This window comes from Lolium rigidum, chromosome 4, assembly GCF_022539505.1.
Source record: "Lolium rigidum isolate FL_2022 chromosome 4, APGP_CSIRO_Lrig_0.1, whole genome shotgun sequence".
Taxonomy (NCBI): Eukaryota; Viridiplantae; Streptophyta; class Magnoliopsida; order Poales; family Poaceae; genus Lolium; species Lolium rigidum.
In genome coordinates, this window is record NC_061511.1 from 157,390,299 (window position 1) to 157,462,387 (window position 72,089).

The following is a 72,089-nucleotide window of genomic DNA, read 5'->3' on the forward strand; positions in this document are numbered from 1 at the left end:
AAAGGTAGCACTCAAGCAATTTACTTTGGAATGGCGGAGAAATACCATGTAGTAGGTAGGTATGGTGGACACAAATGGCATAGTAGTTGGCTCAAGGATTTTGGATGCATGAGAAGTATTCCCTCTCGATACAAGGTTTAGGCTAGCAAGGTTATTTGAAGCAAACTCAAGGATGAACAAGTGCAGCAAGACTCACATAAAAGACATATTGTAAACATTATAAGACTCTACACTGTTTTCCTTGTTGTTCAAAACTCAATACTAGATATTATCTAGACCTTAGAGAAACCAAATATGCAAATCAAATTTTAGCAAGCTCTATGTATTTCTTCATTAATGGGTGCAAAGTATATGATGCAAGAGCTTAAACATGAGCACAACAATTGCCAAGTATCACATTATCCAAGACATTTTAGAATTACTACATGTAGCATTTTCCAATTCCAACCATATAACAATTTAACGAAGAAGAAACTTCGCCTTGAACATTATGAGTAAAGCCTAAGGACACATGTGTCCATATGCAACAGCGGAGCGTGTCTCTCTCCCACAAAGTGAATGCTAGGATCCATCTTATTCAAACAAAAACAAAAACGAAAACAAACCGACGCTCCAAGTAAAGAACACAAGATGTGATTGAATAAAAATATAGTTTCAGGGGAGGAACCTGATGATGTTGTTGATGAAGAAGGGGATGCCTTGGGCATCCCCAAGCTTAGACGCTTGAGTCTTCTTAAAATATGCAGGGGTGAACCACGGGGGCATCCCCAAGCTTAGAGCTTTCACTCCTCTTGATCATAGTGTATCATACTCCTCTCTTGACCCTTGAAAACTTCCTTCACACCAAACTTCAAGCAAACTCATTAGAGGGTTAGTGCACGATTAATAATTCACACATTCAGAGGTGACACAATCATTATTTTCACTTCTGGACATTGCATAATGCTACTGGACATTAGTGGATCAAAGAAATAAAATCCAACATAGCAAAAGAGGCAATGCGAAATAAAAGGCAGAATCTGTCAAAAACAGAACAGTCCGTAAAGACGAATTTAGAAATGGCACCAGACTTGCTCAAATGGAAAAACTCAAAACTAATGAAAGTTGCGTACATATCTGAGGATCACGCTCGTAAATTGGCAGATTTTTTCGAATTTTCTACAGGGAACTGTGCCCAGATTCGTGACAGACAGCAATGCTGTTTCTGCGCAGCGATCCCAAATATAACATCAACTTTGGCATAGAAACTTTACTTGGCACAAAAACATGATAAGGAGAGGTTGCTACAGTAGTAAACAACTTCCAAGACACAAATATAAAACAAAGTACTGTAGTAAAAAAACACATGGGTTATCTCCCAAGAAGTTCTTTCTTTATAGCCATTAAGATGGGCTCAGCAGTTTTAATGATGCACTCGCAAGAAATAGTATTTGAAGCAAAAGAGAGCATCAAGAGGCAAATTCAATACACATTTAAGTCTAACATGCTTCCTATGCATAGGAATCTTGTAAATAAACAAATTCATGAAGAGCAAAGTAACAAGCATAGGAAGATAAAACAAGTGTAGCTTCAAAAATTTCAGCACATAGAGAGGTGTTTTAGTAACATGAAAATTTTTACAACCATATTTTCCTCTCTCATAATAACTTTCAGTAGCAACATGAGCAAACTCAACAATATAACTATCACATAAAGCATTCTCATCATGAGTCTCATGCATAAAATTATTACTCTCCACATAGGCATAATCAATTTTATTAGTTGTAGTGGGAGTAAATTCAACAAAGTAGCTATCATTATTATTCTCATCATCAAATATAGGAGGCAAAGTATCATCAAAGTAAATTTTCTCCTCAATGCTTGGGGGACTAAAAATATCATGCCCATCAAAACCAGCTTCCCCAAGCTTAGAATTTTCCATAGCATTAGCAACAATGGTGTTCAAAGCATTCATAGTAATAACATTCTCATTAGCATGCATATAAAGTTCCATGGGTTTCTTAATTCTTTCTTCAAACACATCATGTCCTAATTCAAGATAAAGTTCATAAAGATCTCTCATATTTTTGTTGTTTTCCATTATGCCTAACTAGTGAAAATAAAAACAAGTACAGGACTAGACATGATAACAAAATAAATTAAATGCAAGTAACTAATTTTTTTGTGTTTTTGATATAGAGAGCAAGAAAGTAAATAAAGTAAAACTAGCAACTAATTTTTTTGTGTTTTGTTTAGGTGCAGCAAACAAAGTAGTAAATAAAATAAAGCAAGACAAAAACAAAGTAAAGAGATTGAGAAGTGGAGACTCCCCTTGCAGCGTGTCTTGATCTCCCCGGCAACGGCGCCAGAAATTTACTTGCTGGCGTGTAGTTGACGTGGGAGTTAGAAATCTTTGTGGTGTAACTTTTCTTCGGATCCCCGGCAACGGCGCCGTAAATTTAGCTTGATACGCGTAGATGCACACGTCCGTTGGGAACCCCAAGTGGAAGGTATGATGCGTATAGAAGCAAGTTTCCCTCGCATGAAACCAAGGTTTAATCGAACCAAGAGGAGCCAAGAAGCACGTTGAAGGTTGATGGTCGCGAAATGTGATGCGGCGCAACACCGGGATTCCGGCGCCAACGCGGAACCTGCACAACACAACCCAAGTACTTTGTCCCAACGAAACAGATGAGGTTGTCAATCTCACCGGCTTGCTGTAACAAAGGATTAAACGTATCGAGTGGAAGATGTTTGCAAAGAAAACAGTAAACACAATTGCAGTAGATTGTATGCTATGTAAAGAATAGGACCGGGGTCCACAGTTCACTAGAGGTGTCTCTCCCATAAGATAAAGCATGTTGGGTGAACAAATTACAGTCGGGCAATTGACAAATAGAGAAAGGCATAACAATGCATATACATGATATGATAAATATAGTGAGATTTAATTGGGCATTACGACAAAGTACATAGACCGCCATCCAACTGCATCTATGCCTAAAAAGTCCACCTTCAGGTTATCATCCGAACCCCTCCAGTATTAAGTTGCAAAGCAACAGACAATTGCATTAAGTATGGTGCGTAATGTAATCAACAACTACATCCTTAGACATAGCATCAATGTTTTATCCCTAGTGGCAACAGCACATCCACAACCTTAGAACTTTCTCGTCACTCGTCCTGCATTCAATGGAGGCATGAACCCACTATCGAGCATAAATACTCCCTCTTGGAGTTAAGAGTACAAACTTGGCCAGAGCCTCTACTAGTAACGGAGAGCATGCAAGATCATAAACAACACATGAACAATAGATAGATAATCACCATAATCATAGTACTCTCTATCCATCGGATCCCGACAAACACAACATATAGAATTACATATAGATGATCTTGATCATGTTAGGCAGCTCACAAGATCTAGCAATGAAGCACAATAAGGAGAAGACGACCATCTAGCTACTCGCTATGGACCCATGGTCCAGGGGTGAACTACTCACTCATCACTCCGGAGGCGACCATGGCGGTGTAGAGTCCTCCGGGAGATGAATCCCCTCTCCGGCAGGGTGCCGGAGGCGATCTCCGGAATCCCCCGAGATGGGATTCGCGGCGGCGGCGTCTCCGTAAGGTTTTCCGTATCGTGGCTCTCGCATCGGGGGTTTCGCGACGGAAGCTTTAAGTAGGCGGAGGGTCAACGCGAGGGGCCACACGAGGGGCCCAGGGGTAGGTCGGCGCGGCCGTGGCCCGGGCCGCGCCGGCCTCCCCTCCGGCCGCCTCGTGGCCCCACTTCGTTAGGTCTTCGGTCTTCCGGAAGCTTCGTGCAAAAATAGGACCCCGGGCGAAAGTTTCGTCCAATTCCGAGAATATTTCTTTACTAGGATTTCCGAAACCAAAAACAGCAGAAAACAACAGAATTGGCTCTTCGGCATCTTGTTAATAGGTTAGTTCCAAAAAATGCATAAATATGGCATATAATGTGCATAAAACATGTAGGTATCATCAATAAAGTAGCATGGAACATAAGAAATTATCGATACGTTGGAGACGTATCAGCCGTCGTTGGAGAAGAAGGAGCCGCGCGCGCCACCCCAACTCCCCCCTCCCGAGCGCCGCCATTCTGCACCGCCACCGTCCTCCACCATCCCCTCCACCAGCCCCCACCACCTTCCCTGTACGCCGCCGCGGAGGACCCGAGAAGGAGGCCGCCGTACATCGAGGAGGAGGAGGCCGCTGCACCTCGAGGAGGAAGAGGAGAGGCCACCGTCGTCGCTACCGTCACCATCGGTGAGCTTCCCTCTCTCCTTCCCTCCACCTTCCCCCTCCCCTCTTCCCTCCCCTCTCCCCTTCCCTCCACCTTCCCCCCTCCCGGCTAGGGTTCCTGCTAGTTAGGGTTCATTGGAGTTCATAGTCTCTGTTTCCCCCTATCTACACTTTGATTTTGATGCCCTGGTTCGATCCCCTTAGTGAATTTGATGCCCTGGTTCATAGGTAATTGAATTTTATGCCCTGGTTCATAGCAAATTTGATGCCATGGATGATTACCCTGGTTCATGGATGATTACGTTTGGTTAACATTGCAAGAAATGCAAATTTTAGCAATTCTCTGGTTTAAAATGAATGATGAAATGATGCTTGTATGAAAATACTTGCGATATGACATGTTTGATGACATGTTTGATGATTCTCTCGGTTCATTTAGCTAAAATGCAAAAAATTTACTTGCAGTAGCAAGGCTAAATTAGTTTTGTTGCGGTAGCTAGGTTCATTTAGTTCATAAAAAGAACAAGTGTTCTCTCGGTTTGAAAAAACAAAAGAAAATGAATTTGTTATCCGGTTTGAAATTTAGTTCATTTAGCTAGGCTCCCGTTGTTTTATATATTGATAAAAATAAAAATGACCCCAGGCAGAGCTTCACTATGAGGATTACAATGTAAAATGCTACTGGTGGTATTTAGTTCATTAGGTGGAGTTCTCTGGTTTAAATTTTAAATGAACCATATTGCAATTTCCTTGTTCAAATTGGAAATAGGGTTCTCTGGTTTGAATTTGTTCAACCCTAAACCAATTGGTTCTCTCGGTTTGAAAAAATTGGCAATTGTTTGGTTTAGTTAAATGCAAATAGGGTGGTTTAGCTAGCAGTAGGTTTCAATTTTTGAATGCTACAAATTGGTTTCAAATTCTAGCAAGTAGGTTTCAATTTTTCATTATAAGTTATACATAAAATTTTGAATGCTAGCAGTAGGTTTCATTTAATTGATTTAGTTAAATGCTAAAAATTGTTCTCTTGTTTTGGTGATATAGAAATAACTAAATGAAAAATTTCCTCATTGACATAGACAGGAATTGCTTGGACAGGATTTGTAAGTAGAGGAATTAGTTAACAAGAAATTTCACAAAATTTGTTATCAACAAGGAGCTCAGGGAAAACTTTTGACTAACTATGAGAGTATGTCCCACAGTGGGCAACAACAACATATTATCATTTCTTGCAAAAAAAATGCTTGCAATATGACATGTTTTAGTGTGTAGATTCTCTCATTTTAGCAATTTTAATAAGCGATAGTTAAAAAAGACAAGTACATCATAGCTAGTTTATCTGGTTTTCAAGAGAGGTTGTGCTAGCTAATTTTAATTAGCAAGAGAATATTAATTAGCTAGTTCACCATGGTTGAATGCTCATGTTGATGCTCACTGGTTGCAAATAAAGAAAATGAAAAAAAAAAATGCTTGCAGTACCTAGGTAGCTAGGCAGTAGGGTTTTTTTTATGCTTGCAATACCTGGAGAATTTGATATATAAAATTCATTGGTTTGCTTCATGCTAAAGATGGGTTCATGCTAAAGATGGGTTCATTCTTACTACAGAGAACATAGTCAGTATTTCTAATGCACCTAGTTACTGTTATGTATTATATTTGCTTCTTATTTTTGAATACATACAAGTGTCCAGGGCTAGCATCAAACAACCACCAGTAGCAAGTGTCCAGGGCTAGCATCAAACAGCCACCATGGTTGAATGCTCATGTTGATGCTCAATTCTCTGGTTCATTAAAAAGCATGGTTTCTTTTCATGGCTGTCATAAACAAATACTACTGCTGTTGGTACTACTAGTACTGTTGGTACTACTGTTGGTTTAGATCATGTCATTTTTGTGCTGTTTTGATGCTAAGTTGTTGCAAATGAAAATGAAAAGTTCTTGTCTCTGGTTATATTTGCAGGGATTGAGTTGCTATTGAGTGCCGGAATGTCGATTCATTTCCGTTCCGGCAATTCTAGCACTCGGCATGACCAATTTTTAGCAAAGGTCATGCCGAATTTTTCCGTGAATTCTAACTCTTTTTCATCTTCTATTAGTGCAAGCCACCATGGCGTCTGAAGAACAATTAGAGGAGCACTACAATAGGCACTTCTTTAGGACGGAGGAGGATGCCGAGGCCGCTGGTGTTGGCGGCGACGAGGACCATGAGATGGAGGATGACGCCGGGGGTAGTGGCGACGAGCCAAGCGGCAACGAGGCAAGCGACGCCGCCGGGGGTAGTACCTACGCGCCAAGCGGCGACGAGGCAACCGGCGCCGCCGGGGGTGGCGGCGAGACAAGCGGCGACGATCCTAGCGGCGCCGCCGGGAGTAGTGGCACCGGGACAAGTGGTTCCAAGAGGCCGCGGAAGGCAAGGCGCCAAAACACGGTCGGCACCGGCAGAGACACAGTCAAAGAGGTGGACCCCGCCAGTGGATTGCCGAAGGAGCCTAAGGATGTTGCCAAGGGGTACGGCAACCAACTGGCATGTATCCTCCGAGAGGTCGTCAATCTCAACGAGACGGACCTCCGAGCTGAGAGCAAAGCGCCTCGCGAGCCCAGCTCATTGCGAGGTTGCACTCACGATACAAGTTCCTAGGCGACTACGCCTCCACCGATCAAACCAATAACATTGTGAACTCACAAGCCCTCCCGAAGTTCACCAAACACCTCAGCAGCTACAAGTACATGGTGCGGAAGCTGATTGCTGAGGGCAAAGGTTTCGAAGAGGTCCACTCCGCCTTTCCGCATGTCTCCCAGGCGGACTTTGATGCTTTTGTGGCCAATGAAGAGCTACAAGCAACCAAGAATCGCAAGTTGTGGGGGAAGGAAATGCGGGAGCTTAACATCGGCAACCACAACCTTGGGAGCCGTGGGTACGAGGGAAAGGAGCCCTATTGGGCGAAGGAGGACGAGGCGTATGTAAATGCCGGCATTGAGAACCCCTGGCTCAAGTACAAGGACCCGCTTGAAAGAAGATTCATCAGGTCCCGGTACCATAAGAAGAAACTAACCGGGGAACTTGTCACGGACCCGAAGGTCGTAACCGACATAATTTGGTTCACGAACGACAAGAAGGTCCTGGCGTTGGAGAAAAAACTGGTAAGCAATTTACTGGTTTAATTAGATCAAGTATCGTTCATATAATAGTAGCAACATTTCTAAATGGTTCGCGTTTCTTCCGCAGGAAGAAGAAAGACAAAAACTTTCTCAATGTGACGAAGGCTCCTCCTCCCAGGCGTCGACGGGCAGGGTAGCCTCGGGACAAGCCTCTCGTACGGGCGCTAAACATCGTTAATGAGCATTCACCGACGAGAAGGCCGCATAGAGGCCGTGTGGCTGGCGCCGGTACAGGCTACAAGCATGGTCACTATGGCTTGTCGTCTGCGGCCGATAAAAATGCGCGCAGTGAGAGGAAGCAGCGGGAGGCGGAGGAAATGAGGGAGTCAATCCTAGCCCAAGTCCAAGCTGGTTTGGTACCGCAACTCAAAGCTACGCTCGTACCTGAAGTCAAAGCTGAAGTCGCCGCTTCAGTCCAAGCAGATTTCAACGCTCTACACGCGTGGTATGAGGGTGGCAAACAAGCCCCCCCCCCCCCGAAAATGCAAGTGGTTAGCTTCGACGGCAGCAACTCGATGGCGCCGCCGTCCGCCGGCAATGACAATGTTATAATGGAGACTCCTCCGGCCGCCGGCAATGTCGCCGGTGCTAGGGATTCACCGTCCATGCCGGGTAGCAGCCCCTCCGTCACTTGCACGCCCGCCGCCGCATGTGCCGGCCCGTCGACATTAGCCGAGCTCAACGCCCTCACGGTAATTAACCCATGTGTACATCAAGTTAATATATTAGTTTCGTCATCCTTGCCCTCTCTCTAACGCCATACACATGTTCTCGCAGCGCTCTCAACGCCATGCACCTTCCCCGATGAGAGTAAACGGCGAACTCAAAGACGTCGCGAGGGGGTCCATCCTTCGGCCCCTGGATAAGAAGTGGCACACACGAGATATGGAGGATGACGTTTACCGGGTTGAAGTGGATCGGGCGTTACCGGGCTATGAGGATTTGTTTCCTCCTAATCAACCGCATGGTGCCGATGACGAAGACCCGTTGAATCTTGCCTCACCGAAGGGTTGGGTACCTGCTATGGCCGAAGACCCTAATTAGGATCAACACCTACTCGGGGTCGACGGCAAGCAAAGACAAGCACCTTGCGGCGCCACAGGTCAGCGTCCCTCCACGACAGCCAGCGGCGCCGGTGGTCAGCGCCCCACCACAACGGCCAGCTGCACAAGAGGTCAGCGCCCCACCACAACGGCCAGCGGCGCCGGTGGTCAGCGCCCCACCACAACAGCCAGTGGCGCCAGAGGCCGAGGAATACGAACGTGACGACTTCCAATGGGATATTCCTACGTCTTCACAAGTTGTCCATGAGGATGAGCCGGCCTCAAAATATGGGTGCTCCAAGAAGCTGTTCGATTCTCAAGAAACGGCTGAGGAGGAAAATCCTGAGGAGGTCGCCGCCGCCGCCGTCAAGAAGATGCTGAGCCCAAACACACTCCGTGCTACGGTTACGGCGGTGGGAGATGGTCCAAGTACTACAACCCAAGAAGAGGAAGAGGCCAGCTAAGAAGGACGCCAAAGACAAGGCGGCGGCCAAAGACAAGGACAAGGTGGCACTCCTTGACAAGTTGCCAAACAATTGGCGACCTCTCGCATCACTTGGGTGAACCGATGCTGCCGGAGCATGTCCTCAAGTTACTCACCGGGGATATGGCGAGCTTGCATAACCAAGTCCAAGTATTTGGAGAGGCAGCTTCTCAAATCAAAAATCCTAGTTACCCTCTCTTCGTGGCGAAGGTGCCAACTGGCATGAACTTCGTCGAGAAGTACCCCGCGGACTTGTGCTTCATCCGGTTCAATGACATCTTCAGCATCTATCGCATGCAAATGCTCCACTTTAGTGTGGTTCGCCTAGTTGCTCTTAGCTTGTCTTCCCAGATCGTTAAGGAGGGGACGCCGACCATCGCGATAATGGACCCCTTCTATATGCGGGAGAGCATCATCTGCAACGCTGGGGATCGGGCGATTGCCACCCGGCAGGTCGAGGATTTCATGCTGGCGAACATTAAGAAGGGCGCAATTCTCATCCCTTACTTCCCCGAGTAAGTAATCACTCGCTAGTCCCCATCACCATTCTATCCTATATCTCCATTTGCATTTCCAAAGGTTAATCTGTGTGTTTTCCGCGAGACATGTACCGCACCCTCATCGTCGTGCACCCGCAACACTCGCATGCGGCCTATCTCGACTCGGGTAGGGACAAGAAGAAAGACTACACCAACATCAGTGGCCCTTCTCAATGATGCTCTCACCGGCTTCGCCAACAAGGCAGGCCCCTCAAAGTAGAGAGGAAATCCCGAGGAGGCTTGGTCTTAACCCACACAACCAACTTCCCCGCCTCGGTGCGAGTCGAATGAAGACAATGGGATGGACGCGTGGTACGCCATCCTTCGGATGCGGGAGTACATAAAGTACGCAGATGACATGTTGCTGCCGAGAGAGTCTCGCAGAGAGGTTTTTAAACATGGCGGATGCCCCCGATAGAGAGATTAGAAAGAACTGGGGTCGCATCCAGCGAGTTCATTTGCACGGTAATCGTGCATGATGTCAACAATAGGTCTGGCGAGTTCTTCTACGGCTACGGTCTACCACCTAATGACGAGATAGAACTCCGCTTGGAGATGTCGCGTGATGAGAGGCCGTTCAACACGCTTGAGGGCTGCCGTCCATCCCCCCTAGGCGTACAACCTGATCCTACGACGGGAACACTATTGCTAAATCTTGAACGATATGTCTTTGAACTTCCGTATTGTAATACTTGCTACATATTCCCATAGAATCGACTTGTTGCTTTTATTTAGTTGTATGGATGTGCATGTGAACAGGTGTCTATAGTTTCATTTACTTTGCTATATATTTCAAGATTATGCCGTAGATACCTTAATAATTATTTGCATTTACTCGACCCCTACTTGCCTCGTATTTGGAGTTCGCCGATGATTAGAATGTTCGGTCACTAGTACACTCGGGGTGGAGCCAGTGAGCCTTGGTGCGATGGCCACAAGTATCAATCTATTGTGCATCCTACCTAGCCTCACCGACTCCATCCCCGGATGTTAATATGTGTTTCGACCGACAAATTATGAGGCACGCTATTTAAGTCGTACTACTTGTCTTTTATTTGAGTTCGCACTTCTTAATTGCATTGGCCGATGATTAAAATGTTTGGTCACTTGTACCCTCGGGGTGGGGCCAGTGAGGCTTGGTGTGATGGCCACAAATATCAATCTATTGTGCATCCTACCTAGCCTCGCTGACCCCATCCCTGTATGTTATTATTTATTTCGACCAACAAAGTATGAGGCACATGCTATTTAGTTCATACTACTTGTCTCTTATTTGAGTTCGCACTTGTTCATTGCGTTGGCCGATGATTAGAATGTTTGGTCACTTGTACACTCTGGGGTGGGGTGAGTGAACCTAGTGTGATGGCACAAATATCAATCTGTTGTGCATCCTACTTGGCTTCACTTACCCCATCCCTGAATGTTACTATTTGTTTCGACCGACAAAGTATGAGGCACATGCTATTTAGTTCATATTACTTGTCTCTTATTTGAGTTGGCACTTGTTAATTGCATTGGTACTAACGTTTTATTTGTCTTGTGCATGGAGATGCCGACGACATATGTCGTGTACAAGGGGAGGGTTCCTGGAGTCTACGACGACTGGGAGGACTGTCGGAGACAGGTGCACCGCTTCAGCGGCAACAGCTACAAGGGATACCCCACTAGGGTGGAGGCGGAAGGAAGATACGCCCGTTATCTAGCGGGAGAGATGAGGGACATGAGGAGGAACCGGATGAAGACCATGGCCTTCGTGATGATGGTCATCGTGACCATGTTGGTCATGTTCTATGTGATTGTAGTTTAGGTTAGTAGCTACATTGGGAGGTGTATGACGACACTTGTGACGACTATGTACCGAGACTTCTAACTTTGTGAAACTTCGTCCTTCGGTGTTGCATATGCACATGTGTTGTATGAATCAACATTCCGGAACGAGACTTGCGTATTTGTGTATTGATACCGAAATGAGACTTGGCTCTCTATGTGCTTCTCATATTGCATGTTCTGCTGTATAAATATGAACTGTGTTGTAAATATATACTGCTGTCAAATATGTATTCTAATATGCTGGGAAAAGCTGAAAAAAGAATTTTCGAATATTATTGCCGGCGCACCTAAAAGACCTACTGCCGGCGCACGTGGTATGCGCCAGTGCTGCAAGCACTACTGCCGGCGCAGCTGCTGGTGCGCCGGTGGAACTTGCCCTTTGCCGGCGAATCTACCGAGGCGCGCCGGCAGTACATGTCCTATCGCCGGCGCACCGCCTGGTGCGCCGGCAGTGGCCAGTTATCACCGGCCCGTTCGCAGCGGCGGGCTCGTGGTGCGCCGGTAATGTGACTTTTAGGTGTGCCGGCAATAGGCCTTTCCCTTGTAGTGAGCATGAAAAGGCTATACGGAATTTTTTTGCTATGTTTGTTATAAGTACCTACAGTAAGATTTTATGCTGGCATGGATGTAGCTATAAGAGCATTACATCATTTTGTTGCAGATTGTGGTCTTTCATGGTATAAACATAGTAAGGGATTTTTTTGGCTATATCTTCTAAATATTCGCTTCAAATCCTTACTTCTTGATGTGGTCATGTGTCAACATCATTGTCAAACCTATAACCAAGGGAGTACTTCTACATGGTACAAAAAGGGAGTACTCTATAATGAAAGAATATAAGGACCTAAAACAAAAGGTAAATTTTATCATTTATATGCGTACATATTATTAGAACCATAAGATATAACGAGTAACCTCTCATGGTAGAGAGCACATGCTTTTGAGGCATGTAGACCTTGTTATTACAGTTCGTCACGTTAGCAATAGCTAGTTTAAAGTGTAAAGAATCAGAGTACTATGAAGACTACGGGAGTGATATTTTGGCACATGGGAGCGTATGCTCCCTTTATCTTGAAATACATGTTAGACACATTTTAAAATGTCAAAAAAATTGAAACAAAAATTTCGCACGTACATCTTCATGTGCTACGCGCTCACAAAGTTGTTTCATGAAAAATCGACATGTCATGTGGCGTGTGTAAAAAAGACGAATTCGGTGCTGAAACAAAGACTTGTCAGAAGATAAATTTTCTCTTTTTCGCTTAGACTACAAAAAATATCATTTTTTCGTGAAACTTGACGAATACACATATGTTATGGAGATGTACATGTAAATTTTTTTGTCAAAATTTTTTAACACTTGGAAATATGTTTTTATGGTAGAGGGATCATACGCACCCGGGAGCCGAATTGATCGAGTTTCTGGAAGACTACAAGCTACATACCTATAATGAAGAGTATGTGGCACTACATTGCAGAATGTGAACTCGATTTAATCATCGGCTAATAAATGAAGACTTTATGGAACCACATTATAGAATGTGAACTCGATTTAATCATCGGCTCACAAATAAAAAACTTGTGGCACCACATTATAGAATGTGGACTCAATTTAATCATATATCGTTCCGAGGTACCAATGGCATTTTACAGATCCAAATGCACGCTAAATCTACTTAAATAATACTCCCTTTGGTCCTAATTAATGACACAACGTATGTGTGTACATAGGCTAATTCGTATACACGCTCGCATCAATCTTATTAGACCGGACGGAGTACATCCGAGCGAGTAGGGACAAACATAGCTGCCATACTATGCGGCCAAGGTCCGCGTGCTTTCGAAGACTGTGCGGTCTGGCCTATAGGAGAGTTGCGCGCCACCACACGCGAGTTCCCCGTCGCTGTGGCAAACGATGTAGTCTCGCTTGTCAAAGACGTGCACACCACTTCGGTCTAGAGGTCCACGGTACTGCAGAATACGGTGTGGTCCATCGTGGCGGAGACGTACATTGTGCGATCGCCGATTGTGCTCGAGCAGGGTTGAGAGGTGCACACCACCTGGCGGTGACTCAAGGCATAGGGATAGGGTTTCATGTGAGTTAGCTGGTGGTGGGTGGGAGATTTTTCTAGGTAAAGTTCAGAGCGACTTGTGTGGGCTCAAGGAAAAAACTTATTACGACAACCTTTGTCTTATTGAATTTTGGCAAGTCAGATGTAAATTGTCCAGTTTGTTTCCTAACTGAGTTTGTTTATAAAAACATTAAATACCCTTATTTCATTATACATTATATATCGAGAGGCATGCGATTTTACCTCTGGAGTAGCGGTTATGGGACACTCAGACAGGTGCATCGGATGACCGAGAAGCTTGAGATGTGTGATCCAACGGTTAAGATTGACAAGGTCGTGAAAGTCCTCTTCCATATTCAAGTTATAATATCCCTAATAGCTAGGCATATCACTACACGTGTACATTTAACATGTGCATGATATATGTGACATTACACTTGTCCAAAATGAACAAGCCAGCAAAACTACAGATTATTACTCTATCTACTAGATGATTAGTATGAACTACTACCATGTAGAATTACTATAATTAGGCAATTATCTCTAATTATGGCATAAGTTAACTGTTAGGATTAGATCCTAACTGCCATAGGCAGTTAATTAGTGCCCAAACCATCGCCGTCCGTACGGACGCCTCTTACTTGTACAGACACCTTTTTATCTAACAGGCATCTCCTACAGACGCCTCCTCTTGTAACCGACTTCCCGAACAGACGGGAAACCCTGTATAAATACCCCTTGTTGATCAATGAAGAAGATAGTCGAATCATTTGTTGTCTCACTTCTTTGCCTCTTAACTTTACTTTTAACACGTTATCAGCACGCTCAAACTACTGAGTTCGGCCAAGATCGGAAGAACTAAGATGGCGCATGATGGACTCATCGCTCCGGAGGCCACTGCATGCATCATCATGCATGGCAACGAAAATCGATTGGCATCGATCCATCATCATGCAACTGCATGCATCCATTCAATAATTAGCACATGGATTGATTTGCGTTTTCGTTGGAACAGGTGATCTAATTATTGCTTTGTTTGCCTCCATCTTCTAATCGGAACGTGAAGAAGCAGATTCGTTCTTTTCTCAAGCCCACGGCAAAGCGGACCAAGACACAACTACAGCAATGCACCGCGATCCCCGAGGTCCTCTGCGGCTCGATCTTGTATGGCGATCGATGCCGAGGGCCTTGACTGGTATCACGGCGACGCGACGGCATCAACGGCCATTGGCCCGGTTGCTCTCCACGCGGCCATGGACCACGACCCCAGCACGGAGCATGCGACCGCAACTCCACGAGACCGCGAGCAGGGGTTGCTGTCTGCCGTCTCCTTCGCTGCGTGCCTCTTGGAGTGAACCGTCGGTTGAAGTTCTACGAAGTTCCAGTCACGACTGTCGTCGTTCATGGATGGAACCGTTTCGCCGCCGTCCGTCGTGCCGGGAGTTCCTACGGCGGATCACCGGCAGCCCTACAGCCCCTGCGTGGCGGCAAAGGCGACCCGGCTACAAGAGCCACTGCCGCTAGTGGCGGTGGTGTCTTGGTCAGCCCTTGGGGCAGCGGCGACCATGAGCGCCGGCTTGAGGTGGCCTTCCGGCGGATGTCCTCCACCACGGAACAGCGGCTAGCCCTGCCGGCGTCGGTCTATTCCCAATTCCTAACCACGCGGGAGTAAGATTTGGAGATTTTCACAATCCTTTGAAAATTTTATAATCAATTCCTAATTCTGTGGTAATTGGGTATAAGTCTCTGGATTTTCTGATTTAGTCATAGGCTTATCGGATCTTGGCCTTAGACTTGTAGAAAATTCAATCGAGCCAGCAGTTTGATCAGAAGGTTGTCGTTATTTGCATTGTATGCCGTAGGCTTCAATACACGGGTAAACCATTGGTCCTGTTGAATTGCATAATAATTGATTATGCATCATTTTACGTGATGTAAAATAACGTATGTATTACGTGAGTAATACTGTTGCAAAGCAATATGTTGAATCCATTATTCGAATATAATATGGAGTTTGCTTGCAAATTTGGAAAAAACATCACGTAGCAAAGTGTATGACACTTGCGTAACTATCTCAAGTTTATACTTGTGAATTAGAAGGTAATTGATAAGTGGCATCTACTACTTAACCGTAGATTATGCACTATTGCCTTGAGGTCTATATTATGTCATTCTGATATAATGACCCCTTCAACTTTGCACGCAACTTATGGTCGCATTAAGGCGAGAAATTAATTTCTTTACCAACTGTGAGGTCTAGACCATCAGGTGGTGATTACCTTCAATGTGTTTTAATTAACACAAGGTTGTGAGAAATGCCATAAGAGTGAGATCTACACTACTTAGTAGTGATTATTTCCATGTGTTTTAAGCAAAAGTGAAGGCACAATATAGTTATGGCATGAGATCATAGCAACGGAATAATATTCGTTTAAAACTATGATGTCTACACATGTGGTGACTACCTTGATGAAGTTTTTCCAAATGCTTGGTAGCTTCATAGCATTTGTCTTTGGTTGTGACTTTAGTGTCACATACTCCATCAAATATGGAACCAAGACATTGGCGACGATAACATCGTCATGTTATGCTATGAAAAGAATTATGCAAAATACTTGCATAATTTGGTGATTACCTTCCATGCAAACACAACTTATGAGACGCCATCATAGCTACGAATTAATTTTCAGGCACAACTGAAAGGTTTAACACCATTTTGTGGTGATTACCTTCATGTGTTATAAATAACATAAGGTTGTGGAAGCTATAATCAATGAGAATGTCCATAAGAGTGGGGCACCACTAGGTGATTGACAACCTCCATGTGTTTTAGGGAAATTAAAGGTTTGTCCCTTTTGAGGTGACTAACTTTAATTTGAAGATCTGCACCACATTGTGGCATTCTTGTGGAAGGCTTGACCTATGGGTCACTACGAATTACCATGATCATGATTATGCTCAGCCATAGCATTTTCATCCTACTTAATTTACTGATGGTAAATTAATGCATGAACATTTCATGCATCACAATATATTGTATCAGCACTCTAGTATGAATAAGATTGAATGCCTTCTATATATTTGATAAAGATTTCCACAATGGAAACTCTCCAATTCGATATATAGATTTCTACGGGATTCAATCCGATAGATGAGGAACAAGTACCTGAAAAGATACCCTCTCTATTGTTTGGATTGTACTTCACATACAACCAACCCGTAGCACATGTTGCCTATAATCAATTCCATTGGTCATGATTTGCATGAAGCTAAGTTTTCTCAATCATCGGATATGTAGCCCATTTTGAGGTTCTCATATACCTCAAGATCAAAGCTTGATCACTTAAGTCCCTCGATCGAATGCATTCGAGGTGATATTTGTGGCCTCTTCCAACCATAGTGTGGACTGAAAACGAATTATAATCAATTCGAATGGAAAATGATGCAAAATTCTCTTCATGTCCCTCCAATAATTGTTGCATGGCTTCGAAGATTGGAGTTCAGCACTTTTCCACATATATCCATACACAAAAGGTTTGGTTGAATATCTGAGCAAGAGGATCGGGCTCGTTGCACGACCTTTGTTAATGAGTTGAAATTTTACCAACTTCACGTTGGAGTCATGAGGCTTTACACACCCTTGACTAACTAATTGCATATCGCAGAACTTCCCCTCTGCAATTAATACGTGGAAATCCTCCGAGCATTTCCCATCAGCGTAAGTTCGGAATCGCTTCATGCGTACCGATCTCACCACCGCAGCGTACATCATAGGCCCACAAATTAGGGATCTTTGTGGGGTACAGATCTCCGTCGATCATTAAGTACCTTGAACTCCTCATAAGGGATCTGTTCATAGCCTCGTACGTTGATTGCAAATATTGAAGGATGGATATTTCCAGGCATTAGGGGGAGAATTCAAGTACCAAATAGAATGCCAGGAAATCATTTGGAACTCCACGTTCCTCCTCATGTCCACGTACTCAAGAATATGGACTATCCGTCTAGGATTCACAAATTTGCAACAATTCGCAAATAACCTGCCAGATTCATTTACTGATCTCAAAGGTGTTATATAATCCTTTAATCCGGCTAGAAATACGCCCGAAAGAGTGGAGGTACCAATAAAAACCACTCAACTCCCTATTTTTAAAAGAGGGGGAGTAGTACGGCCTTTAACCAGGATCTAGCTTCCTGCAAGCAATAAGGAAAGACGAGGAGAAATCCTCTGAATCAGTAAATGCGTATCAACCTAGCGTTGATAAACACCTGATGGGTAGTATACACCCAGTGGAAGGGAAACCTCCACAACCTAGCTTCAGCTTGCACACACTGGTTGGGACATCGGAACACCAGGACTCACGCGTATTGGGAAATCACGAAGAGTCATCATGGGTGCTTGAGATTTCCTCCTACTATATCGATTCTGGAGAATCATATGATTAAAGCCTACAAATGTCGACAATATTTCCCTTGTATGATTGCAAACATCCTTCACAATTATTCAGATCCAAAGACCATGGCCATGGCAGAGTGTAAACCACTTGCTCAAACTGAAACAATTGAAGGATGCAATCCAAGCAGAATTAGCCTCGCTCCTCCAGATGAATTCCCTATGCGGTTCAATATGTTCTCTTCCAGCAACGGAATGAGATAACAAGGTGGTGAGAAAGCAAGGCTTGTAGCACAAGGTCGGATTTACGCAGAGATCCGAGACCTAATCTCCAGAAGTGAGTGAAATCCTATTTCTGATACATTATATCATTGGCAGTACAAAATCATCTATCTATGCAGTTGATAGATGTAGTGACTACATAGCCAAGTGGATCACTAGATTTGGTCATGTATGGTTCTCGATGGAATCACAATCCGAATCGAAATGAAATGCAACATGTATTATGTAAATTTAATAAGTCACAACATGGCTTATTGTTGTCGGTATATTCTGGTACAACCGATGTAGTGAGTTTGTTATACACAAGAATTACTCCTACAATGATGATTACTCATACGTTTTTGTCATACACAAGTATTTCTCTTGCAATGATGAAGCACGTGATCATCCTAAAGACGGAATTTGAGATGAAGAATTTGGTTTAACCCAAACAATGCTTGATACTACAAGTCGAGCTACTTCACTCAAGTATTATGGTACACCAAGTTGCCTATATTATAGATATTGGAGAAACTTAAAATGGACAAGTCATATCTATCTCCCATGCCGGTTATTCGATCTCTAGACGTAGAGAAAGATTCACTCAAACCACGGGATGATGTAGAAGCGATGTTGGAACTTGAAGTTCCATATCTCAGTGCCATTGGACCCACCAACGCAATTGGTTGGGAATCAAGAATATCTTTCGATATCTCCAAGGCACCACACATTACTTGACATATTCTTGTAATTTCAGAGAAATCTGAACTCCAATGTCATCAGGATACACTGATGTTGGCTACTTGAATGATCCCCACAATGTGTATCAACATGGTAGAATTGTCGCTCCATTGATGTCTTCGAGACAGACTCTGGTGACTGCGTCTACCAATCATTCTAAAATACAAAGCCACGTTAACACGTGTAGCTTTACGGAATGATAAACCACATATATGAGTCATGTGGTATTGGTTCTCTTGAACCATCAATCATTATCTACACAGATAATGTTGCTTGTGTTGCATGGATGCAAACATGATACATCAAGAGCAATATCACTAAGCATATTGCCTCTAGATTGTTTTTTCTCCATGAACTTCAGAAGAGTTGGGGAATAAACATCTTGCAAGTCAAATCACACAATAATGTTGTTGGTTTGTTCACGAAGTCTCTACCAATTTCAACGTTCCAGAAGTATTTTATGGAATTGGTATGCGACGGCTTCCAAAATTGCAAGAATCAGGGGGAGTATCTTCCTGAATCAATCATGTTCAAAGCATCATATTACACTCTTTTTCCCTTTATGAGTTTACTACACAGGTTCTCATCAAGGTTTTTAATGAGGTAATATCAACACAAGATGATATGTCATATTTTCTGTTTTACCCAACAGGGTTTTTAGGAAAGTATATATGACATATATTGTTCTCTAAACTCTATGGGTTTTTCCCTTTTACAAGGTTTTTCTCATATTGAGTTAACAAAGAGACAATACCAATTATATGCTGTGTCATTTTCTCCTTACTTTCCCACTGGGTTTTCGAAGGAGTTTTAACAGCATATCATACACACTAGCCTCCTCATATTTTTCCCACAGGGTTTTTAGAGGAGAGATTATAAGCTTCAAAGATCATCAAGACTACATGGAATATTGTCAAGGTTATACAAGGGATACAAGACGTTGCTTTGTGCAAGGGGGAGTGTTAGGATTAGATCCTAACTGCCATAGGCAGTTAATTAGTGCCCAAACCATCGCCGTCCGTACGGACGCCTCTTACTTGTACAGACACCTTTTTATCTAACAGGCATCTCCTACAGACGCCTCCTCTTGTAACCGACTTCCCGAACAGACGGGAAACCCTGTATAAATACCCCTTGTTGATCAATGAAGAAGATAGTCGAATCATTTGTTGTCTCACTTCTTTGCCTCTTAACTTTACTTTTAACATTAACAATCCTCGGCAGCTCTTCTATGATATCTTACACGTCGGCGGGTAGGGATGCGCACCACTCCCTCAACTTGCTCACATGTTCATTTTTCTGAGCCAACACTTCGGCAATTGCGGGTTGCAGGTGGTAGGCATACTTGGCCTCCCTCCTTTCCTGATTCTCACGGATCCTAACGTGCTACAGCTCACGCAATGCTTGTTAGAGCTCCACTGGGCGCTATGGATCAAACCACTGCAAGAATGAGCATGCACTAGTACTTCTTGAACCAGACGAAGTCTATGATATGCTCTGGTATTCCTTGAACATTGAACTTCAAAGGAAAACAAACATGTTTGAGAACGTTATCAAGGAATTTCCAATTTTAATGAGATCCCAATGTGAAAGCCCAAGTGCGCCAATTAGATCGAGAATCCCCAGATTGTGTACAAACCAACATCATAGCCTAGAAGGATAGATCTCGCTCCAAGTCAGAGATCTTCATCCGATTCCAGTCGTAGCACCCGCTGTCTCCTCCTGAATCTTCCATGGAGAGAGAGAGAGAAACGAGCTTAACTAGTCAACGTCGCTTTATTGACACGGCGAAACAATTACTGCATAGTTCGTGTACCAAGGCATATAAGAACACCGATAGTGCTTACTAGCTAGCGCGGCATAATTTTGTGTTGCAATACAACCAGTCACGACAGAAACTTCTCAGCTACCGTTGCTAGTCGCCTGAAAGCACTATATGCCTTTTAGGGAAAGTTTTGCTAGTGCGACCAATAAAGTGTCTGGTAGGGCCATACGCCTTTTTAGTGTGTCTTCCATTCAAAAGCCTCTAGAGAGCTTGGTTGTTGGCCCTAATAAGAAGTGGATGGTTGTTATGGATAGTCATCGAGATAGTTATTTGGTAGATGGGTACATCTTGCATGCTTAACAATGTTGACAAGATGAGTTTGCAATTATCTATACCTACTATCTCCCGAAAATCTTCGTCCGTTATTAAACTATCCTTATTAATCTGTAAAATTTACAGAACCTGCTACCACTTAAGAAAAACGGTTCGCACAAAAAATTTGTCCAGTCGGGCACTCCGTCTTGTCGCTCGAAACAACTCCCTAGCAAGCGATCTCCCGGTTCGCTTTGTTTGTGCAGGCTCCGGCAGCTTAAACTAAAAAGGCCTAGCCCAGCTTCATCTCTCCATCAGTTTAATTCTGGATTCGAGCGACCCGTCCGGCCGTGCGGATGCTAACTTTGGCTACAAAATAATGTGAAGCCTGGAATATTAGTACCACCTCGGTTTCGTATACGGATGATATCAGCAAGCCTCCTCGGAAAAAACACAAAGTAGTAGCACCATTCATTGGCATAAGAGATCAAATGATGAGAATGGAATTAACTCTGCCCATGTTGATGGCGCATGGGCGAGAATAGGAGAGAGCGCTACGGACCAAGACGAGAGGGGAGCGAAGGAGCAGAGCACATCAGCCAACTCTGCAGAACTACGACCTAGACGAGAGGCGCCGACGGCCAGATTCAGAGGAGACCGGCTTCGCATCGACGACACCCTGGATGCACACAGAGGAAGAAGCTGGCGGTGTGCAGAGCTGCACGAGAGGATTGGTGGCGTGGCCGAGCGGCCAGCCAAGACGACGGGTGAAGTTGAGGAGAACAATGCGCTCGAGGGAGATGAGCGAGCGGCATAGTAGGACGGGGGCATGTGTGGTGGTGCCTCAGTCTGCGATTAGGTTCGGAAAGGAGCGAGCCGCAACGTAGGTGGGCGGGGAGAGAAGAACAATGGGCTTGAGCGTCACGTGTGGTGGTGGGTGCTCGGGCGGAGTGGCCGGAAGGGGGGGGGGGGGGGGGGGCAGCGACGGAATGGAGGCGGGGTGGAGTGGGGTACCTCGCGGGTGTGCTGACTTTTGCGACGAAGGAGGTTGCCCTCTCTCTCGCGCGCTCAAAACTCTTTTATTTTCATTTGACAAAACATTTTGTATTTTTTTAAAAAAAATAAGGGATTTTTAACTAGAAATAAAAAGGTGGGGATAATATTAGAAACAAAGCATGAGAATCACGGTAAAGGACCTTGGTGGCGGCATGGTGAGCGCCGGCTAGGACAACGGTGCGGAACACGATTGAGGAAGAGAGGAACGAGCGGAATCATGTGGCATGCGATGCGTCGAGAGGAACATGCTCGGAATCACGAAGCTTAACGTGAAACCGTAGCAACGCACGAGTTTTGTGTTAGTTTTATATAAAGTAAATTCCTATTTTATAAGAGCTAAATTGGAGTTTTTTTATGCAGGAAGTAAAGAATATGGTGTAAACTGACACCAATGTAATTTCAGATTTTTGTGTTGACTTGATCAATTATGTGTCCATGCAAAAAATCTTGTATTTTGACATGCTAAACGGCTCTCTAAAAGGGTAATTAATTATTCTTATGTCACAAAATATTGTTATTCTTATTTTTAGTACGAAAATATCACCGATTTAGTTTGGAATAAAGAAAAAAACTTAATAGGCATTGATGTGATCAGATCCAGTAATTTTTTCAATGTGGAGCAACACGAAATCGCGAGCAATACAACACGAACTCAGGTCGGTAGAAAGAAAGTAGACCCTCCCCGCTACTAGGCTATGGGCCTATGGCCCAGTTTGGGTTAATACGTTTGTAAATAGCTAATACTTGTGCATATCAATTGACCCTTATATCAGATTTGTGTTTTTTTTAAAAAATCTGGGATAGTCAGTTTTCTTTAAAAGGCTCCATAAAATACGAATTGTACAACCAACCGGGTTTTCGGGCAATCCTACAAGTTACCACAGACGAATGGCGTCGTCCAGCACATGCCCTGTCTATGGACATGAGGACTTATGGCGGCACTTGCTGATGAGGTACTATGTGTGGGCTCTCTCTCAAACCCTATCACCGTGGGACACATAAGCATCTCGTCTAAACCATGGCAGTCTATAGCCATGCACTGCAGGAGGTCAATTAGTCAACTAGGCTTCGTCAAGGTGTGGCTTTTCCTCATGAGAGCCGTCGGTCCAATGGCGAAGCCCACAGCCTCGCACGGCTAGCAATGCCGCTACCAGCCAGACGTCATGTTTGGCTAGGCATTAGACCTGAGGGTCTGTTATTTCATGTAAACATCTTACATTGAATGAATAAAGAGGCTGAGTGTTCTCACACAAAAAAACAGCTCAAATATTATTTCTATTGCATCTCGAAAACAAAAAATATCTATTGCAGCCAATTTAGTTTCTAGCCCGGCTCTCCTATGATTAGAGTTGTTTTTATTTTTATTTTTAGCCGACCCAAAAGCATTGCTGTAAGTCGGCTATATCTTTAGTGGAAGGTTTTCTAAATGAAAACCGAGGGGCGCGATTCTACCGTGTCAACAATTTGGTCGCACGAACTAAAATAAGGATTTAGACGCACCATCAACGATTTGATCCATGGCACACGACAATGAGACACAAATGTGGCACGTGATATGTATTTGTTTTTCTTGTGACACGTGATAGGGTTTTTTTTCATCATTTTTTATTCGGTTTTGCTATGTCTCAGTCAACTGAGATATTCTTAAGTCTAAGTCACTTACAAAAAAAATGCTTGAGTTGCACTTTTCTGTTAAAAAAATGCAATTGCACTTTTCTGCTAGAAATGTGCGAAATGTGCGACTGCACCGAGTTACACTTTTCTTTGAACTGCAGTTGCACTTTTCTGAGGTGACTGAGACTTAAAAAAATCTCCGTCAACTTAGACATAGGCACACCCTTTTTTATTCCAGTAATGACTTAAATAGAAAACTTATTTTAATACTGCCATAGCATGAAAAAGAAGTTACTCCCTCCGTTCTCTTTTAGACTACATTCTAGAAAAAAATCAGACAAATTAGTAGTGCATTTATTAGTACAATTTAAATTGGTAAACATCCAATCCAAGCTACATTGAAAATTGTGACAACCATTAGATAAAGAAGAAACACTTCATTTTCCGTATTTTTGTTGACTAAAAGCTAGAATAGAGTATTTTACAATAAATTTTAGACCTAGAATGCAGAGTATTTCAGAACAGAGGAAGAGTACATGCAAAGGCTACAAACTCCAACACGTTTGCTACCGCCTCGTCGGCTATGGCCTACCGAGACCATTTCCTATCGTCTCCATAGCGCCTTCGCGTTCCATCTCTTGATTGAGCTGCTGAATCTTCGGATTTGGTCGAACCATGAATCCGTACATACCTCCTTGAGGAACTGCCGAGCTTATCGTCTCCATAGCGCCTTCGCGTTCCATCTCTTGAATGAGCTGCTGAATCTTCGGATTTGGTCGATCGATGAATCCGTACATACCTCCTTGAGGAACTGCCGAGCTTATAGTCTCCATAGCGCCTTCGCATTCCATCTCTTGAATGAGCTGCTGAATCTTCGGATTTGGTCGATCGATGAATCCGTACATACCTCCTTGAGGAACTGCCGAGCTTGCTTGAGGAGTTGAAGTGCTGGCGGCAGCAGCTGGATTAGTAGCTTCGGCCGTAGCTCGTTCAGCCGGACGCACATCGAGCTTGTTGCGTGAGACGTGGCGGCAGGAGCCGGAGTAGCAACTACAGCGGCAGCGCTCCAAGCGCGGCGAGTTTCTGCAAGAGCCGGAGTAGCAGCTTCAGCGGCAGGGGCTTCTGCCAGAGGCATCGACACGTTTAACCTACTTTCTTCGTCTATGTCTTTTTTGCACACACGAGGACCAAGCAACTTCTTCTTTAAAGGCGAGTGCTTCCTTGGGCCAAAAGAGCTAATTGGCTGCCTTTGCAATTTCATATTTTAAAATGTAAAATAGAAATATGTCAAATTATTTTTATAGGAAAAAATGATATTGAGCGATAAATCATAAACAAAAAATCAAATACAAGAATACTTGTACTGTTGTCCTTCTATATGTAAACTACATATAAATGATATTATTATTATGTCTTGCTAAATAAATTTCCCTAGTATTTATACTAATTTTGTACTGTAGAATGTTTGAAAATCTTAATCAAAATTATGCATTGAAGAAAACAGAAAAAGTCTAGCACATTTTGTTTGTTAAGGTAAAGTAAGACTCATTCCTATGTTGTGCTAAAATTATTTTATATCTTTCTAAGAGGAAACTAAAAGGCAGATTTCTTATAAATAGGACAAAAGTTATGTTAAGACTTATAATCCAGCTCGTGCCAAATGAGGCCTAAATTATAGTTTAGGTGTTCAAATATAATGTGCTGTTTTATATTTAAATACTTAAGTCTATTTTTAAAATTAAATCGGCAATGCTACATCCCACTCACAATGCATAGACGAACCGAACAAAAGTGTGCCCTCCCAAGAGCTGATGAGCGATACGTTTTTTCCATTTAGCTGCATGACACCTAACAGGACACGAGGCCCATGCAAATCAAGAAAGCTTCATCTGAACAACAGGAGGCCCCAAGATCTAAACCCTATATTTATATAGGGATGTAGTTGTCATAGTGCTTGGCTATCCTTAAAGAGCACTAAGGGCATGCCCAATGCATAGCCCCAGGGGTGCTGCCTCACAGCTTTATCTTGATTCGGGTGGTCCAAATTAGGTTCGGATAAGGAGGCAGCCTCTTCATCAGGAGGCAGCCTCTTCAGCCATAAAGTGAAAATGTGAGAGAGAAAGAGAAAACCCAAATCAGCTTTTGAGAGAAAAACATATTAATGGGACCATAACATGGCATGCATATGTCAAAAGTTTTATCCAAGCCTAGTTGGACAGCTGCCTCCATTGCTCATGCCCTAAGCTACTAAGCTCCCAGGGTTGCGCGTGCACCTGGTTGCTTTGCACGTCTCTTTCATGGGCCCCACAGAAAGGGTGCTATCCTTCGACGCGTGCGTGCCTGACGTGTAAGCGGGTTCGCAGGGTCGGTTTGGGAATCTTTTGATCGGGGCTTTGGTCTTTCTCCCTTATTTGGTTGCGGCGACAGGTCGAGCCGTCAGCTGTGTTATGTTCCTCTTCTTCGTCGGCTCAGCTGCGACGGTGGGTGCGGCTTTGGCTGGCGCCGCGGTGGTCGCCCGTCTTCTCCGTGCCGGCTGGTTTTTACCCCTCTTGCCTTCTCTGTAATTTTTTTTTTTTTTGCGTTTGCGGCCGCTTTGGTGTAGAGGGTTGTGTGGAGATTTTGCTGTGTTCGTTGTGTGCCTTGGATCTGTAATGCACATGTGTGCAGCCGCCTTTTGGGGATTGGGCCAGGTCTGGTCTGCTCGGGGCGCGATTGCTGCGGATTAAGCGATTTGGGGGCGCGGCTACTTTGATCTGTTTACTGTTTTTTTGGGCGCGTGTGGACATGATTTCTAGGGATTTAGGTGGACGGGTTTGTGATTTGAGTGACTAGGGTCAAGATGAACGCTGCGCGCCTCACAAATCCGTTCGTTATCCTGCACGACCTCCGGCCTCCCGCAGGTGTCTCTTCCATTCTTCTCATGTGCATTTCCTGTGCATCTTTTGCATCAGAGGTTGACTTGGATGGGATTAGTTTCATGTTCTCGCAGTAATATTCTGGTCTATGATAAGTTGATAGCCGATTTTATCTATCACGGGTTTAGTATGCAGGTTTGGTTGTTTGTAATGGATGGGAAAATCTGGCTTCTTTTGCACTGACGTGTGTGTTGGGTGTGTGGCAGATTTATGTGTTGCATGAATCAGTTTTCTCTGTGCATGTATGGCTACAGATTTGGAGTTAGTTTGTTTTTTAACGCATATTTAGCCACGCTGTGATAAGCCAGTTAGACACAAGCGCTCATTGGAAGAAGTATCTCAGAAAATTATTGTGTGTCTACCTTGCTTGAACTTTAGGGACTTAGGGATTCCACTGGCAACACGACTTATAGCACTCTTTTGTGTCGTCTCAAGGCCTTGTTCATAGCAATTCAGAGGTAGGTGTTGCGTACCCCCTAAATGTTCTATTTGGAGCCATGTTGTCAAATTTTGAATCTTTGACTATAGTATGTGTGCAAGAATGATTTAGCTGAATTGGGGTACAAGATCCTGATTTGCTGTCTAGTGGTTTGAGTTTTTCTGGCTTAATCGAGTGTATGAAAGACATGGAATGGGATTGGAGTATGGCTTCCATTGGCAGTCATGAAGCCCACACGATCTTCCTTCTGGGAGGCCCAGAACAGCGTTGATTTGACGCCAACGACGGCTGCCTTTCCGTCAGGTGCTCCCTCTATGCCGTCGAATGCGCCGTGCTGGCTGACCCCCTGACCACAGGTGTGTTCGGCCTTTAGCCTAGGGTTCAGATTTTGAGTAAGCGTACTATCGTCTCATTACTATATTTTGACCCCATGATTAGAGCTTATGTTGCATCTGGGATGCTGATTTTGTTACTAAATTTCCAAGTGTACATATATACGATGATATTTCTATTATAGTCTGATGTAAAATTAGCAGTTCAATCCATGCAGTAGAGTGAAAATCCTATTCCTTGGTGACTAATTTTCATTTGACATGTGTGGCTGAATTCTAATAATCCACGGTATGATACTGTGATATATTGCTTCCATGATATGTTACTATGCTCCATTGCTTGCACTATATGGTAAATTGACTCAATTATGTACTGAACCTCAAGCTTCAGACTTGGATATAGTCATTAGTCAAGATGTTTTGTGCTACTACATTGTTACCTGATCTTTATACTAACATATATTACATTCTGTACTGAACCTCATGTTTCAGACTTGGATATAGTTATTAGCCAAGATGTTTTGTGCTCCTACAGTGTTACCTGATCTTTATACTAACATAACTGTAAGTGCATAATATATTACATAATATAGCAAGTTGATATTACTCATGTTTTGTGTAAAATATTAGAACTATTTTTGCCCTTTCCGACCACAACTTCACTGCAAACGCATTCACCAGGGTAGTTGGTTTTGTATCAGACAGATGTACAGGAGCCCACCGATCTTGTTCCTTCTATGTGATCTTCGCCATTGTGTGAATCCTGTGAATATCCACTTATTCTTATTCTGAAGTGTATTAGGAGGTGAGTTGAATTGCTTGTTTTATTTATAATTTGGAAGATGGATTTGAGTTCTTAGGTGTTATGTTGGCCGAATTGTTCGATTTGCTAGCTGTATATTCAGTTTGTGTATTAGAAAGTAAGATTTCTACAAATGTGCATCCCAAGTCTGGTGAATTCGGCAAGATGGGTCCTTGCTGTTGTGAAAGTTGGTGTTATGCAGATCTTTAACATATGTTTTTTTCTACTAATTTTATCCCTATAAATATTGCGATGACCAAGTACTAGATTCTTATTTGAACTTTTACTTTGCTGCATTTGATGTATGAACTTATATCTACTCCCTTTGATTCAAATTAATTGACTTCACTTTGTGTAGATACATATGCATGTAGTCTAAAAACTTAACTAGATACATACAAATCTATATAAATTGGAGTCAAGTAATATGAATCTGAGGGAGTATTTATTTTAATTTTAGATTTGGAACCTTGTGTCCTTGATTTGGAATTAATTCATGAAACTATGGTTGCATTATTGTTTTTCAGGGAGTTGAGTATTCCCTGCTAAGATGTGCATGCAAGCTGATGAAGGATTTTTAAACTCTTGAATTTACTTATTGTGTTTTTCTTAATGAAGTAGGTTTCCTGATAACACTATTGGGTTCTTGCGCTTTGTTTGTGCCAAAACATTGATAGTGGTCTATGATATAATATAATACCTTGTGTTTGTTAAAATCTTATGAAGTAAACCATCGTTGGTTCCCATCTATGTGTACCATGGGATTTTCTGCACTTAATTAAGCAGACAAGAGCGGTAATAGATCATATAAATGACTGCTCTAATCACTGGCAGCAGAAGAGCGTAGAAGCAAGTGCTGACACGAAAATTTACTGCATTATATGGATTCTCTCCTATGCAAATTCTGAAGATTCGGAAGGTTGGCTGGGTGAGGGCCAAGTTGTGGAGGTGGCATATTACTGAGTTGATGGTTCCGATGATCCTGTTATCAAATCGGTAGGCTTGGGTGTGAGCATTAGAGATGATAGAGGATGGATTGTAGATCCTGCTTCAAGGTAGATGCACTACCTTTTGATGCCTTGCAGCTGAATGTGTTGTGTACATGGCAAACAAAGCATGCCATTAACACATTTTAAATGGCTGCCTGCCGGCTGAAGGTCTGAAAGAGGGTCGACAAAAAATCTTGTGTAACTGCAGTAATTTTTTAAACTCTTACCTTGTTGTTCCTTTGTAAATTTTCGTGTAATATCATGTCTATGAGCATGTATCATTCTAGCTGACCTACTATTGTTTGCTCTATATAATTGTATGTGACACTTTCTCCTTACTAAAATGAGAAATTGTAAGCTATGTTAGAGGACAGTATTAGATTAAATTGATCACTATATTTATTTTGCTTCATGCGTAAAAGACTATTCATTAAATTAGGTTGAGTAAGCCCCGGGCAGTAAAAGTCATGGTAGTGATGCAGCCCAAGGGGAAAAATGGTGGTGCCCCATTAGAAAAGTGAAACGCACAACTAGCACCAATTTAACTCAACGGATGTGTATACTTCGCGATGATAAAGAAAAATGGCGCAGCAGAGTGCGCTAGGTCCTTCTAGTTCATATGTACTTGGTCACCCGTCACCTATCTAGGCTAGATCGACTAGCAAATCCTCAATCAATCATGAATACAAACAGAGATGACGGCAGATCAAGAGCGAACACATACAAAACCAATTAATTTATGATAAAAAGAAACCGTGCATACCTTCCGGCAGAAGAAGAAAAGTAGAGGCGGCGTCTCGCGTCAATCAAAAGCTCACAAACTCGCCGGCGGCTGCGAGCAGCGATAGGAGGCCGAGGAAGAAATCGCCGCGCAGCCCAAGATGGAAACCTAGCAAGAGGCGTTACGCAGGAAATATGAGGTTAGGGTGTGTGCGGGTTGGAGTATAATCGATCGGGAAGTCGAGGGGTGACCGGGGTCCACCCGTGGGGAAACGTACGGGGGATTGATTGATCCGTTTCGATTCCGGATATGCAGGGAAAACGTACGGGATTCTTGGTTGCTCGGGTTTATTTCCGCGATATAGGCGGGTAAGGATAACGGAACCGAATTGCAATGAATCGTGCGGAGGCCGTATACCGGATCGATCGTAATTGCGGTGCCAACCTGCACGTTTTTTTTTTCTTTAAACATACTCCCATGGTTTTTATTTCTTCATGCTTAGTCAAAGTAGAACTTGTTTCGAAAAAAGAGTCAAAGTAGAACTTTATCAAATTTAATTTAAAATATAAAAATATTAACATCTAGGATATCAAATGCATGCCATATAGAAGTTGTTCTATTAGTATAGATTTTACATCATAGATGCAAAAAAAAATTATTCGCAAAAAAAAGATGCAACATTTTTTCCTAAATATTTTGTCAAATTTCAAGATGTTTGGCTATAACTAAATTCACAATGGAAAGTAGTAATGAACGGAACAAGTATGTATATCTCGTATTTTTTAAATCAATTATGGATACATTTTGCGAAAAGTCCACAAATATATTCATAATATTAAACAACATTAAAAGGAATGCTAGTAATAAAACATTACAAACAGGCCCTTTGACCACCTAGCGACGACTACCAGCACTCGACCGAGCCAAAGGCGCGCCGAATCCGTCGCCCCTTCCTCACTGGAGCCGGGCAAAGCTTATCGTAATAGAACTTGTTATATTAGAAAAACATGAATTTACCATGTTAAGTCCCCAAAGGACCCACACAGGAAAGCAGGAGTCGCCGCCAACGAAGAGAAGCGTAAATTAGAAGGAAAACCAAACAATTCCAGCGAGATTTCGCCTAAGATAGACCTCCACATGCCCTCCCACGATGCTAGATGCACAACCGGGACGGGGAAAAACGGGAGGGCATTATTCCATTTTCAGGGATCCGCTGTCATGCCTTCTTGAGTAGGACACAAACCCTTATCACATGTCAACAAACACGTACACAGAGGATGCCTAGCACCCCCTCTTTGTTCAGTGGAGGTCGCAAGGTGCTCCAATCTTGATCAGGCAAAAGTGCTTAACACATAAACACTCCGCATTTTTTACCTAGGCTCAGGCTACGTGATCGTGTAAAACCCTTGGCCATGTTTTTTTTTTGGATTGATTGTGGAAGAACAAATGCTTACAAGAAGAGTTGTCCGTTCTCTCTCTCGGTGGGCTGTGAGGTCTAGCTCATACTCTCTCGAGCTTCTCTAGTCGTTTTCTCTTTTCTCTCTGGGTTCCGAACTATTTTCAAGAGGGTCTTGGTCCTCCTTTTATAGTTCAAGGGGATACCATAGTGGCTATGTGAATGCACGCCACCTAAACTAGTCACACATCGACGAAGGGAGAGGTGGCTAGCTTGCCACCAAGTTGTCCCACATGTAGCGTATCGAGCCCCCACTAAGGGGACGTGAGGCTCCATCTTGTCAGCCTGCCGTGCGCAGTGCGTTCCACAACATCTAATGCCACAACAAGGGTTCCAGGAACCATCCACCAGGTAGAGAACATGCGGTTCCCGGGGAGGCGCCTCCCTCATCTCTGGAAAGGCTTCAGAGCAGCCTGGGAAGCCCTGCCGGGCCTGGGCGGGTTTCTTCACACGGAGCCTAGCTTCAGGGAGCCAAGCAGGTGATGTGGCGCTAAGCATCTTTCCGAGCGCACCTGGAAACCACGCTAAAGAGTTGGTCAGCATGCAAGTTTGCACATGTTCCCATGCCGTTTTTCGTGAACCTTTGGGAGTATAGATAGTGCCTTTGTTGAGAGTTCCTTGAAGATGTCTAAGGACGGGATCTCTAGACATCTTCAAGAAATTTTGTCGTAGTGGCCTCTCTATCCTTGGCTGCAGGGAGCTCCTGGTTGATGCCTTCCACAAGATGTAGATATGGTAGGTTTCTGCGCTCTTCTTGGTATCCGTCTTGGACTTATTGCATGAGCTTGCAGGTGAGCTTGCGTATTTATAGCCCGGGCACCACATCATCTGGTGCCTTATCTTTGCTACTCCATGCCCTGATGCTCCTAATTCTCGTGATGGGGCAACTCGTAGCTTTTTGCTTCTCCCGGCCGTGCAACATGCTAGCCATGTTCATATCTTGTGCAACAACCATTCGACCCATGCGTCTAAATTTGGTGGGATATAGGGATGACAATGGGACCGGGAAATACATTCGCATCCCCATCTCGCATTTAACAACCAGGGACACTTTTCCCAATCCCCATCCTTATTGGGTACGGGGTGGGGATTGCTCGTTTCCAAACAGTGAAACCCAAACATCTATCGCTGATGCAATGATAAGACGAACGGTGATTCTGAGTTATCCGTTGCTGATGCGACACCTACGTACATTGGAAACGGACAAACTCTTAGTTGTACGTTGTCATTTCAGCCTCAAAAGAGACAATCATCTACTCCCTTGCTGATAAGACCTTCGCATGAGTTGCATCCATACGGCCGTTCTCACTAGTGTGCTATCGTAACTAACGGTATCATAGTGCACGATGCTTACTCTACGACACTTCGTACAAGTGTTCAATTAGAGGCGTTGATCATGCATGATATGTCATGTCACTCAATTAGTACCGGAACTCCTAAAATACACGTACGTCGGGTTCGGTATACTCTACAAACAAAACCGAAATGCGCCGCCCTTACAAACTTATGTTCGTGAAATCTTGTTAGTTCCTACGCAAAACCTAAATGGCTAAGTCCACCTGATTGGAACAGTAGAGGTACTATCCTCTGCTACTACTGTTGCATCAGCTACTGTATTAACAGACCAGACCCTTGTGCGTCCGTTTTCCATTCTTCAATCAACATCCAGCTCAAACCATTGTTTCTGCTAGGTCAAGCCGGCCGTGCTCCTCCACCGCACGAATGGACCTCTCCCGCCGCCGCTATCTCGGTATCTCCTCCCCTCCTCTCCCGTTTAACAGATCTCACTGCATGCACAAGCGACACGGCCAATGGTGAAGGCACGTACATGCAGGATTTGAAACTAACTGAAGCTGAGCGAGCACCAACCTAATTCCTGCCAGTTAATTAAACCTTGGCGAACTCGCCCTCCCTGCACATGCCGACGTTGATGGTCATCGACCGGTCAATCCCCTTCTTCGGCGACGACAACACCTTGCAGCAATTCCTCCTTGGAGACTGCTCATTTGCAAAAGAGAACGTGTTAATCAACGCCCGAGAATAATGCAGACTTTTACTTTCAAGAATGGATGAAAACATCGAAAACATAACTCAAAAAAGAGTGTACGTACCCTTTTCCAGAGGTCGGGGTCAGGCTTCTTGTGGACGACGATGTGGTCAAGGAGCGCGGCGGGGTCGGCGATGCGCCACCGGCACGGCGGCTGCTTCACGCGGTGGCGCTCGTACTCCGTCACCGTCTCGTTCCGGCGCCGGTCCATCCTTGACTCGCGCATGTAGTAGACGTGGGGCTTCTGGCACGGCTGCCGCGCCACGGGCCGCGTGTTGAAGGAGTAGGCCGTGTAGTCGGCGCGGCGGTACCAGTTGAGGAAGGACCGCACCGGCGTCTCCATCTCCCGCGGCGACAGCACCCCGCGCACCACCATCACCGCGAACCCCCACGACACCGACACCGTCCACTGCTGCTCCGGGTCGTAGCACACCGACTGCTGCGCCACCGCCGCCGAGTCCAGCCGCACGGGCCCGTCGAACAGCTTCCGCAGCGCCCCCGCCCGCGACGGCGTCGCCGGGAACACCGGCTCCAGGAAGTCCAGGTGGTGCAGCGTCACCAGCGGCGCCACCGGGTGCGCGCCCAGCAGGCCCAGCACGTCGCCCCACAGGTCGCACTGGTGGAACCCCGGGTGTCGCGTCAGCGGCACGCCCAGCTCCGACATGCACGCGTGGATGCGGTCGTCGCTGCCGTACAGCGCCGGGTACCGGTGCAGGCACCCGTCCTGCATCTTCGCCAGCTCCTCCGCCAGCGCGCGGCTGATGGCGAACCCGCCGCCGCCGAACGCCATGCCGTACGAGAAGATGAGGTTCTGGATGTGGCTCTCCGACGGCGACCCGATGTAGTACGGCTGCGTGTGGTCGTACCGGGACAGCACGTGGACCAGGTTCTCCGGGAGGAACACCGTGTCATCGTCCCCCATCACGAACCACCGGACCCCCGGGAGGCCCAGGCGGTAGCTCTCGGACACGATGCGGGAGATCCGCAGCGCAGACCGGCTTCCCGCGCCGTGCGTGTAGGGAAACTTGGACGTGTCCGAGCTCACCATGATCGCCGGGAGCCCCGTGCGCGAGCTCTTGGAGTAGAACTCGTCCACGGGCTTGTCCATCCACACGAACCCGCGCATCCGCCCCGGCCGCCACCACAGCTTGATGTACTCCTTCCGGCTCTCCCACAGCGCCGACGACGCGCCGATGCCGAACACGATGTGCCGCAGCCCCGTGGGCGCCTCGTCCGCCGACACCATCGGCGGCGGTGGGGACAGCGTCGAGCTGTTCGACGAGGCGTTCGGGTTGGCCACCACGAAATGCACCATGGCGCCGGCGCCCTCCGGCGAGCACCGCGGGTTGTAGATCGGCGAGATTGCCACGATGACCATGTACATGAATAGCACGGGCAGGACGACGTAGAGGAGGATGCCGTAGAGGAAGGTAGACTTGGCCTTGACACCGCCGGAAGCACCGTGCGCCGCGCCGCCGTGCATGCCGTTGGCCGGAGGCTTGTCTCCGGCCCCTCCTCCGCCCCTCATGCCAACGACCTCGTCGTGGTCGATCGTAATGGCCAGGCTTGATCGACGAGTTTGCTAAATGTGGCTAGTGTGCCAACGTACGGTGGTCAGGTCGTTTTGTTCGTTTGTCTGTGGCTGCAGTAGCCCAGCATGCGTGCGTGGCAATGCAAACGAGGACTCGACAACTCGTGCCGTGGCCTGGTCAATGGCCTCATCGCCTTTCTTGGATCTTATATTTCCCGGTGGTCGGTACTGTTGTCCAGGTCCGATAACGGTGCACCTCGTTTTTGCTGGTTCTCAAGCCATGTCTCGCGACAGCTCTGGGTGATTATTGCATCTAGTTTAAACCAGTACACCTCGTTTAGAGATTGCAATGTCGTTTCAACTTGGCAATGTTGGCCAAACAATAGATTAATCTCACAACCTTGATTCTCTTTGTGCATCAGTCTTGATAGCTAAGCATTTTTCATCAAGAGATCTCCAGGATAGTCAATTCAAGAAGGGGAGTTCCCATATATGGCAAAGTATTTGAATGGGAATTCAAACTTTCAAAAGAGGACACCTTGGGAGAGTTGGTGATGAGACAAAATAATGCACATTTGATATGATCCCTGGATCCTTTGAAGTCCGAATAGGAAAATTGCGACAAGCGGATCCAGCCCAATTTAACAGGGCGGGGCGGGCCTAAGTTAGGCTGGGCCTTTTTACCCCTTTTCTTCTTTTCTAGTATAGCCAATATATGGGATGGGCTAAATCTTAAGGTGGGGTGGGTCCACCCCACCTTTACACCCAACTAGCTCCGTCGCTAAGAAGAGGTAATATTATTTACACAAAAGTTTGTGAATTTATTGACACTTAGAATGGTTAGTGGGATGAAGAACTGTTACGAGGCATTTCATGGACAATTGATGGTCAACCTATTCTGAATACTCCATTGGCAAGAGGGATGATGGAAGACTTCATGTCTTGTCATTTTACAAAAACTAGTATCTTCTTGGTTACTATGCAAAATGGGATCACTACCATGGAAACAAACTGAGGCGGACTAGTGGATATGGTACGTCCTATACCCTGCCAATTTTCAAAAAAAAAAGGTATGTGAATGTAAACCCATATACAATATTGGAGGTCACTACTTGGTGCTATTCCATGCAAATGAGTGCTTGAAAATCGGCACATGCAGCCGAGCTCTTTATGTCAATTGTGTCAGGTTGATTGTGAGAGCATCAAACACACTATGTTTACATGTCCCAGGGTTAGAGATATTTAGCACCTGCAGGGTATGAGCGGTCGAATGCATGCAATGTTGAGCAGCAAGGCTCTTCGGTGCTTGAAGTGTTGTTGCGTGATCAATCAGTGAAGGCCTGACTACTTCTTGACATTGAAAGAAACGATCGTGTGACTACAAGCCTACAACAGTGTGGTATGTCTGGTGGGAAAGGCGCCAAGCGACAAAAGGGGAGACGGTGCAGTCACCCGCTAGAACAACACAAGCAATGCCAACTCTAACGATGAATAACTCGAGAGCAAGAAAGAAGAAGAGCGGTATAGCTAGGCATGGCTGGGTCAAATTGGTCAGCTGAATGTGGATACATGGTTTTGTGTCGACTCGGGTGAAATTGTCCGAGATGATCTAGGCTTCTTTATATCTGTGAACTATTGTGATATACCTTTTGTCTCATATCCTTCTACTCAAAAGCAAGATCCCTCCATGATGGCCTCATCTTGGTGGGTCAGACGGGGCTGCAACAGGATAAAAGTAAATTGAGATTGCATGGATATGGTTGAAGTCATACAAAAATGTGGGAACTCGCTTCTGAAAGTGCGCTAATGACAATCCCTATGGACTAATGTTTGCATTGAGTTATATTTGTAGGAGTTGTCCATAGGCAATGCTTGAAACATATGTTGGCTTCAAGATTGCAATAAGGAGAAAATGAAGAAGATCAAGTGTCAAGTATGTCTTGAAGATGAAGATGAAGTGAGCTCTCAAAGTTAACTTCAAGACATCAACGAAATGAAGTGCAAGTTCAAGATGAGCCAACTCAAAGAGATCATATGCTTGAAGCTTGCCATGAAGAAATGAAGTGCAAGTTCAAGATGAGTCATCTTTGAAGAGATCCTTTGCTAGACTCTTGCCATCCATATGGTGATCATGGATATGTGAAGATGCGCGGAACAAGAAGCTCTCCCACGGTGGATTATGGGGGAGCAATCCACAAGACTTCGTCAAGCAAGCACAATCTAGAAAGGCGTTCCATCTTGTTGCGGTCAAGATCGTCATCATCGAGCTCAAGTGGAATGCGCAAGTTTAAGGTTTGCTCTTGATAGGGTTTCTTTCTTACCGGTCTCATAGTGTAGTTGGAGACCGGTTTATAGTTTAGTTGCCGTACTATCAAGAGGGCTCTCGAGTGAGTAACTCGATCGTATCGTTCGGAGAGAGCTCAAACCTTTGCATCCTTGCATCATATTTCTTGGTTGTTATTTGGATCTTATCCATGTGGTGATTTAGAGCTTGTGCTTATTCTCATGACAAGCTCTAGTTCATCGAAAACGGATTCCGCATGAATCACTTGTTGCGTTTTCGATATTGGAGTTTTTCTCGGTTTCTCGTATTGAGAGGTTTCACTCTAAAATACATAGAAAAACCTACCCCACTTGTTCTTAAGATTTTCACTCTTTGTGTGTTAGCTCTTGTCATCCTCTTTACAACAAAGTTGGTTTCACCTAAATCCAAGTCTCCTATCTCAAGTTGTTGCATTTTCCATATTGGAGGTTTTACCGGTTTGCCTTTTATAGATAGGTAAAACCTTTATTCATTTGATTCTATCCTCCTTTGCTGGACTATGATGTTTCTATGCATATTGTTGTAGAGCTCGTTGTTGTGATTTCAACGAGCCCAAGATCATCGAAATCGGACTCCGGATGCAAAAGTTATTGAAGTTTTCGTGAAGCAGTTTTTTGGGCGGAAGTTGGCCGGAAGTTCTGGTGACCAGAACTTCCGCCCTACTTTCGGTGAACTTCCGGAAATGACGATTCTGCACGCAGAAAACATACCGGGAGCATTCCGGGGGCGCCCTTCTTCACCCGGAAGTTGGCCGGAACTTCCAGGGGGCGGAAGTTCCGCCCCAAATGACCGGAAGTTCCGGTTTTGACGAGTTTTGTGCATAACGAGCAGATTTCTCTTGCCCTATTTAAGGGGGTCTTCTTCCCCAAAGTTTCCCATCTGTTAGAGCTCGTTTTTGCCTGCATTGTTGACCTTCTTTGAGCTTGCTATCTCCCTCTCCCTCCAATGAATCTTGCATCTATTTGAGAGAAAGATAGAGGAGATCTAGATCTACATCTTCACCAATCAAATCCCTCTCTTTGTGAGGGGAATCCACTAGATCTAGATCTTGGAGAAATTTGGTGTTCCTCCTCCTATTTGTTCTTCCTCTCTTATTCCCCCAATAGCTTTTATAGCTTTGTTGGAATTTGAGAGAGAAGGACTTGAGCATCTTTGTGGTTTTCTTGCCATTGCATTTGGTGCATCGGTTTGAGTTCTCTGCGGTGATTCGTGGAAGTGAAAGCAAGAAAGTTGTTACTCTTGGGTTCTTGGAACCCTAGACGGATTTGAGGCCTTTGTGGAGATTTCTTGGGAGCCTCCAATTAAGTTGTGGATGCGTGCCCCAAGCTTTGTGTAAGGCCCGGTTTCCGCCTCGAAGGAAATCCCTTAGTGGAACCGTGACCTAGGCCTTTGTGGCGAGGGTCACCGGAGATTTAGGTGAGGCGCCTTCGTGGCGCTCGGTGTGTGGTGTGAGTACCGCATCTTGGGGTGAGGCCTTTGTGGCGTTGGTGTGCATCGAGCAACCACACCTCAAGGTGAGCCTCTTGTGGCGTTCGGGAGCACTAAGCCACCGCACCTCTCCACCGGAGATTAGCACTCGCAAGAGTGTGAACTCCGGGATAAATCATCGTCTCCCGCGTGCCTCGGTTATCTCTATACCCGAGCTCTTTACTTATGCACTTTACCTTGTGATAGCCATCGTGCTTGAAGTTATATATATCTTGCTATCACATAAGTTGCTTGTCTTGCTTAGCATAAGTTGTTGGTGCACATAGGTGAACCTTTGCTTAGAATAAGTTGTTGGTGCACATAGGTGAACCTTTGCTTAGAATAAGTTGTTGGTGCACATAGGTGAACCATAGTATATAGGCTTTGGGCTTGACAAAGTAAACGCTAGTTTTATTCCGCATTTGTTAAGCCCATCTCGTAAAAGTTTTAAATCTCCTATTCACCCCCCCCTCTATGCGATATCTGTGTCCTTTCAATTGGTATCAGAGCAAGGTCTCTCATTCTTAGGCTTCACCGCCTTGAGAGTAAAGATGTCGGTTAGGGGATTAGATCACAATAACTTGTTTATATTTGATGGCACAAATTATGATCTATGGAAAATTTATGTGCTTAATATTTTGCGGGGTATTTCCCCGAACATGGAGCGATTTCTTGACATGGGTTTTTCTTCTCCTAAGGATCCCCAAAATTTTTCTTATGAGGAGAAGAAAAACTCTTGTCTCGATGCTCTTGCTTCTCATGTGTTTTCCATTGTTGTGAGCAATGTAGTTACTTCTTCAATCATGCCTTTTGGGAGCGCTCATGAATTATGGACAAAGCTTCGAGATAAATATGATGTGTCCAATATCATTGAGGATGATTGTATTGCTTCCACTTCCGGTCGTGATGAGTTCTCATCTTCATCCACTTCACCAAAGTGTGGTAAGACACAAGGTAATGATATGGTGAGTGGTGATGCAAATTGCAATGTTGATATTGAGCTTACTATTGATGATTCTTCATCTCTATCTCATTGCAATGCTTCATCTTCGAACTTAAACACATCTAGCACTAGAAATGATTTACATGCTTGTGTTGATAGTCCTTGCATATCATGTGTAAGTTGCTTGAATAAATCTCATGATGATATGCTTGATTTGTCTTGTGGCCATGATAAAAATGCTTCTATTTCCTCTAGTTGTTGTGTGGCTAACAATGTAGAGGAAACCAAAGATTCTATTGGTCAAGACAAGATCTTGAAAGGAGCCTCAAGTAACTCCTCATCTTTATCTCACGGTCCTCATATATGCCTTATGGCCAAGGGTTCCACGGTACCTCCTACCATGAAACCTAATATTTCTCATGGGGATAAGGATGAGGATGAATATGAATATGAAGAAGATGATTGGGTTGTCTCTCTACGCGATAAGGGTATGAGTGTTTTCAAGGTTATTTGCAAAGATAAAATTGCTTGCTCTCACTTCTTTGAAATCTTGACTACCGCTATTGAGAGTCAAAAACTTATTTGGATGCATGAGAACACCATTGATAAAAAGGGTGCTCTTGAACGAGAGTATGCCGATGATGTAGCATCTTTAAAGAATGAACTTGAAGAAGAACAAACCACCAAGGAAGCTCTTGATGAGACCTTTGCTCTAGAATTGTCTAGAGAAAAGGAAAACCATGATAGAGCTCTTGAGATGGCAAATGAACTAAAGCTAAAAAATGATAAGCTTGTGTTTGTTAATGCTAAACTCCTTGAGGATTTTGAGCAACTCAAAAAGGGCTCAAGGGTCATTGAGAGTGCGCTCGCCAAACTCACCGAGTCGCATGAGCAACTTAAAGCTTCTTATCTAAAAAAGCATGCCAACTTGCCTTCGCCTAGTACTACTAATAATGATGCTTTTGCTACTAACTCTACTTCTTGTGAAGCATCTATCTTGAAGGAGAATGTTGAGCTAAGGGCTCAACTTGATTTGCTAACTTGCAATTATGGGAAATTGGAAGAAAATCATGGAAAGCTTTCTCGCTCCCATGAGGATCTTCTAGCCTCTCATGATAGGCTAAAGTTAGCTCATGAGGCTATCATATCTAAGGCAACACCTTGTGAGCCTCATGTGGATACTAGCACTACTACTCAAAATGCTATATTGCCATGTGCTAGTCCTAGTAATTCATCCACTCATAATATTGCTAAATCTTGTGATGAATTATCTTTCTTGCCTTGTTGCTCTAACAATGAAGATTCTACTTCCTCTAGTACTTGTGTTGTTACTAACCATGTAGAGGAAATCAAAGAGCTCAAGGCCCAAGTCACTTCTTTGAAGAATGACTTGGTAAAGGGTCATGAAGGGAAATGCAAACTTGACACGATGTTGAGTATGCAACAATCCCCCAATGACAAGAGTGGACTTGGATTCAAATCCAACAACAAGAAGAAGGGCCAAGTACAAGTCAAAGACCCGACCAAGATTGTTTGCTTCAAGTGCAATATTGAAGGGCGCCATGTTAGATCTTGCAGTTTGAAGAAGAAGCAAAAAGGGAAGCGGTCTCAAGCTCAAACTCATATTCAACCTCAAGTTGAAAAAATACCACTTCCCAAGAAGAAACAAGCCAATGCTCCCATTGTGGAGAAACCTAGTGAGAAGAAGGAGAAGAAAAGAACTTGCTACATATGCCGTGAGAAGGGCCACATCTCCTCCTTGTGCACTATTGGTACCTCATCCAACTCTATCACCATTGATGATGTTTATTCTCTTCGTAAGGATGAGGGTGGCAATGTGTTTGCCAAATATGTTGGTGCTCAAAGTGGTGTCAAGAAAAGAACAATTTGGGTTGCCAAGCCTATTATGACTACCTCTTAGGACCCAACTTAGTTGGGGACCAACAATCCAAAATTTGATCAATAGGTGCTTGTTGAAGGGCATTGGAGACTTGGCTACATCATTAAGAATTAAGGGATCTTCATCATTTATATTATCTCAAGCCAAGTCTTTTGGTTATCTTGCTTCTATCATGTATTCAATGTTCCTCCTTGCGGTAACATGTTCTCAACACACTTATATTGAAAGTTACTCGCCCTTTTGCATGTGTTAGTTTTGTTCCTAGCATGTGTTTGTATATGTTGTGCTTCCTACTTGCTTTTCTTGAGAAATCAAGTCTATGTATGTTGGGTTGCACACCATGTACTTGTGTTTATGTTGGAGCCGCTTTGCATCTTGTTGTATCTTATATGGCTCTTATGAGAGATTAATGGACTATCCTGTTTTGGGGGAGTGATATTCCTTTGGGAATTTCATGATCCTAACAATGTGTGTACATGAGGAATATCACTTAGAATTGATATTGCAAGATTATCTAGTCTCTATGTGGTATGTCATCTTCATGAGAAATTCAAATTCCAATGTCCATTAATATCTCTAGTTGGATCTTATTTGCCTCTTGTGAAAATATATTATCTATCACATTATGGGGGAGTAATAAGCTTTGTGCATATTACAAGCCTAGGAAATGTGAACATTTGAGGTTGTGTCACATAGAATTGATATTGTAAATTATCTCTCATATGTGACATGTTTTCTCAAACAAGTTCCAATTTGTTTAAATGGCTTCATTGCTAATATCTTTGTGGATTTTATTTGTGAAAGTTTTTCTTGGCATGGTTTTTCACAACGTGTCCCTCAATACATTTTTGGAAAACCATGTGCTTCAAGTCATACTATTAATTGCTTTGCATGTTGGTATGAATACTATTAATTGCTTTGCATGTTGGTATGAATACTATTAATTGCTTTGCATGTTGGTATGAATACTATTAATTGTCTTGCATGTTGGTATGACTAAATGAAGCTATCAAGAAACTATCTTTGCATGATGGTTAACTCTTATCTTTTACCATATGCTTTGTTCATTGTAAATATGATCTTATGTATACTTACAAACTACCACCGGAAAATATTTCCTAATACCTCTTGTCCTAGGACAATTGGTAATCAATTATGAGGTAGATATTTATTGATCATATCTACATTGGCTCTTGTGTTTAAATTGCCTTATTTATTGCCATGAATTTGTTGTGCTTTGACTCCCATGTGTCTTCCTTGCATCTCATGGATCTAATTTGTCTATTCAAACTTTCTTAGCATTTTTAGTAGATATAGGTAGCATGATGATCCTAGTTTTGTGCATTTTGTCTCCATATTCTAAATCCTAGATAATGCACTAATCTTGGGGGAGCTCTCCTATATTTGTTATAATGCTTAATGTTCTCTTGATCATTATCAAAAATTTGGTTTTGGGAGACATAAATTTTCTTTTTGGTACTTTTTGCCATCATAAAAATTGTCGAGGGTTTGGTTTATTTGTTGGAACCTTGCTCTCTTGGGAGTTGGTTATCTCATTCCTTTGTGCTTAGGCTTAATTAGCTTCTTATAATGAGATACGTCTTTGGAGTCAATCTTGTGTTGATTTGATTCTTTGATATAATTTGGGCAACCATTGTCTCTTGATTTATTTGGTGTTTTGTCCAAATTGTATCTTCCTTTGGTCCTTGAAAGTATTGTGCATGCATATTTAATATATGTATATCTTATGGCATGTGTCACTTTCATTGATCCAATATATAAGGTAAACTCCATCAAATCTTAATTTGGCTAAGATGTGCATGAAACTCAATTTCATATCTATATGCACATAGAATTGTGGAGTTTGTCATATATGTTGTAGTGTGTCTAACTACTTCGGACCCGATTAGTTTGGGAACCTTTTTGTACATACCTGTGTGTTAGGTACAATGGATATACATTGGATGCTTGTCTCACTCTTGGGAATAAGTGGTGACTCAATGGTAACTTGAGGCAAGCTAGGTTGGTCAACGAACACATATCTACTACATCCACACCAATGTTATCTCGGTAACAAGTATCTTCTCATGCATATTTTTCTAGCATCCAACCATATGGTTGCATCTTGGCATGAATCTCTTGATTTGCAAATGTTGTGCTTCTTGCTAAAGTCTTAATGAAACCTCTTTATTGCGAATGTGAGTAATTTGAGATGAGTGCATATGTTGGGAAGTATATAAAATCATGCTTAGGATTCACCCATCCCATCTATGCCTATCTAGCAATTTTTATTACATATCAATTCCTCAAGCCTCTCACATGTGCAATATCGATGAAAGTGCAAATTGAGTTATTTCTTTTAGTATCCTCGTTTGTAATACTTGTTGCCTTTCTCAATGCATCCCAACTATATTCTATCCCTTGTTGATATTTGTGATGTATTTTAGATGTTTGTGATTGAAGTTCATGAATGTACAATAAGATAAAATTGAGCCTTTGGCCATGCTATTAAGCAAAAATTCTTATTGGTATATTGCATGACTTCCTCTTGGATATCATGCTTTATTTCTTATGTATCTATTTTGTGTGTGCATGTTTCTTTGTGGATAAATATCTTTGTGATATTGCTCACTTAGAGAAACTTATACACATAAGAGATGATACATCTCCTTTTGATATCTTATTAATTTTTTGCGTGTTGATTGGTCATGCTAAGCAATATAATTCATTGAAGACTATGATGATGTTTTTTGCTCATCCTTGTAATAGTCTTATAATATGCTTTATCATGCCTTTCACATATCCTCTTGGTTGAGCCTTTTATTATGGTGCCTCTTACTTGTTGCTCAACCATTTATTTGTTGCAAGTGTTAGGCTTAATTTTCTATCTGTGATCTATTGCAAATGTTTGTGTTTTAAATGGTAATGAGGGATTGAGGATTCCATGTTATGCATATTGTATTCAAATGCAACATTTTAATTTATGCATGTACCTTGGGGAGCTTCCTCATTTTATTGAAGACACTATTTTGTGGTGGTCATTAGAGTTTGATTCACTTGGTATCCTTTGTTTTGAATGATATTATGGGAGTGATGATTCCATGTTTGTGCACTTTATACTCCAATGCAAATTGTCTAGTTTTGTGCACAAACCTTGGGGAGCTTCCTCATATTATATAGAGCAATCTTCTTGATCTTATCATAATATCTTTCTTTCTTTTGTTACCTTCTTTGTGGTTCATTTGGTTGCTTGCTTCATTTGTTGAAGCTTCTTGACTTTGTTATCTTTTTGCAATCTTTGATCCCATCTATAGTGTGATTCCTTCCGAATATTCATCATTGGATACGTGCATTTGATTTCACTCAAATTATGAGAAATGCACACGATATGGAGGAACTCTCACTATATTGGCCTTCTAAATTTTTCACCCATTTCGGCAATTGGTGCCAATGGGGGAGAAGTTTGGAGGGTTTAAGGGAATTTGGTTATGTCTTTGCTTTGTGCTTAAGCATGTGCCTTTATTGCATTGCATCTTGTTGCTTTGCATAGTTGAATATTTAGAGGAAACTCCACTAGGCTTTGAATGCCAATATATGCAATGAAAGTCAAGATCATTCACACATGCATATATTATGGGGGAGTTTGCTCTATATATTCAACTTGTTTGTTACTTAAATTCCTTATATAAAACCTCTCAAAGAGATTGTCATCAATTACCAAAATGGGGGAGATTGAAAGTGCATGGAGCCCCCATGTGTGGTTTTGGTAATTAATGACAATCCCTATGGACTAATGTTTGCATTGAGTTATATTTCTAGGAGTTGTCCATAGGCAATGCTTGAAACATATGTTGGCTTCAAGATTGCAATAAGGAGAAAATGAAGAAGATCAAGTGTCAAGTATGTCTTGAAGAAGAAGATGAAGTGAGCTCTCAAAGTTAACTTCAAGACATCAACGAAATGAAGTGCAAGTTCAAGATGAGCCAACTCAAAGAGATCATATGCTTGAAGCTTGCCATGAAGAAATGAAGTGCAAGTTCAAGATGAGTCATCATTGAAGAGATCCTTTGCTAGACTCTTGCCATCCATATGGTGATCATGTATATGTGAAGATGCGCGGAACAAGAAGCTCTCCCACGGTGGATTATGGGGGAGCAATCCACAAGACTTCGTCAAGCAAGCACAATCAAGAAAGGCGTTCCATCTTGTTGCGGTCAAGATCGTCATCATCGAGCTCAAGTGGAATGCGCAAGTTTAAGGTTTGCTCTTGATAGGGTTTCTTTCTTACCGGTCTCATAGTGTAGTTGGAGACCGGTTTATAGTTTAGTTGCCGTACTATCAAGAGGGCTCTCGAGTGAGTAACTCGATCGTATCGTTCGGAGAGAGCTCAAACCTTTGCATCCTTGCATCATATTTCTTGGTTGTTATTTGGATCTTATCCATGTGGTGATTTAGAGCTTGTGCTTATTCTCATGACAAGCTCTAGTTCATCGAAAACGGATTCCGCATGAATCACTTGTTGCGTTTTTGATATTGGTGTTTTTCTCGGTTTCTCGTATTGAGAGGTTTCACTCTAAAATACATAGAAAAACCTACCCCACTTGTTCTTAAGATTTTCACTCTTTGTGTGGTAGCTCTTGTCATCCTCTTTACAACAAAGTTGGTTTCACCTAAATCCAAGTCTCCTATCTCAAGTTGTTGCATTTTCCATATTGGAGGTTTTACCGGTTTGCCTTTTATAGATAGGTAAAACCTTTATTCATTTGATTCTATCCTCCTTTGCTGGACTATGATGTTTCTATGCATATTGTTGTAGAGCTCGTTGTTGTGATTTCAACGAGCCCAAGATCATCGAAATCGGAGTCCGGATGCAAAAGTTATTGAAGTTTTCGTGAAGCAGTTTTTTGGGCGGAAGTTGGCCGGAACTTCCGCCCTACTTCCGGTGAACTTCCGGAAATGACGATTCTGCACGCAGAAAACATACCGGGAGCATTCCGGGGGCGCCCTTCTTCACCCGGAAGTTGGCCGGAACTTCCAGGGGGCGGAAGTTCCGCCCCAAATGACCGGAAGTTCCGGTTTTGACGAGTTTTGTGCATAACGGGCAGATTTCTCTTGCCCTATTTAAGGGGTCTTCTTCCCCAAAGTTTCCCATCCGTTAGAGCTCGTTTTTGCCTCCATTGTTGACCTTCTTTGAGCTTGCTATCTCCCTCTCCCTCCAATGAATCTTGCATCTATTTGAGAGAAAGATAGAGGAGATCTAGATCTACATCTTCACCAATCAAATCCCTCTCTTTGTGAGGGGAATCCACTAGATCTAGATCTTGGAGAAATTTGGTGTTCCTCCTCCTATTTGTTCTTCCTCTCTTATTCCCCCAATAGCTTTTATAGCTTTGTTGGAATTTGAGAGAGAAGGACTTGAGCATCTTTGTGGTGTTCTTGCCATTGCATTTGGTGCATCGGTTTGAGATCTCCACGGTGATTCGTGGAAGTGAAAGCAAGAAAGTTGTTACTCGATCTTGGGTTTTTGGAACCGTAGACGGATTTGAGGCCTTTGTGGCGATTTCTTGGGAGCCTCCAATTAAGTTGTGGATGCGTGCCCCAAGCTTTGTGTAAGGCCCGGTTTCCGCCTCGAAGGAAATCCCTTAGTGGAACCGTGACCTAGGCCTTTGTGGCGAGGGTCACCGGAGATTTAGGTGAGGCGCCTTCGTGGCGCTCGGTGTGTGGTGTGAGTACCGCATCTTGGGGTGAGGCCTTTGTGGCGTTGGTGTGCATCGAGCAACCACACCTCAAGGTGAGCCTCTTGTGGCGTTCGGGAGCACTAAGCCACCGCACCTCTCCACCGGAGATTAGCACTCGCAAGAGTGTGAACTCCGGGATAAATCATCGTCTCCCGCGTGCCTCGGTTATCTCTATACCCGAGCTCTTTACTTATGCACTTTACCTTGTGATAGCCATCGTGCTTGAAGTTATATATATCTTGCTATCACATAAGTTGCTTGTCTTGCTTAGCATAAGTTGTTGGTGCACATAGGTGAACCTTTGCTTAGAATAAGTTGTTGGTGCACATAGGTGAACCATAGTATATAGGCTTTGGGCTTGACAAAGTAAACGCTAGTTTTATTCCGCATTTGTTAAGCCCATCTCGTAAAAGTTTTAAATCGCCTATTCACCCCCCCTCTAGGCGACATCTGTGTCCTTTCAGCTTGGACCAGATACAACTATATATATAGGAGGAATGCACCATATTTTCTCACAATTTTTCAGAAGTGGTTTTGAATCATTGTCCTAGGGATACCGACATGGCAGCCCATGTTTTAGCTAGTCACTCGGAGGAGCCAATGTTGGATTGTTTGGAATGAAGAACCACCCGATTTTCTTATTTCAATAATATATGATTATGTAAATTTCTTCCCTAACCAATAAAATCCTCCACGATGGATTTCCCTCAAAAAAGGGAGTACATGAACTCGCGTGCACGAAAAAACTTGACTGGCCTAGACCTGTGGGACTATACGGAGGCAGTGTTTTTGGCTTATAGGTATAAATGCACTTATTACAGAAAATTTATTTTAGAATGTAAAAATAATATCTGAAAAAGCTGAGCGTAGATCCGCACATTCTATGTTAACATACAAAGTTTCCAAAAAATTTATACTCTTTATGACCGTTTTGTAAAAGACAAATAGTTATATTGGAGCATAAAAGGTTGTTTTTTTACATAGGCCATAAAAAGTATTCATTTTTCGCGAAACTTTGTGTCTGAATATAGAATGTGCGGAAGAATTTTCTTTACACAATTTGTTGACATTTTTATTGCGAGTTTATACAATGGGTACATCTACACCTATGACCCAAAGTGAATTTATCATGCTATATTATCATGGTATTATAGTAAAATTCGCTAATGCACAAAAAAATTCAAATTGCTAATATCGGTGAGAAATTGTTGATGACGATGCAGTCAGATGCTCTTGTTAGAGGAAGGATTCCTCTTCCACAAAGACAAAAAAAACAAGGGGTGAATATTTCTTTGCTACATATGCTTGGAAGTGTGTTCTAAGTTGCAATTCCCCTACTCTTTTAACTTATGTTTTGAATTGCATATTGTGCCTTAGGGTGGAAGAGTGGTGGATTCACATGCGGGTAGTGAGCCTCTTGGTGCTACGTATTCTAAAGGTTTAATCAATTCAATGTAAAATTGGATACTCGGTTACCTCGACCATATGAGGATGTTGTCAACTTGGATTATGCTCATGGAAAATCAATTGCATGGCCTACTGCTACGACGAGCATATGGCCACTTATATTTCACCATTTTATGCTAGTAGGTTGATCTCTATTTATAAACTAATGTAGATTGTTGCATAGGAAGGATTAGTAGAAGGCAACTAATGTGGAACCAGGTGCAGGTATTAAACAATGGAACACTTGGGTGTAGATCTCTTAGAATAAAGCAATAGCCCGGTAAAAATCAGTTATTATGCCTTGTAAAATCTTTTGGAAATTGCACTTTCTTGGTACATATGGTAATTTAGAGAAGTTACTTGAAACTTGTTATTATGCATGATCAAGAACTAATGAAATTTCAAGCAAAATGCAACATAATTCTCATGGTTTAGACACGTAGGTATGAGTTAAGCGGGGAAATATGTTGTTTTGGTGTACAAGTCTACAGTTCCATAAAGAAACACAATATGAAACACCTACTATATTAAATTTTGATAACTAATCTACCTTGGCATCAAACTTTATGGAAACTTGGAAAGTGATATCCCATATAAGCCATTTTTCTCACTATGGCCATGTTATACTCCAAAATTTATTGAGAATGGGTAGATATACATGTTTGCATCTTTATTCGTCTCTGGATGTTGAAAATGTGTAGATGACTTATAGAAATTTATTTTGGTTACTGTGTAATTTCATGTTTGTGGCTAATGTATAGATGAGTTGCACAAATTAATATATATTCAAATTGTAAATTTCATTGTTGTTGAGAAGGTGTAGTAGATTGCTGCAACATGGTGATGATACTATATCTTTCTTTGCATGCGCATAGAAATTCAAAATTGCAAGTAGACCGGTGGCGTGCAACTGACATGAGTTTGGTTTCAAGTGGGCGCATGGCTTGGATTTTGTTCAGTGCTTTATAGCAAAACTTTTCATGTAGATGAGCTTTTGTTAAAATAATTATTTTGTACTTGAGACGAGCTTTTGTTAAAATACTTATGTGTGCAACTCGTTGTACAACTTAGGTACTTTTGAATTGAATGTAATGAATTTACTACTGTTGGGTAGTATTGTATCAAATTGTCTTGTTGTATGTGGTTCTACTAATTGCACCTTTATTCTGCAATATATGATTTTTTATGCAATTTTGGAAAATATAATGGGAGCAACATTGCTTCTCTTTTCACAGGATATGTCTACAGAATATTTGTCGGCATAGAGAATGGAGTAGAATCAACTCATTTGTTGGCAAAGGTTTTATCTATACCTACATGCTATCTGTTGGCATAGTGTAGGGTATACACCAACATATTATATGCCAATATAGGGTTGTAGCAACATTAACAAATCATGTGTCGTTGTAGGGGTGGTATACCCCGAACATGCACACCGCACTAAATTATTCACACAACCTAGCTAAAAAATGAGCAACAACATGAGCACTATGATTTTTTTTTGAAAGAACAAGAAATGATGCTGTTGTGACAAAGAGGAAACAATTCAACACTTCTTTTGTATTATGTCATCTTGCTTTCCTTGAATTAAGAAAGTTCATGCTACTTTAACATAGTTGAAAAGGGCTAGTAGAAAACCTAGGGCATGTTTGGTAGCCTGGGCCTGCCTTGGCTCGCATCGGGCCAGCAATTTTCGGCCAGTTTGGTTACCTGGCCTCGCCCGCATTGTTCTAGGAACCGGTTCTCAAAGCACCCTCGGGCCAGGCCCTGGAGGAATGCCCGGATCGGCCGTTTCTAGTGAGCCACCCTCGTCTCCGCAAAAGTCGACAACGCCGCGTTCCCGCAGAGCCACCACGGGAGATGGCGCAAGCTGGAGAGGGACGGTGAAATCTCAAAGGGATGAATTCGGTCACCGCGCTCCAAATTTTGGGAATGTGTCTGGTTTGAGAGTTAACTACTCAAAGTCCAATCTCATCCCAATAAATGTTACTCCTGACAGAGTGGCTATTTTTACTGCTGCATTACAATGTCAAGAGGGAACTCTACCTTTTACCTACCTTGGGCTGCCACTAAGCACTATCAAGACAAGAAAAGATTTTTTTTGCCACTCATACAGACTGTTCAAAGAAGATTGCCATCTTATACCATGTACCTCAACTATAGCAGGAAACTAAGAATGGTGAATTCAGTACTTTCATCTTTGCCAATGTTTTTCTCTGTTCTTTGAAAGTCTACCAGTGGGTAATACATGAAGTGGATAAATATAGGAGACACTGTCTTTGGAGAGACAAGGATTTGCAAATAAGAATCCTCCCTTAGCAGCTTGGGACCTTGTCTGTAGGCCCAAGGATCAGGGTGGTCTAGGTGTTCTGAATCTTGCAGTTCAGAGTAATTGCTTGTTGATGAAACACTTTCATAAATTTTATAATAAAGCTGATATACCCTGGGTTACAATGGCTTGGGAAATCTACTACAATACTGCATTGCCACATGCAAGAATAAGGGATGTATCCTTTTGGTGGAGAGATTGTTTGGTCATTCTCCCTACTTTCAAGCAACTTGCTCAGTGTACCTTTCAGCAAGGAAATTCCATTCTTCCTTGGCAAGATGTCTGGTCTCAACAACCCTTAAAGGATACTTGGACACACTTATATTCTTACTGCATGAATGAAACAATCTCACTTCAGCAAGCTCTCATTTTACCAGATGCAGCAGACTTATTTCATTTGCCACTGCCAGAGGAAGCTTTGGCTCAGTTTCACTTGTTTCAGGCCTTGCTTTTAAGTTTAGCCCCATCCCAAAATGATGAAAATGTTGAATCTTGGACTTTTGTTTGGAAAAGTTGATAATCTCAAGGTTTCCTCTGTTTATAAATCCCTCATGAATTCTGGAGGTGCACCACCAGCTTTCGAATGGATGTGGAAAACTTTTTGTCAGCAAAAGCATAAAGTGTTCTTCTGGCTTCTATTGCATAATAGATTGAACACCAAAGCAATGTTGCAAAGAAAGAATTTCTTCATAGATTATTATTCATGTATAATGTGTGATGACAGTGGCCTAGAAACAAGGAATCACCTCTTCTTCATCTGCCCTTTTGCACATATCTGTTGGCAGTATTTATGCCCTACCTGGATTCCACCACAACAAACTGATATTCAGAGCTTCATAGATAGTCCAAAGACTTCTCTTAAGGAACCTTTTTTCATGGAGATCATCATATTGACGGCTTGGTCGATTTGGACTACGCGCAATGATTTCATCTTCAAAGCTATTCCTCCAAGCCTATACAGATGCATGAAGAAGTTTAAGGATGAGTTGACTCTCCTTTTGCATAAAGCCACCAGAAAGTCCTATGGTGGCTTCAGAAATTGGATTGAGACATTTTGGTAACATCTGCCCTTTCTCATTTCTTTTATTTTAGGCTTGGAGCCTGTAGGTAGAGGATGCTTGCTAATCTCTAGCAACTAGGCCTGGAATTAAAACTCGAGACTCGCGAGCTAAATGAGTAACTCGCAACTCGACTCGCCTCGACTCGAACTCGGTGTATAACGAGCCAAGCCGAGTTTCATATTTTGTCGTTAAACGAGTTCATGCTAAACGAGCCGAGTTCATCGAACTCGTGAGTAGCTTGTTTAGCTCGGTAAAAATGAAGTCGGCCCAAGCCCGTCAAAATGGGCAAGTATATTTGTAGTTTCTCAACTTGGAAATCTTATTCTCGTGATATATTGATCGTTGTGGTTTATATTGTTCTGGTACCATAATCCTAATGTTGTTGTTCATCATTCATGCCGAAATATTCGGAAAAATTGCACTATATATTTTACATGTTCTATTTGACCGTTTTAAACGAGCTACTCGTGAGTTACTCGCGAACTTTGTGAGTCGAGCCGAGTTTCAAATTTTGACTCGATTGTTAAACGAGTCGAGTTGAGCTAACTCGATTGTTGACCGAGCTTTAGCGAGTCGGGCCGAGCTGGCTCGGCTCGGCTCGAATTCCAGCCCTACTAGCAACTCCCTTCTTAGTAGGGGAACCCACTGATTCAGCCTCAAAAAAAAATATTTATCTTTTCTTCTCACCTTTTCGAACGTCTTGACTTAACTCTTTTGAAACAGGAGACATACCTCTATCTAGGTTCAAGGAGGTTCATATTTTCTTATTTATATTTAATCAAACTTTGGAAGCTTCGATTTCTTGCTAAATTTATAATCTTTATTTATTGAAGCAAGCATTTACATTTTAGCGGAATGCATGAGTTCAAATCTAGTTGCTTCACTCTGTTTTCCTCAATAAAATTGGCTATTGGGTCACGTCCAAAGAACCCGCTCGGCGCCCGCCGTTGCAAGTGGCACTTGCTTTCATCTCCCCACGGAAACCCAACTCCAAGATCAAGATACGAAAATGACACCCCAACAAACCAAATCTGTGAATGCTGGTGGTAGGAATAACGGGAGGGAGAGATGCAGCCGTGCGTTTGTACCCCCTTCCTGTTGAATTCCGAACCTGTAGCCACAGCAAGTATTTCCCTGACCGTTCGACTACTATCACGCGCGGGCGCGGCGGAGCCCTGCCGACGTCGGCGCTTCCGTCCGCGACGGCGACATGCGCGCGGCCGACCTGGAACACAGTACACATAGACGGAGACTTCCAGCCAAGAATTCAATAGAGGTATACATCTAAGCGCTACAAAAATCCCTAGCCGCGCGCGTACGTACGCCGGTGAGTACGTACGCGAGCTAGCTACCATGAATGCCATGCCAGCTCGGCCGCCATTTACACATCCCAATTCCCCATCAAATCAGTCGTTGTCGCGTCCGTCCCCGATCGACCTCCGGTCTATGATGATCCCTGTACAGATCGACCGACGGATCACCCGGCAAGGTCGCGGAGGAGGTGGAACCCGGTGGCGCTCAGCCCCCGGTGGTATTGCTGCGATGCGGCCGCGTCGGCGTCTGACGGCATGCCGGCCCCATACTGGCCACCGTTAGAGGAGTGCACGCCTCCGCCCAACTGCTGGTCGCCGGCCATGAACAGGTACTCGGCGGCGCCGCCGTGCGCCGTGGAGGCCGACGGGGACGCGGCGGCGAATGCGGCTACGTTCACGCCTCCATGTCCATGGTACTGCTGCTGCTGGTGCTGAAGGCCCAGCGTGAGCGACACGCCGTTGCCGCCGAACCCGGCCGCTGCCGCCTCGTACGGGTCGAAGCCGAGGTGGTCCATTATGCCCAAGTTGAGGGCCTGCCCGTGCTGGTCCGCGCCCCGGCCGATGCTTACGACGGAGGCCAGCGAGCCGGCGTCGTGCAGGTGCAGCTGCGCCCGCGTCGGCTTCTGTTCGCCACCGCTGCCCTCCAGGTGATTAGGGTTCCCGAGGTCGCTGGCCTGCTGCGCCGATGACTGGCCGCCGTCGCCGCTCCCCTCCTCCTTGTCCTTCATCTCCTCCGCGTACATCTCCTCCACCATCGGCTTCCACAGCCTCACCCTCGCGTTGATGAACCAATTCGAAACCTGCATACGTCGCACAAGTTAATTTTTGCATCCCACACCACACACTTCGTTAGATTAATTCTTCATTTGAGCGATCACCACCACGTGAAGACACAAACGTACGATCGACTCGGACGTGTCGCCCGACCGACGACAAGTAGTATATATGTTGACATCTTACTCCCTCCATTCCATAAATTTTATCGCAGAGCTGGACGCATCTATACACAAAATGTGTTTAGATACATCAAAATCACGACAACAATTATAGAATGGAGGAAGTAGCAAGTTGCAGCTCGAAATTAGTGGCACGGAACCGGCCAGCATTATATATTTATGCGTAGCCAATGACATGAACAACACAACGATTACGACGTGATGATCGATCAGTATCCAGCAGTGTGTGTGTGGGTAATTATTGGATAGAAATTCGTTAACATTTTTGTATGATTGCAGCTGATGGATGGACGGATGATTTGAACTGGTGACAAGGAGGAGGAGTACGTACTTGGCTCCGTGATAGGCCCGTCTGCCGCGCCAGGATGTGCTTATCCACGTCGCTCGGGTACCTGGACGAGAAGATACCAATTTAGGGCGTCAGATAACCTGCCCTCCCACCATCTCGATCATACAGGTTGTACAGTTAGTGTAGCTAGAAGTATGCAACAAGAAAAAACAAATCGTGATTCTGTAGGTAGATTTGATTAGCACAAGAGAAGATATCTAGGGATACTGTTATATTGTAAAGCTTGTTCGTAGATAGGACATGGAATATTCCTACAAGACAAGGGCGGTATTTGATGTGGACATTGCAACAGTAGTAGAGAGCAGAAGAGCATTTGTTGGCATATGAATATAAGTAATTATATGTATATTTAATTCTCGATAAAAACCATACGAGCAAGACTAAGTGAGTATGTGGCGATGTGCTGTTTTGTCAGCGTTAATTAAAAATTAGCAAATATGTGTATAATTCTCGATAAAAACCATACAGGCAAGACTAAGTGAGTTTGCGGCTATGTGCTGTTTTGTCAGCGTTAATTAAAAATTAGGCAATCAGGAGTATACATATAAGCAAAGTGATATATACATGGGAACACACGAAGCATATAGCTCATGTGTTCATTATTAGCAAGTACCAAATAAAATACTACCTCTGTTCATAAAGATGTTGAATTCTGAAATATGTTCGGCATCTGAATTATGAAAAATATTCAACAGCTTTTTATGGATGGAGGGAGTATAAAGTTTCTTTGCCGTGCGAAGTTTAGCCGTGCATGCTGCTTGCTGCGCATGGCAAAGATGTCTTTGCCATGCAACGGCCCACGGCAATGATAGGCTGCACGGCAATGCCGTTTTTTCCCGTAGTGCCAAAAATCAATGAGAATTTTTCACTAAACTAAACCTAGGGTGCAAAACAAAAAAATGTTGTTGCTAACAAATGATATACTACCTCTTTGCCAAAAACAGCAGTGCATGTTAGTTTTAATAAAAGTCAAACGATGTAAAATTTGAGTAAAGATGTAGAAAAATGTAACACCACCTATAACGATCATCAAATTTTACATCATTTAACTTTTGAAAGAAAACTAAGATGCCCTGCATTGTGACAAAGAGGGAGTACCATGGAAGAGAAATATGCCACGGAGCAAAATACAAGGACAAACAAGATGTTTAAAATGATGTGCAACGCATTTGGATGGTTAGCATCTTCTCCAAGTACTCACTCCAAGTGATGCACTAAATATTTCTTTCTTAGAAAAATCTATCATCTAACAATGCGGGCAGCAAAAAATGCAGGTCAATCTTCTTGTAGAGAGGCAGTCATTAGAAGTGTAGAACGCTAGTAATTAGTACGATGCTAGGAAAAGATCGAGTAGGGAACTAGGAATTCACGGAGGGCATAAGCAAGGATCAAGTGCTTACGGGTGGAGGAAGTGCTCGAAAAGCCAGGCACGGAGGACGGAGACGGCGCGCTCCGGCAGTCCTCGCTGCGGGCGCCACGGGTGGCTGTCGAGCATGCCGGAGTGGTACGCCTTGTGCTGCCTGAGGCACTGGTCCAGCGCCCTGAGCCTGGGCGTCTCCCCCTTGGTCATCCCGGGGATGGCGGCCCCGGCGTCCTTCTCGCCCAGCGCCCCGCGCACCGCCCGGACCTGCGCCGCCACGCCGTCCCGGACGCTCCGGAAGTGCTTGGAGATGGTCCGCGACGCCATCCTGGTGTACACCGCCGCCGCCTGCTGCCCGGCGACGGCCTCGAAGGACCCCGCCACCGCCCTCATCTGGTCGCGGTACCTCCGGTACCTCCTGTCCACCTGCAATTCAGAGTCAGAAATCACACGTACAGTAGGAATGAAAATTATTGTTGTCACTGTGAATTCACAAATGCGACAGTGTTTGACTCTTGACTATAGCTGTAGCTCTGCGCCTGCGTGTCTAGCTAGCAGCCTAGTACTAGGCTGCACTGCACCTACCTATGAATTGCACTGTAGTACAAGTGGGCAGTGTACACAAGAACGGCAACGGAAGCAGGAGATGGCCCTGCGCAAGTGCAGAGATCGCCATGGAGCCACTGACCAGAGACGCGAGTCCGTGCATGAGATTCATGCAGAGACCAGAGAGAAAAGGGGGTGTAGGCCGAGAACATATCTAGTGATACCACCCTTTAAATGATACCATGATACCGTACAAAAAAAGTATTTTTATACGTGCCAAAAAATTGTACGAAAAAATGTGAGTGCTCATGAAGCATGTCCCTACATCATCACAAAATTTCATATCCAAAATCGACATGGACACTGAGAAACAAAAAAGAGAAAATCAGCATGAATAGTGTCATTTCTGATTTTGTCTTTTTGTGACACTAGGTAGCACTATTCATGCTGGTTTTCTCTTTTTTGTTTCTCAGTGTCCATGTCGATTTTGGATATGAAATTTTGTGATGATGTAGGGACATGCTTCATGAGCACTCACATTTTTTCGTACAATTTTTTGACACGTATAAAAATACTTTTTTTGTACGGTATCATGGTATCATTTAAAGGGTGGTATCACTAGATATGTTCTCGGTGTAGGCCGTCTAGGGACTAGGGGTGGCATGCCTAGGACAGACTACACCTAGCTAGTAGCTAGAACTGCAGCGATCGAGGTGAAGGAATACAGGTTTCCAAAAGGGGACGGTGAGGCCCAGGAAGGAATCACCCCCACTGTGTCTGTCCCAGGAACCCTCCTTGGGCAAGCCATCATGGAACTGCCACTCCTCTCGCCTTGCCTGCATCTTTTGAGATTTCCAAGAAACTGGTAGTTTCTGACGCACGGAAAGCATGGCCCGTGACCGATGATCGATCGGTTGAGGAACCGAGGTGTGGTCTGTGGTGGTGGTTTGCTAACGTACCTCTTCGATCATGGTGTAGAGCCTGGCCTTGAGCCTCTGCAGCTCGGCCGCGTCCATGCTCTGGATCCGCGTCGACGACGGAGGCGGCCACGATGCGGACGACGAGCCGCCGCCGCTGGGATCTTCCTGCGCCGACTTCTTCGCCGCCTGCTTGGCGGTGGCCTCCATCGGGATGCTGCAGACCTCCTGCAGGAGCTGCTGCGTCGGGAGCAAGAACCTGGACCCGCGCAGGTGCCAGCCGCCGCCGCCGCCATGCGCCTGCCACGCCGTCTGGTGGTGCAGCTGCTCACCACCGAGCTGCTGCTGCTGCTGCTGCTGCTGCTGCTGCTGCTGGTGCAGCATGAAGGACGACGACGGCGAGACAGCGTCCGGCTGGCCGTGGAGCGAGAGCGACAGCGGCGCCCGTCCCATCTGCTGGTACTGCTGCTGCTCGGCGCGGAAGAAGCTGATGGTAGACGAGCCGTCCACGTGGTCGAGCGCGGCCTTGGGCGCCATGCCGCCAAAGCCCCTCGCCCCGAACATCCCCACCGCGGCGGAGTGGTGGTGCGATCCTCCGTCGCCGTACATCTCGTGCTCCCCGCCGGCGTCCACCTCCGGCACCAGCGTCACGCCGCCGCCTCCTGGCGTCGCCGCGAAGTAGTCCGCGTACCCCAGGCTCGGATCGTGCGCCATCTTTATACCCGGACACCGCGCGCTCTCGCCTTCCGCACGGACGGACGGCCTGCCTGCCTGGGCGCGCGCTTCGTTAGTCTGTCGATCGACGGCAGACGGACGGAAAAGGCTAGCTAGCTGGGAAAACGAAAAGTGGAGGCAGGACAAGGGAGGCGAGCACGGAGAGGGGAAGCTAGCTAGCTAGCTAGGAAATAAAGCGAGGCGAGTGGCGAGAGATGGATGGAGACGCGCGCGCACGAGGCGAGGACGGACGCGGCTTTGCGCAAAGGGGAGGGAGCAGCGCGCGCAGGAGCGCAGGGCCATATCTTTGCGGCGAGGAGACGGACGACGTGAGCTCCATCGGAATGAGATGGGTGGATGGGATGTTTCGTATTAGCAGAGGAGGGGACACTCTCACACGGGGAGAGGCGGCAGAAGCACACAGACACAACGTCTCCTTGCGTTTTAGAGCATCTCCACAGCCATATCAGAATCCCAACAACCACCTTTAAATTTGGGAGCATATGTTTATAGTAAATATTTAAAATTTTAAAAAATATGAATAATTTTTTGTATTTTTTGACACTCTTTGAACATTATTTGTGTCCCGTATAAAAAAGATAAAGAAATGTCTTGTCAAAAGCTTTTCCAAGCATCAAAATTTATCTTTTTCAGCATAAAGGTGGACAGAGAAGCAGGCCATACCATCATGTTCCTCTTTGTAATTGGACAGTACCAATGAGGCCCAGAAATCTACTGAAGCGGCACCGCCAGTAGCACTGAGTTCACCGACACATTAGGCGAGCTCACATCCTACAAATAACCATAGCGCAAGAACAATGGTAAGCAACCACACTAACAAGCTTTGTAAACATAGTGAACACCTTCTAAGGAAACATGCAAAAAATATTTGCCAATTTATAAGTGTGAAGCTGGTACAAGGAGACGACGTGCCAACTATTGCACTTATACATGGACTACGCACCTACAAAGATCATATAAAAAAGGTGTTCGACGCAACTAAACCACCTCCGGATCAAAGCAAACAAGTCAAGCCTTACAAATCTAAGCTACCAAGCTTAAATCTAAGCAAAACTAATAGATCTAAGCTAGTGATATGACAGATGGATGCTACGAAGGAAGAAGACTCCATCTCAGCGAGGCAGAGGAAGATGACCCAGCGGAGCTCTCCCGTCCTAAGAAGAGACTGCTCCTTACCTTGTTGTCGCTGAATATATTGGCTCGACGGTGAGCCCAAATGGGGGAAAATGGTGGCACGGATTTTGGCGGTGAGGCGGGGTGGTGTATATAGGCGCGGAGTATCGGCGAGAGGTGACTGAATTTCTCATGCGTACTTTCCTGAACATGCGCAAGCTCCCTCCATCCTTCCCTCGCACGAGCTAGGCACAAAATACCTCCACTAGGCGTGACAAGAGGTTGGCTTGTCAGGAACGGTTGAATCGAGTGCGCCTCCTCATACAACCTCTGGGGTGCTTTAAACTTCGTGCGATGCAAGAAATTTTTTTCTCGTGGGCTGCCAAACCCCTGATTTTCTTGTCCACGATGCGAGAAACCGGTTCGCGAGCAACCGATCATGCTCCTTGCATTTTAGAGCATCTCCATAGGCGTATCAAAATGCCGCTTGTAAGCGTCTGGTTGGTGGCCTAGGGAGGAAAATAATAGTCCTGCACAGATTGCATTTTAAAACATTCTAATAGTAGATTTGGGCGTTCTCCGCCAGCCAAATGCTAACAAGGGAAAAAAGGGGGCCTTTTATGGCTCCACGCATGCTACGGATGTGCGTAACCTTGACTCTAATCTACTCATCTTAATGGTCATTCGATCTACATAACGGTGTGCCGATTAGAGATAAGATCTACATGAAAATGGTGCGTTTAGATGATGTCCCATTCACGCGACTAACACCTAGTTTCGTCGAGTTTTTGATGGTCTATTCTTGCTCATATATGTAGCTTTTTTGGACGCCATTTGTGAAATCCATCGCAAATGGTCGACCGTTTGAAATCCTCTTCGACGAGTAGCTTCTCTCACCGTTCCGCATAACTTTTGTGCTTTGACATTTGCAGAAGAGTAGATCTATGCCTTCTATTAAATCGTACAAGCATGTAGATATACTCAGGTTATACTCGGGTACCAATGTCAAAAACGAAAATTTAGAACACGACAGTTGGTGTGCAACAGTGAGATGAAGCTACTCCTCGAAGGAAATTTCAAATGAAATTTGACAAAATTGTTCCATATAGTTCTAAACATGAACATGAAATAGAGCTTTAGAAACTCCACGAAACTAGGAAACGGTTGTGGGAATGGAACTGCGCAAAGTCGAGGCACATCTTTTTCATGTAGAATTTATGTTGAATCGGAGCATGGTTGGATAGATTACAATGGATTAAGATGAACTTGTTTATTTAAGCACAATACACCTCAACACCTCCTTTTATACACTACTTTTTTTTTCTCCCACGGTGCAAAAATGAGCTTTGCAGGTAACAAAACGAAGTGCACAAATAAGCTCAAATCATGTTTCCACGCATACAGTCTCTCGTGAGACAAGTTGAACGAGACGAAAAAAAATCAAAGTTTAAAATAGCGTGTTGTTTCTACGCTAAAAGAATACTGTCCACACTAAATTTTAGTATTTTTTGTTGCTATGACGCTATTTGTAAAATAGTATACTATATATTGCGCTAAAACATCATAATGTTAGCATGGTATGTTTCTACGCCTATTTGAGGGCCTAGGTTTTTCTCCTCAAAAAGGAAGAAATTGCTTTTCAGTTTGTGGCGGTGATAAACTACAATCTATTGGTTCATGTTGTGAATAGGAAGATAATATGGCTAATCCTGATGATTTTTATACATAATTTATACTATTTTATTTTCTCGTGAATATTAAAGTTAGGCTTCTAAAAAATTAAAGAATTGTTTTTTGTATGTGGTTATATGTATATTTTTCCCTAAAATCCTTTATTTCTAGGCTATATCTTGTATTTTTTGAACGCTCTTTGAAATATAGCACGATATAGCATGTTTACCATTTAGGGGAGGTTACCCCGGCCTATTTCCTTTAGCACGCTGTCTTAAACCTTGGAAAACCCCATGTGACCAACCAAACTTGTCCTAAGACTAGCCACAATAGGAGTATCATAAGTAGTATCATGCATGTCATGTTGGCAAAAATCTGATGTGGCACACCAATTAATGAGGTGAGAGATGGAAGTAGTATCATAATATGATACAGTATCATAGCACGTAAAACTAGAAAACTTAGTGGCAAACACATCATGTACACCAATTTGCATTGAGATTCTACAAAACATTAAATATGATGATACTATGATACTATCTTATGATACTATGCATTGTGAGGGTAGTATCAGAAACTAGTATCATGTGCATGATACTAGTGTATGATACTTCCCATTGTTACTAGTCTTATCCTATTTGGATGCACCCCTGAAAATAAGCTCTCATCGGTACCCACAACTTTATGTTGATAGTTGGAGCAGCTCAAAACTTTATCTCGCACTCTCGCGCTGGACCAACCCGTAAGGACCTTCAGATTGGCCTCATGGCCCCCCTTAGCAGCGGCACTAAGCACACCCGCTCCATGGACGTTCAACTTACTTAATTGCACGTCACCCACTTTGCCGATTATCTAGTTAACGCTTCATCACGCGTCGACAACGGCTCTTCACACGCATGACGGCTCGTCTTCCGATGTCCATGTTAATGGCGCGGGCCCGTCCACCTACCTTGGAAGTCCATAAAAGGACTTCCGGTGAGAACTAGCATTGTCGTCTTCCTTGTCCTTCTTCTAGCTTGCACATACACCGCGTAGGGTTTCATGGCTGGCAACGATGGGGAGGTCGAGGGTAGTGACGGTAACCCATGCACGCGCAACCTCACCATGGAGGAGACATTCTCCCAAAACAATTTCACGGGAATGCTGACTTGTGGGAGTCATCAACTATTTTGGAAATCCGTTGGTGTCCGGAGGTTCGAACTCTCTTTACCCAAAGTAGTATATTGGAATGGCTTCTTTTACTAAGCCCTAAGAGAAGCCCTTCGCATGCATCCTAGGTAAGAAGCGTCTCCTCGTTGAGAACAACAATCTCGTCCCTCCGGACTAGCGCCTCCCCATTTGGTGGAATATCAACTCCATGGCTACGCCATCACACAAATCCTCCACAGCATCGCGCTGGAGGAGTATATACAATACCAATGAAATGTCCTCACACTGGAGTTGCTGCTCACTAGTAGAAAAAGGGGCTTCCGTCTAAGCCTTTAGTACCGGTTTCCTTACGAACCAGTACTAAAGGGTGCATTAATACCGGTTGCAATGCCCAGGCCGCATGCAACCTTTAGTACCGGTTCGTGCGGGACCTTTAGTACCGGTTCGTGTCACGAACCGGTACTAAAGGTTTTCCTGCTCCCCACGCACCTCCACCCCCCCCCCCCCCCCCGTGGATCGCCTTTTTTCCTTTGTAAAATACAAATGAAAATGATAGAAAATTCAAAAAATAAAATGTTTGTATGTTATGCAACCTACTATTCGGTGAAATTAAGAAATTCGAATTTTGACTTTTTTTTGTAAAAAAAGTTTGAAAAATGGAAAAACCGCAATAACTTTTGCATACGATGTCGAAAAAAAAACGTATAATATATCAAAATCATCGTGGAAAAAAGTTGCATCCGAATTCACCCGGGATTATCCGGTTAGCCAATTTTTAGATTCTCAAAATTCCAAATGAAAATATGAAAGCAGGAAGATTTTAGGTTTTTTCCAAATATTAAGAATTTTTTATTTTTGTAAAATTAAAATTAATAATTATAAAAAAATTAATCCCATAATATTACTATTACTTTTAGCAAATTATAAGATTTTCAAATTTTCAGGTTTTAGGTTTGGCAAAAAATATATTAATTTTTTAAAATAATTAAAAAATAATAGGATTGATATGATACTTTCGTTTATTTATTTATTCAACATTATTATTACATCATTATTTTTGTTTATTAAAATAATTATTTGGAATTTTAACAATAAATAAGTGTGACATCAACCAACATGTTAATAGGATTGATATGATACTACTATCAACAACATGCGCGCGAAGCACTTGGAAGTGGAACGGGAAGGAACTCGGAAGTTAAGCGTGCTAGTGTTGGAGTAGTGTGAGGAGGGTGACTGACCGGGAAGTTTGACCACGAGTAAGTAATTTGACTAGGGATTAAGTGTAGTTAGAGACTAACGGAAATACTAGAAATTCTGAAAAAAAGGGAGTGAAAAATAATTAGGAAAAAATGGATAAAAAAATTTAAACGAAATAGCCTTTAGTACCGGTTCGTAAGGAACCGCTACCAAAGGTGTGAGGCTTTTAGTACCAGTTCCAAAACTGGTACTAAAGGGCCTTTGAAACCGGTATTAAAGGGGGGTTTCTCTACTAGTGGCTCAACCCGACTGGGCCACCAAGAGTGTCTTGTGGCTGCCGCTCTTCTAGGTGGAATGTGAGGATGAGCTCACAAACCTCTATGGGCCCTACGGCGGGTCGTACGACCTCATCGGCCAACATCGGTGGCTGGACAGTCATGATGTCGATGTTGTCTCGCCCACTACGGCTATGTGTGAAAGGGTATTTTACTCTTGTCCGTTATTTTGGATAATGATGACACCATAGCTATTGTGCAAACAAATATTACCTCTAAGTGATGATACATGTTTTAGTTCACCCATATCAGAACTATGTGTAGTTTTAGAATGAACTGAATAAATAAGAGAAATAAACATGCATATGATAAAGCTAATAGTTATAACTTCTAACACGATAAAGATAGTGCAATCGCATTTCCGAGGTCCACCATGCTAGTTTAACAAAATATGAATGAAATTTTGGGTTATCTATTTTATGCGCACGTTTGTTAGTTTTGCTCAGTTACACCCTCGTCGGCTTGAAATAGGCAAAAAAAAAAGTTGAAACGAAAACTATAATAATACCTTAAGCATCCAAGCTCCAAATAAGATGAAATCAATAGTCTCTTTGAAAATATAACGACAAGAACTATCCAACAATACATAGAGGTTTAAACCTAACTCAACGAAGAAAAGAGCTAAGTTATCTATGTGGGCAAAACTGAACACAAGACACGGCCCTGAAGATGTTGGTGGTACTCCAATATACTACGTACTAGGAGATGGGGAAGGTTAACTTGACCATGACATGCTCGACGTTCGTTTGGTTGGGCAGGGCACACGTACGTACGGCTCTGGGAAACACAAAACGCGGTGGTTGCAGCTTCGTGATGCAAGTTGCGCTGCAAACCTCCGGGAGAGGAGGGGGCGCTGCAGGCTGAACGCTGGCGCCGACGACGTCTGGTCCGCGGGCAAGGGTGGTCCACGTACGGCGAGTCGTCGACGGACCAACTAATCGCCACTGGGAAAACTGGCCTATTGGACACGACGGAGCGACCGGGACCAGCAATATCGCTATCGCGCATCTCCCTCGTTGCTAAATACGGAGTAGTCCGGTGGATTATGTGTGTGAGAACGAAATCTCCTGAAGTGTATTTTACTAGTACTCCTATTTACATATCGGACGTCGTCGCTATTGTTTTTCCGTAAGTTTACGTACAGGACGTGGGAGGAGAGTAAGAAACGGTGTCAAAGTCCTGCAAGATAGGCTTTGGAGTGCTCGATCGAGAACTAAATGTAGGTATGTCACAGGATTGTTAATTGTGTAAAACAAGAAATGTTTAGCGTTTTGTGGCAACACAGATTAATACAATTGGCATTGAGGATATTTGAAAAAAATAGCCTCGAGCATGGTTTTTTTCTATGCACAGTTTGCTGCATGTACTTTGTTGTTGTCAGGGCGAAACCACCAAAATAAAACATGAATTAGCCACATTCCATTTACAAAAGTTGTGCATTTGTAGGAACACGGTGCACAACTATGCTTGTATGGTTCTGAGTACAAGAGTTCAACACTTACGGGGGGATTCAAAAAGATTTTCAAAATGGCAAGAAAGACACATAGGAGTTACAAAGATCTCACAGCAAGATAGTAAGGCAATAAGAGGTAATCCAAAGTGAAGATGATTCGCAAGTGCTACCACATACAACGACATCAATTGACAAAGACAATGCATGGGTATTTGTGTATTGGAACTAGTTTCCGGTGGTATATTGCAAGAATATTCATGATCAACTTCATAAAAAGACATAGGGTAGAAGGTACAAGGGTTAACCACTATGCACGGGTAGACATTCTTGATATAAATAATTATGCAAAGCAATGATTAGAATTACTTGAAGCAAACAATTTTTCAAATAAGATATAGAGATATGTATTTAAGGAGAACCGCACCAAGAATTTCTTGCTCAAAGAAAAATATGAGCAATAAAAGATTTTAATACGAGTGGATCTTGTTTAAGGAAACATGTCAATATCAACTCTAATTGGCAATACCTCATATGTTCATAGTTTCTAGGGTTGTGGTATGCACAAAGCATGTTACTCCTCCATAATGTGATAAAACATTTATTTTCAACAAGAGGAAAATATCATTCAACTAGAGATGATTAATGGACATTTGGAATTTCAATTTCTCATGAGTATGACACACCACATATTGAGTAGATAATCTTGCAATATCAATTCTAAATGGTAGTACTAATGTACACACATTTTAAGGATTGGGAGATGCGCAAGGCATATCACTCCCCCAAAATGGGATGTTCCATTAATAACTCGAAAAGTGCCAAATAAGATATCATCAAGATGCATTAGTTTCAAAGCAAGATACAAAAGTACCTGATGTGTCAAAGAAACATACTCGAATACACAAGATAAGTAAGTAAGGCACAACATATGCAAGCACATACTTGGTAAGAAAACAAAACATCCAAAGGGGCAAGTAACTCGCAATATAAAAGAGTTAAATACAAGTTACCGCAAAGAGGAACATTGGATAGAAAAAATAGATGATAATCCTTCTAACTTGGCTTTATAAAATATAATATATGAAGATCCCTTAATTCTTCATGAGGTACCCAAATCTCCAATTCCCTCCACAAACACCTATTGATCAAGTTTGAACTTGTTGGTCCCCAACAAAGTTGGGTCCTAAGAGGTTAGTCACAATAGGCTTGGCACCCAAATATTTTTTTTAACACCACTTTGAGTTTCAACAAACTTGGCAAACACACTGCCATCCTTATCCTTCCCAAGATAATAGTCACCATGACAATGATAGGATTAGATAAGGTATGATTTAAACATGAAGACCAAAGTGCCCCTTCCCATGGTAAACATAGCAACAAGTGCTCCCCTTTCTCTTCTTCATTGACTTCTTCAGTTCGTCGTAAGCAATATCTTGATTCTTCTTGGGAAGTGGCATATCCTCAAATCGACGTTGATCTTGAGATTGATCGTGTGGATGCTTCCTGTGTTGCTTTTGACTCAAGTGCTTCTTCTTCAATAGGCATGATCTAACATAATGTCCTTCAACCTTGCACTTGAAGCAAACAATCTTGACTGAATTCTTGACTTGGTTTTGGACCTTCTTGTTCTTACTCTTGGTCCTTGGTTTGTTCTTGCTATTGGAGTTGAATAAAAGTACACTCTTGTTATTAGGGAATTTTTGCACACTCAAGATATTTTCTAGTGTGGATTTCCCTTCATGACCCTTTTCCAAGTCTTTCTTCAAAGAAGAGACTTGGGTCTTGAGCACTTTGATTTTCTCTACATGATTAGTAGCAATATAAGTAATATCGGAAGTACAAGCTTCATTGTGTTAGAGGAACAAGGCAAATAAACTAATTCATCACAAGATGTAGAAATATTATTACTAGATGAATTACTAGGACAAACACATGACAATATAGTATTTTGAGTAGAAGTAGTGCTAATGTCCAAATGAGGCTCACAAGAGGTTAACTTTGTGATACTTGTATCATGAGCTAACTTTAGCCCAACATAGGAGATTAGGAGATCATCATGAGAGCCCTAGAGCTTTTCATGACTTTATTCCAATTTCCTTGAATTTCTAGTTAGCAACTCTCGTTGAGCCATTAGCTCAACATTCTCCTTTGAGGTAAATGTGTTTCACAAGAGGTGGCATTAGTAGCACAATCATCATTAATATATTTATCCTTTTAAAGATAGTAAGTGTCAATTTGTTGTGTGAGAAGAAAGTTAGTATTATTCTCATCGCTTAGATCTTGCTTGGAGGAGATTGAATCTCATTCTCCCATTTTCAATACGGGACTCTAACTATTCTGTGGTTTCCATGATGTGATTGATACTAGCAAGAGCCTTGTTATTAACATGAAGATAAGCATACAAAAATATGATCTCATATAAGAAAGCTTTACTATACTCATCAACATCATCATCACTCTCATCATTATATTAGAAGATGTGTTGGTAATCAAAGTAGGAGTTACTTTTGATTCCTTTGCCATAAGGCATGTGTGCGTACCGGAGGACGAAGATGAGGATCTTATTGAATCTCCATTCATGATCATGTCTTGCCCGATAGAGTGTATGGTTTCCTCTACAATTGTTAGCCAACAAACAACTAGAGAAAATATAAGCATTTTGGTAATGGCAACAAGACATAGAAAAGTATATAAACATGAGGTCTATGTAAGAAATTTACACATGATATGCAAGGAACATCAACATCAGCATGTAAGGCATTTTTGAGTATTTAGGTCCAAAGATGAAACATTGCAATGGGATAGAGATGAAGGATCACCAATAGTGAGCACAATATTAACATTGCAATTTTCATCACCACTCACCAAATCATTACATTGTGTCTTGCGACAGGTTGGTGAAGTGGATGAAGATGAAAACTCATCACATATGTAGGTGTGGAAGCAATTTGGAGCTCTTCATGGTGTGAATGAGAAGAGAGCTCCTTGGATAGACCACCCACCTTATGAGAACTGGACCCATCAAATGTTCTGTTAAGCTTGGCCCATATATGATGAGATGAATTGCACTTCAAAACCAACATGAGAAAATGGAATTATGGGCTCAAAGAGAATAATAACTCATTATATACTTGAGCTTCAAGATATAAATTTTTCTCATCCTCTAAAGATATATTTTGAGGATCCACCGGAGAACAAAAACATACATCTAAAAATAGCAATATATTTGAACACGAGGTCTGAAGATAGATTACAGAGCATGTGATTTCTCCACAAAATATAATTTGTGTACTAAAAGATAGTTGTGTCATTGTGCACTATATTACTAGGCGATGTCTTCAAGGTGGCGAAGCCTAAACAAGAAGAAACCTTTCCCTGGTACCAATTGAAAGGATGAGATGTCTCCTATAAGGGAGGTGAATAGGTATTTTTAAAACAATTGCGGATTTGGCTTGTACGAATGCGCAACTAAACTAACGTTTATTTTAAAAGCACATAAACTAAATAAGCTAGGCTCAACTAAGTGCACCAACAACAAGTTAAGTTAGACACAAGATATATATAGCACAAGTAATAAGAAAGATGTAAGAACTTCAGACATAGTGGCTATCACAAGGAAAGTAAGCTTGGGTATACAGATATCCGAGGCATGCAGAGATGAAAATGTATTCCCGTGTTCATGTAGGGATTCGTAGGATAGAAAACAAAAAATTCCCTACCGCAAGAATGAATAACAATCCAAGATATAATCTAGTACATGGTAGCAACGAGATGAGATCAACATACCCTCGAATATCGCTAAGCGTTAACGAGATAAATCTCGTGGATGATGTAATCGATCAGTTGCCGCTCTCAAGAGCACGTTAAAGAACTTAATGGTGCCACAATCGGGCAGCACCTTCGCACTCAGCCACACGTACAGTGTCGATGAAGACGTCCTTCTCCCCGTTCTAGCGGGCAGCGGAAGTAGTAGATCCTCCTCGGAATCTCGGAAGCACAACGGCGTGGTGACGGTGGTGGTGGAGTACTCCGGCAGGGCTTCGCCGTAGCCGTGCGGGAGATATGAGGAGGAGGGGTTTGCTAGGGTTTAGAGGGAGGAGGCTAGAGCACCGTCCAGGAAGCCCTTGAGGTGGAGCGGCCAAGGTGTGTCCGGCCCCTCCCCTCCTCTCCCCTTTAAATAGGTGGAAAGCCCTAGGGTTCACCCAAAAACCACATTGGAGTCCAATTCCAAAACATACCACATTTGGGAAACCTAGACAAGGTGGGAGTCCTCCCTTTCCTTGTCATGTGGCCAGCCAAGAAGGTGGAGTCCACCATGGACTCCACCTTCACATCTTGTAGGTCGTCTAGGGTTAGCGGATTCGGAGGGACTCCATCTTCCATAGTGAATTATTCCGGATGATTCTAGAACCTTCTAGAACCTTCCATAAATTCACCGGACCACTCCCAAACTTGGAATGTGACTTCCCATATATGAATCTTATTCTCCGGACCATTCCGCAACTCCTCGTGATGTCCTGGATCCCATCCGAGACTCCGAACAATATTTGAACTCCATTCCATATTCCATATCTACTTAAAACAACATCAAACCTTAAGTGTGTCACCCTACGATTCGTGAACTATGCAGACATGATCGAGACACTTCTCCGATCAATAACCAATAGCGGGACCTGGATATCCATAATGGCTCCCACATATTCAACGATGAATTCGTGATCGAAAGAACCATCAATATACCATACCGATTCCCTTTGTCACGCGATATTTTACTTATGTGAAGTTTGATCGTCGGTATCTCTATACCTAGTTCAACCTCGTTACAGGTAAGTAATCTTTACTCGTACCGTGATATGACATCCCTTGTGAGTCAGTCACATGCTTGCAACCTAATTGGATGACATTTCACCGAGAGAGCCCAGAATATATCTATCTGTCATTTGGATAGACAAATCCCACTATTGATCCACGTGCTTCAACCTATACTTTTCAAACACTTAATGCCACCTTTATAATTACCCATTTACGAAGTAGTGTTTGATGTCATCAAAGCATCCATCCGGTGTAGGTGATTAACATGATCTCATGGTCGAAGGATTAGGTTACTACGTATCTTAAAACTTGAAGCAAAACGAACTTAGTGACTTGATCATATGCTAGGCTTACTATGGGTGTATGTCCATCACATCATTCACCTAATGATATGATCTTGTTAGTAATAACATCCAATGTTCATGATCATGAAACTGTGATCATCTGTTAATCAACAAGCTAGTTCAATAAGAGGCTTACTAGGGACTCTTTTATGTTTACAAAACACACAAGTATTAATGTTTCCGGTTAATACAATTATAGCATGGGATGCAAACATTTATCATAAACACAAAGATATAATAATAACTATTTTATTATTGCCTCTTGGGCATATCTCCAACGGTCTCCCACTTGCACTAGAGTCAATAATCTGGATTACATGGTAATATACCTAACACCCATGGCGTTCTGGTGTAGGTCATGTTTCGCTCTAGGGAGAGGTTTAGTCAACGGATCTACCACATTCAGATTTGTGTGTACTTTGCAAATCTTTATGTCGCCGTCTTCGACATACTCGCGAATAGAATGAAAATGTAGCTTGATATGCTTCATCTTCTTGTGTGACCTTGGCTCCTGTGCATTGGCTATGGCACCCATGTTGTCACAATAGATGTTCATCGGGTCCAACGCATTAGGAACCTCACCAAGCTCAGTAATGAAACACTTCATCCATATCGCCTCTGATGAAGCCTCTGAAGCAGCTATGTATTCCGATTCAGTTGAAGATTTCGCCACAACTCTTTCATCCATTCTAAACTAATCTTTAGAATTTTTTCCAGGTATGTACTTTGTGAAAGCCCTATTAAGCGTCTTGATCTATCTCTATAAATCTTGATGCTTAAAATATATGGTGGTTCACCAAGGTCCTTCATTGAAAAACATTTATTCAAATAGCCTTTTACACTACTATGAAGTACTATATCATTCACAATCAACAATATGTCATCCGCATACAATATTAGGAATGCCACAGAGCTCTGATATCTACGTGAGCTTCTATTCTTGTAGACAGTGTTGGGCCTCCAAGAGCAGAGGTTTGTAGAACCGCAGCAAGTTTCCCTTAAGTGGATCACCCAAGGTTTATCGATCTCAGGGAGGAAGAGGTCAAAGATATCCCTCTCATGCAACCCTGCAACCACAAAGCAAGAAGTCTCTTGTGTCCCCAACACACCTAATAGCTGCACTACTTCGGCGAAGAGATAGTGAAATACAGGTGGTATGAATGAATATGAGCAGTAGTAACGGCGTGTAGTTGATGGTGGTAATATGGTAGCAGTAGTAACGCAGCAGTAGTAATGCAGTAAAACAGCAAACAAGCAGCGATAGCAGTATTTAGGAACAAGGCCTAGGGAATAGACTTTCACTAGTGGACACTCTCAACTTTGATCACATAACAGAATAGATAAATGCATACTCTACACTCTTGTTGGATGATGAACACATTGCGTAGGATTACACGAACCTTCAATGCCGGAGTTAACAAGCTCCACAATTCAATGTTCATATTTAAATAACCTTAGAGTGCAAGAAAGATCAACACGACTAAACCAAGTACTAACACAGCATGCACACTGTCACCTTCACACTATGTAGGAGGAATAGATCACATCAATACTATCATAGCAATAGTTAACTTCACAATCTACAAGAGATCATGATCATAGCATACGCCAAGTACTAACACGGATGCACACACTGTCACCATTACACCGTGTAGGAGGAATAAAACTACTTTAATAACATTGCTAGAGTAGCACATGGATAAATTGTGATACAAAACACATTGCAATCATAAAGAGATATAAATAAGCACTTCACTACGCCATTCATAATAGTGAGTAAGTATTCTGTGAAATATAGCCTAAGAGACCCACACGGTGCACACACTGTCACCTTTACACACGTGGGACAAGGAGTCTCCGGAGATCACATAAGTAAAACTCACTTGACT

General features: G+C 43.3%; 2 protein-coding genes across 2 annotated transcripts; both read right to left on the reverse strand.

The window, feature by feature from the left end:
• Positions 1–32,860: 32,860 nt before the first annotated feature.
• Positions 32,861–53,311, reverse strand: LOC124647684. Its single transcript, XM_047187587.1, has 7 exons — positions 53,300–53,311; positions 53,059–53,172; positions 51,633–51,685; positions 51,130–51,216; positions 33,274–34,774; positions 33,032–33,160; positions 32,861–32,949 (listed from the first exon to the last, which is right to left on the reverse strand). The coding sequence occupies exons 1-6, from the start codon at positions 53,309–53,311 to the stop codon at positions 33,050–33,052; spliced, it is 1,878 nt and encodes a 625-aa protein (XP_047043543.1). The 3' UTR covers positions 32,861–32,949; positions 33,032–33,049.
• LOC124706112 (homeobox protein BEL1 homolog) lies at positions 52,886–58,348 on the reverse strand. The gene is made up of 4 exons (XM_047237772.1): positions 57,431–58,348; positions 55,966–56,351; positions 54,548–54,608; positions 52,886–54,060 (listed from the first exon to the last, which is right to left on the reverse strand). The coding sequence occupies exons 1-4, from the start codon at positions 58,100–58,102 to the stop codon at positions 53,425–53,427; spliced, it is 1,755 nt and encodes a 584-aa protein (XP_047093728.1). The 5' UTR covers positions 58,103–58,348; the 3' UTR covers positions 52,886–53,424.
• Between the last annotated feature and the right edge of the window lie 13,741 nt (positions 58,349–72,089).

What these genes read in the sequence shown, in the direction of transcription:
- LOC124706112 (XM_047237772.1), bottom strand. Translation starts at nt 58,102, where the DNA reads ATGGCGCACGATCCGAGCCTGGGGTACGCGGACTACTTCGCGGCGACG. An exon ending in TCTACACCATGATCGAAGAG is followed by an intron (nt 56,352 to 57,430) that starts GTACGTTAGCAA and finishes TCTGAATTGCAG; the next exon opens with GTGGACAGGAGGTACCGGAG. An exon ending in TTCGAGCACTTCCTCCACCC is followed by an intron (nt 54,609 to 55,965) that starts GTAAGCACTTGA and finishes CTTCTCGTCCAG; the next exon opens with GTACCCGAGCGACGTGGATA.
- LOC124647684 (XM_047187587.1), bottom strand. An exon ending in AAAGGGCAGATGAAGAAGAG is followed by an intron (nt 51,217 to 51,632) that starts GTGATTCCTTGT and finishes TCATTCATGCAG; the next exon opens with TAAGAATATAAGTGTGTCCA. An exon ending in ACCCCGACCTCTGGAAAAGG is followed by an intron (nt 33,161 to 33,273) that starts GTACGTACACTC and finishes GCAAATGAGCAG; the next exon opens with TCTCCAAGGAGGAATTGCTG.